This window comes from Emys orbicularis, chromosome 3 (genome assembly GCF_028017835.1).
Source record: "Emys orbicularis isolate rEmyOrb1 chromosome 3, rEmyOrb1.hap1, whole genome shotgun sequence".
NCBI lineage: Eukaryota > Metazoa > Chordata > Testudines > Emydidae > Emys > Emys orbicularis.
Genome location: NC_088685.1, coordinates 150,788,589 through 150,859,659, shown reverse-complemented (window position 1 = coordinate 150,859,659; position 71,071 = coordinate 150,788,589). Strand labels below are relative to the sequence as shown.

The 71,071-nt window shown below is 46.9% G+C and overlaps 2 protein-coding genes across 4 annotated transcripts; one reads left to right on the top strand and one right to left on the bottom strand.

The window, feature by feature from the left end:
• Nucleotides 1-17,957: 17,957 nt before the first annotated feature.
• MRPS18A (mitochondrial ribosomal protein S18A) lies at nucleotides 17,958-43,563 on the top strand. Its single transcript, XM_065401192.1, has 6 exons — nucleotides 17,958-18,063; nucleotides 19,251-19,282; nucleotides 22,419-22,523; nucleotides 29,086-29,209; nucleotides 31,823-31,889; nucleotides 42,823-43,563. The coding sequence occupies exons 1-6, from the start codon at nucleotides 17,958-17,960 to the stop codon at nucleotides 42,965-42,967; spliced, it is 579 nt and encodes a 192-aa protein (XP_065257264.1). The 3' UTR covers nucleotides 42,968-43,563.
• A 1,264-nt stretch (nucleotides 43,564-44,827) lies between these two features.
• Nucleotides 44,828-65,624, bottom strand: RSPH9 (radial spoke head component 9). 3 transcript variants are annotated; one of them, XM_065402110.1, is made up of 5 exons: nucleotides 65,398-65,624; nucleotides 63,991-64,153; nucleotides 62,935-63,064; nucleotides 61,809-61,955; nucleotides 44,828-44,988 (listed from the first exon to the last, which is right to left on the bottom strand). In XM_065402110.1, exons 1-5 carry the CDS (start codon nucleotides 65,622-65,624, stop codon nucleotides 44,828-44,830), a joined length of 828 nt encoding a protein of 275 aa, XP_065258182.1. The 3 variants fall into 3 exon arrangements, with proteins under 3 accessions (XP_065258182.1, XP_065258183.1, XP_065258184.1); XM_065402111.1 differs by having other exon boundaries at nucleotides 62,935-63,024; nucleotides 63,996-64,153; XM_065402112.1 differs by lacking the exon at nucleotides 44,828-44,988 and adding an exon at nucleotides 47,330-47,415.
• Nucleotides 65,625-71,071: the final 5,447 nt, after the last annotated feature.

Here is a 71,071-nt window from a genome sequence, read left to right as displayed (position 1 = left end):
GCAGGCCATCAGGCAAATGGTGTCTCTCCCATAGCAAACCATACGTAGCTGGGGGGGAGGGGGGAGCACAGAGAGAGAGAGAGAGAGTGTGTGTGTGTGTGTGTGTGTGTGTGCGCACGCTACTTTAAACCAGCCCCAAACAGGCTGAATTTTCATTCTCCCAGCCACAGGGAAGGAGAGAGAGGGAGGCACTTATATATATATAGAGAGAGATATATAGCCACCAAGACTGATGGGGCAGATCCCCTAGTTGCAGGTCTCAGACAGGTGGCCAGAAACTCAGTCAGGAAGTGACTCTCCAATCTGTGGGAGGGGAAATTAAGGAATCCAGAAGGGGGCTGGTCAAATTCCACCTGACCTGATCCCACAGCATCTTCCTTCTGATGGGGATGAGGTCCCTTTACATTATATCCAAGAGAATTGCACTGTTTGAAGCTCAAAAATACAGATATTTTTACAGAGTCTCTCATGTATATAAGCTCTGCTTGGCACAGAGGAAGGCTGAGGGCATCTGGGAGCCAGTTTCAACTCCCTGATCCTATGGGCTGGTTTATGCCAGTCCGGGCTCATGCCACTGATGTATGATCTTTATAGAATCTTGCACCAGTGGAGAATCAGTGTAACAAAGCAGAACTCTGCCATGTTCTCACCTTGCCTCTGAGATGTCCCTAACCAGGGTGATGGGGGCAGCCGGTGCAGGAGACATCTCTGCCAGCTTTATGCCAGCAGATCCCTTCCACCAGGGGAAATCCCTAGTGGCCACTTGCAGTCAGATTCCAGATAGTTTGCACTGACTGAGTGATACAAATTGGTCAGAGTGGAAACAGGACTCTGAACAACTGTCTTCTCTGAACAGGCCATGTCTTCTATTCCCCCAATCCCAGATATTTTTCCATCCATTCCCATGTATGGCCTAGGTTCTACCATATTTACAGAATAGACTGGATTGTGTGACATGCAGTCCATGCTGGTATATAGCATGCAATTTCCACTGGATTGGGACATGCAATCAGTGCTGGTTTATAGCACCGCAGTTTGCGCTATGAATGGGATTTCAGTATAAGGGGAACATGAGTGCGTCACATAGAGAGACCAGCTGAAGGGTTCTAACAGAGTCCACTGGAATTTCCGCTAGGACCAGGAACAGGGTCTGCTTCTTCTGGAGCCCTAGTTTGATGGCATCAAAGTGCCAGAGAACCAAGAACGGGAACAACTGGTCAAGACGGTTTCCCTGTCCGAGCTGGATGAGGAGCAAAGAGTAAACAAACAGACTCAATACTCTACAGTTGTTGAGATTTTAAACTTTCTTTCCATGTGCATGATCTCACGTGTCATTAGTAACATAGGGAAGGATATTTAAAACAACACAAATGTTATGGTGAGTGGCTAATTTAATTACTCGCTTCAGCTATCCCTCCACCCACCTCCATTCCCCCCTTCTAAAGTACTAGTACCAAATCTACTCAGAAGAATAGTACAATGGATTGAAGGCCGGGAATGTTGAAGAAAGTTGGGTTGCACTATATTGGATCTACCTATCATCTAGATTCTTCTATGCCCCCCATCACTGTGGTATCTGAGCACCTCCCAATTTTAAATGTATTTATCCTCACAACATCCCCTGTGAAGTGGAGCCATGGTGTTATCCCCATTTTACAGATCAGCACTGAATCCCAGACCCTCAAAGGTATTCAGGCGCCTAACTTTCATGGAAATCAGTAGACATCAGATGCCTCAATATCTTTGATGGCCAGAAAGACTAATTGTCTTGCTCAAGGTCACTCAGGAAGCCTGTGGCAGAGTAGAGAACTGAACCGGGGTTTCCTGAGTCCCAAGCTAGTGTCCTAACCCCTGGGAGCACGATGCTGTATCAGATAAACAGCCTGGAAGTGTCCTGAGAAACTTTACACAATCATCAGGAGGTTACAAGCCTAACAGAGAAGGAGCAAAGTAGCCAGGGAGAATGTGTGAGCTGTATTCACAGACTTGCACACAACTATACACAACATGACATGCTCACACACATTATTGCATGGCTGCATATATGATATACTCTCAAACCCCACATTATGTTTGTGGGTGCTATGACACACAGGCACATGCAAACATTATTAATTTATTATTTATTATTATATCTATTAGTGTTATCAAAGGATCCCAAATATCAGCTAATGCCATCATCTCCTCGCCAAACAGCCCTTCTCTAATCAATCCCATGCTAGCAATTAAATCTACCTGCCTCCTTCACATCCCCCACTGGCTGTTTTCAGGACACAAACTCTTCCTGTTACGAGATGTAATTCCGTCTCCCCTGAAGTCTGGGGTTTCCAGTGTCTGTAATCAGGGAACCCATGTGCAATCCATTTAACGTCCAGGTGATGGCTGGCAGGCTGAGCCCTATTGGATTCTGTGGTTTGGCTGCAGCCTCTAGATTCCTGTCCTTCCTGTGCTCCAATTGTGAGCAACTTTATGGCCAGACCCATCCCTCTACAAACCTTCCTGGAAAGGGCCAGAAGGTGGAGAGGAGAATGACTGTCTCCGAGCATTAGGACCAGGAAGCAGAGTTTCCTGGAGCAACTCTGGTGATCACGTGAACCCACCATCCAAGCTGTGGAGCTGAACGCACAAAGGCTTCAGACAGAGCCTATGAGCAGAGAAAGTCCCAGCCTGGCCTTAGGTTCAGCGGCATGAACTCTGCCACTTATTATGGAAAAGCTATAGGCTCCAGTGTTGGCCCTTTAGAAAAGGTCTTGCTAGGATGGTGTAATTTGTGAACAACTCTCAGAGGATATCAGCCCAGCATGGTTTGTCCAGGGCAAAGCAAATTCTCCTGCATGGCTCCTAACAGTTCAGTGAGGAAGTAACTTTCCTCCAAGACCAGCTCAGCATGGATTATACCAGCTTAGTGTAGTTCCGACCGTCTTGGCCAGGGGCAGGTGACTTCAAATTAAGTCCAGCTCAGTAAAGCTCCTACCAGATTAGATCTGATTTGCAGTGGCTCCTGTTAGTCCTAAGAGGCTCCCACTGGTTTGGCTGATGGGCTGAGCTCTGGGAAAGGAACATACGTCTCCTCTCCCCTGCAAACTAAAGCAAACCATGAGTGGGAGGTCCAAGGGACATCACCAGTAGGAAAGTTCTCCCAGGTGGCATTCCTCAGGATGACATAGAGTGGGGCAAAAGGGAGAGGATGTTACAGTGTTAAAGCTCTGAAGAAGTTCCCTCTGCCCACAGAGGTATCCATCAAGCCATGAGCTGGTCAAGAATGGTGCTTCGACACCCACAACTGTTTGCTTGTGCCAGAACGTCATGGCATCCACAGATGTGTTGGGAGTGGGGGTGAGTGGGATTGCAGTGGTACATACACCTTGTGTTGGGCAGGACTGGATTTCCCCCAAAGGGAACACAAAAGGGGCACCAACAAAGCCAGTGTAAATATGTGTAAAATATTTGCAGTAATGCCCCTCCCCCCGCCCCCAACACAAACATCAGCCACCTGGCTTGGGCTACCAGGTGACTGACCTTCCAGGCCCCCTGGACACAGGCTTCCACAGCTTCTCAGCCACTCCCCTCCCCCCCGCCCCCTGAAAATTTGCTGCCCCTTTACTGCACTGAGCCCATCTATCAGTGCCCCTTGGTGCTGGAGACGCTTGCAGAGAGAGAGAGAGCACCTTCCTCACCAAGAGTTTTTCATCGCTTAACGGCTCAATAACACGCTTCCAGAGAGGGACACTCAAGAGTGCCCTGTATCCTGGAGACGAGCCCAGTCCTGCAGCACCTCTTTCAAACTTAGCAGGCACTTTCCCTACCCCCTTTATTCCCTTGACAGAACTGGGAACCAAAAGGATTGCTTTGATTAGATCGTCTGACTTGCATCCAGGGCCCGCACCTCACAAACCCTGCCACACTGCCTCCAAGCACAGACCAGGCTCCTAACATTAACTGACTGTGTGGGCTGCTTTGCCTCAGGACCAAGGAGCCTGCTGCATTCTCTTCCAGCTGTGTCGTCGTCAGCGTCATGCTGACTGATTCAAGCAGTGAAGAGAGGGATTGTTTTTCTAACCTGTCCTCCTTTAAGTAAACTTTCCCAAGTATTCCTCTCCACTGTCGTCAGGATCATCTGCTGCTCACAGATTTCAGATCCTGAAAGGAAAACTTCAGACTACAGAAAAGATTTTCAAATCCCTGCATCTAAAAAAGAAAGAGAAAAAAATCAACTCAACACTAGCCTTCAGCATCCCCTGCTATTTCAAGTCCTGGGCTCCACACTCCCTACACAACTCTACAGACATCCCTCACTTGGACTTACAGCCCCCCTGTTATCCCCCCCCCCACAACTCTGCCCATGCCTCTCACCCCTGACCTGCAGCCCCCCTGCTATCCCAGCCCTGGGCTCCCCACACACAGCTCTGCCAGTGCCCCGACCACTGATCTGCAGCCCCCCTGCTATTCCAGCCCTGGGCTCCCTACACGCAGCTCTGCCAGGGCCCCTCACCCCTGACCTGCAGCCCCTCCATGCTGTTCTAATCATAAGCCCAAATTCAGCTCTGCTAATGCACCTCAGTCCTGATTTATGACATCCCCTGCTATTGCAGTCCTGGGTCCCTCAACACAAGCGTTCCAATGCACCTTAGTCCTGACTTGCATCACCTCCTATTCCATGTTAGGTCTTCCCTAGACATAACTATCAGTTTTGGAACATAGGAATTGCACACTGGTTCAGACCTGAGGTCCCTCTAGCCCAGTGTCCTATCTCTGACACTAGCCAGCACCAGGAGGAAGATGTAAGAACCCTGCAATTAGGCAGATATGGGATAATCTACCCAACACACTACATCTCATGCTAATCTCTAATAGAGATAGGATTTAAACCCTAACGCATGAAGTTTAACATCCCTTCCAACATTTTTATTAGCAGTAACTATTATAACTCTAAATATTGGTCACCCATATAAATGTCCAATCCCTTTTTGAATCTTGCTAAATTCTCGATCTCAACAAATTCCTGTGCCAATGAGTTCCACAAACTAATCACACATTGTGTGAAAAAGGATTTCCTTTTATCAGCTCTGAATTTGTCACTTTTTAACATCATTGAATGTCCCCTTGTTCTTGTGTTATGAAGCAAGGAGAACAGACGCTTCCAATTTCCCTTCTCTAGACCATTCTTCGTCTCCTCGTCACTTTTCAAAGATAAACAATCCCAGTCTTTTCAATCTCTCGTCATATGAGAGTTTTTCCATGATCATTTCATGGCCCTTCTCTAATTGTGCAGTATCTTTTTTGAGAGAGATGACCAGAACTTCACACACTATTCCAGAAGAGACTGCACCATTGATTTATATGATGGCATTATATTACTTTCTGTTTTATTCTCCATCCCATTCCTCATGCCTTCAAACATCTTGTTTGCATTTTTGACCATGGCCGCGTCATACTGAGCAAAGGTTTTTCTTGAGATGTCTGCAGTAATGCTCTGGTCCCTTTCATGCATTTAAACAGTTAATTTAGGACTTTGTAAGATGTATAAGTAGTTTAAGTTTATCCCTCCAGTGGACACCGCTTTACATTCACCAACATTGAACATTATTTGCCCATTCACCTAGCTTGGTTAGATCCCTCTGAGCTTCCTCAAAAGACCTTCCTGGTCCTGACTAACCTAAATTTGATTAGTTTCAGCATGCTGGTATTAAAAGCTCCTGCACTGCAAGTGAAAAAAAGTGCCATTACATAATGCCAAACACCACCATTTGTTTTGTGTTTGTAAATCATTTTTTGCTGAACTGCATGCTGTTGAATTCACAGTCCTAGAAAATGAAGGCCTTTCTGGACACAAAAGGAACAGCACCGGCTTCCCCAGGGTGTGTCAGAGGCCCCGTCTCTAGGTACTCTAGGGAGTTGAAGCTCTGTGACGAGTTCAATCCATGCCTTCTCTGATGAAACTGTCAAGGAGAATGATGACAGCCAATTGCTAGGTTGTTTGGGTGATGCTAGGAATTCAACTAACCCCCCCAAATCATTTCACATATGAGCTGCCAAACAGCCATAGATGGGAACGCTTTATTGTGCAATGGGTTTGTCATGAGGCTGAATATCCACTTAAGAATAAACCACAACCATCAACCTCCTCTCCTCAGTAAAACACCTTCCAGCTGAGACTTTCCACGACATTCCCTCCCCACAGCGTGGTTTCCAATTCCAGAACAGGGTTGTGGGTCTGCTGAGCTCAGGAGCTACTGTGCAGTGGTGCAGGGGCTGAGGTCCCAGCCAGGTGTGGACCAAGTGTGAAGAGCAGAAGGTTAACATGCCCCATTCATCACTGGACAGCACATCTGTAAAAAAGGAAATAAATATGAACTCAAGTAAAAATCTTGTCTGGAGATGAGTTGAGTTCTCCCCAATGGCAACCAAAGAATATGATGGGGGTGGGGGTGCAGCTGAGCTGATTTAGTGCTGACTTGTGCTTGTGATTCTTCAAAAGAGTCTTATTCCCTCTCCACTGCATCTCCTCTTCTCTGTCCCAGAGAAACAGAGTTCGAGTACTGCTCGGAATATCATTCTGCTTTTTCTTCCAGTCACAAAGAGATTTAAAGTTTTGTTGTGTTGCCAGACTCATAAAAAGAGGCCGTCACAGTCTGGCCAAATTTAAAAGAACTGTGTGTTTTAGGAAAACCCAATTAAATTCTCTGGTCCTAAGTATCTCGCTTTCATCTCTGCCGAGTATCAGCTTTCTCCTTTCTTACCAGCCTCATCCTCCTTTCTGATTCACTCAGTAAGATTATAGCCCAGAGCTCCCTAGGGTAGAGTACCTGACTTACCGTGTATACCTGCAGAGCACTATGTACAACAGTGTCTCTATATAAATAATAATGATAGGACTACACTATCTTGATGGCTCACGCACAAGGCAGTATCCTGAAACTCTTGTAAACTGCCCCCCCCCACACACACATGCACATACACACTTCATCCTACTGTCACCAACGGGGCTTTGGCAGTCATGCCTAGTGGTCATAACAGGGGTGGTCAGAGGCCAGGAACAACGTCAAAGGTCAGAGCTGGAGTCAGGAACCAGGAGTCAGAGCTGGGGTCAGGAGTCCGAGAGCAAGCCAAGAGGCAGGTCTATCACTATGACTGGCAGCAGAGTCCACTTCATTGCACTGACACTTCTTGGAACTGTTTGTGGACTTACATAGGGCACCTGAACCAATCAGAGGCCACAAGGGAAGCTGTCAGTCCAGCCTTCCAAGATCGTACTTCTTGTGGTGTTTATTTGCACTGGGTGTATGTGATAACGCATATGCCCTATTGTGGCTGCTGGATAGTGGCATGGAGACCATGGCCAGCAACATAGGTTATAGAACCTCACAGCTATTCCCAGGGAGAGGTGAGAGACAGGACAGTGGGAGAGAGGGCTAAGCTGAAATGCAATGCACTCTAATGATCCTGGCCAGTGGAGTGGCCCCTCAAAGGCCATGAGACTGCTCTAAATTGTGTCAGAGGCCAGTGTAGTCCCCAGTATCAGTAGAGAAGTGTCATAAAGCCACCCATGATCCCGCCTCCCCAGGTGTGCCAAATGCAGCCCAATCCTTTTCTTGTGACTCCCCCACAGAGAATGAATCCACCTGCCTGGGATACACACCTAAAAGCCTTAAGAAATAAAATGGCATGTAGTGTTTTCACCTGACTGGCAAGGAGGCTCAGAGGTGCCACATTTCACCACAGCTTCCACACCTACCACAGGTCCTTAGGTAATGAAAGGATAAGTCCCCTTCTGGGTATTCTCTCAGGGAATGTTCAATGGAAAATTGGAATGCAAGAGACTGAGAAGCAGAAAGCACATACGATAATCAGGGATGGCATAAACTGATCTGAGTAGCCTAACAACCTGAATTCCAATCCAACTAACCTGAATCTTTGCCCCAAATGCCAGTCCAACCACCCAAACTTTCCAAGATTAAAAAAAAAATGGTTATTTTTTTTCCAACTTTCACAGTTGTTTGAGATTCCATCTATTCCCAGAAATTTACCAAAACACAGAAGAGCCTTTCTCACAGATCATTCTGAATTGAACAGTACAGGGAATTACCAAAAAGCTGGAAAGAAATCCTGTTCTCTCAGGATCTGCAAATTGATTTCTAGGTACAGATAAACATACTCTGTCCATTCCTGACTTATCTCGGGACCCAGCTTGGTGCGTGACGGCATCAAGCCCAGGTGGCACTGATAGTGTCACGGTCTTACACTTCTAACCATCAGGAAAACACAGGAGCAAAAAGGAGCTTCCTCCTGGTAGTTACAACGTCCATGAGGTGATTGATCCTGAAGTGTGCACTGCTCTGAGACACAGCGTCGGGGCTTTGATGGCTGAGCTCTCCAGAAGTGAAGGGCTTTGGGACACCGTTGGTATATTTGTTCTATGGTACCAGCATAATGTTTCAATGTGCCTAAAAAGGAGTGAAGAGCATGCAAAGGGTCAGTGTGTTTGGTGGGAGAGGGCGCAGGGAAGCCAATTGGGGGCCCAAGGGAGTGGCTGCCCCCTCCCCAAACTCCAGCGCCCTTTAGGTATATGTATGGTGTCTTTTCAAGCATATTTTTCAATTGAAAAATGGCCAATGACTCACTGCTCCTCCTGTTTCCCCTTAGTTACAAAACCTGGCTCTGGTACTGGGGCAAGACCTAGGGAAAAGGCAAGACTAGCTGAGAACAGACTCCATTTAAGTTGCATACAGACCTCACACAAAGTACAGAGAATTGGTCAGTAGATTGAAGCCATCTGGCTGGAACAGCCATGGGAGGAAAACCTTGCAGGAGGTTTCTCCACCACACCTCATGATGCTCCAGTATCAGAGCATATGGGTTTCCTCCATTCCAAAGAAGTGCAACTAAATGGAGGGAGAATAGGACACTCTCTGTAGTTTGTCTTTCAGATGTCCTCACAATGTATGAGTCCAGCTGGCACTCACTCTTGCAAAGGATTTCAGTCCTGACTCTATGCCTAGTTATGCAGATCCTGCTGCACTTAGAGTCTGGGAGTCTGAGTCCTGGCACTGGGCTGCAGATCCTGTGCTGTGCTCAGAGAATGGGCACTAGTGCAATGTGTGGTGTGTTGCTGCTCAGAGGCAGATGGAACTTTTTGCACTCACAGCCTGGGGCTGTGGATCCTCTCACGCTCAGAGGATGGGAATATAAAGCCTAGAGATCTCCAAATTAAATACTCAATGAAGCAGTTTCTGCAGTGGTAAAGGAGTCCACCAAAAGGAAGGTTAGGGGACCATTGGTAGGGCCCTACCAAATTCACGGTCCATTTTGGTCATAGGATTTAAAAAATCATAAATTTCATGATTTCAGATATTTAAATCTGAAATTTCACAGTGTTTTAACTGTAGAGGTCCTGACCCAAAAGGGTGTTGTGGGGGGGTTACAAGGTTATTGTAAGGGCGTCGTGATATTGCCACCCTTACTTCTGCGCTGATGCTGGCAGCAGTGCTGCCTTCAGAGCTGGGCGGACGAAAAGCAGCGACTGCTGGCTGGGAGCCCAGCTCTGAAGGCAGCGCCGCCGCCAGCAGCAGCGCAGAAGTAAGGGTGGCAATACCGCGACGTCCCTACAATAACCTTGTAATTCCTCCACAACAGCCTTTTGGGTCAGGACCTCTACAGTTACAACACCGTGAAATTTCAGATTTAAATCCTATTAAAATCCTATAACCAAAACACCAGCAGAGGCACAGAAGTAAGGATGGCATGGTAAGGTATTGCCACCCTTACTTCTGCACTACTGCTGGCAGGGCACTGCCGTCAGAGCTGGGTGCCTGGCCAGCAGCTGCCGCTCTCCAACCACCCAACTCTGAAGGCAACAGCACAGAAGTAAGGATGGCACGGTATGGTATTGCCACCCTTACTTCTGCACTACTGCTGGCAGGGCACTGCCGTCAGAGCTGGGTGCCTGGCCAGCAGCTGCCGCTCTCCGACCACTCAACTCTGAAGGCAGTGCAAAAGTAAGGTTTGCAATACCATGACCCCCCTACAACAACCTTGCGACTCCCCCACAACCCCCTTTTGGGTCAGAACACCCAGTTTGAGAAACGCTGGTCTCCCCCATTAAATCTGTATAGTATAGGGTAAAAGTACACAAAAGACCAGATTTAATGGTCTGTGATGAGTTTTTCATGGCCATGAATTTGGTTGGGCCCTAACCATTGGCTTTGCTCACATTACCCTGAGATATTTTAGTCATAACAGGAGAGAAGAAGAAGACGCATCTACAGTCTATCCACTCCAGCCAATAGCATAAGAGCATTAAGGGAGACTACTGGTGTTAGACCTCCCAGACTCTCCACAGTAAAAGACACCCATTGGACTCTATCCATCCCAAAAAAGGAATTCATTGATGTATGAGTACAGGTGGAGGACTGAGGGATTCCTGCTTATTTCCCGAGCTCATCCCGACTATTCACCTCCATTGCTGAGGTACAGCTGGACATTCGTCACATCCCAGCCTCACTTTTGTTCAGAACTTCCCTGAAATAGTCATCAGCAAGTGCGCTTTATCATAGCATTTTTAGGGAGTCACAGACAGGTCATGGTGAAAAAGGCAAGGGACACAGAAATGTCTTAAATCACAAGGTCACATACCACAGACATCGTTTTATATCCCAAGTAATCTTTATGTTTGTATTTCATTGCACATGAATGATGCTTATGCTTTGATAACAGTGACCAAAGCTGAACATACTACAGTACAGCAACTGCTGTTCTAGAGCTGGCCTTTATTAACAACTTTCTTCATTGTGTTTGTTAAAATTCCTTCTTCACCTAGGTTGGAGAAGGGAGAAAATTCATCAACTCTGGTGATATTAAAGATCCTGCTGGGAGTTCCTTAGTTGGTTGCCATAGTGTTGTTGCTGAGTTTCTGTTCTCTATGATCCTCCCATGCAGCCAGGGGCTTGTCTACAAAGGGACATCCAGGAAAATTAATATGAATTAACTAAAGATATGAATTTGAAGATTAGCTAAAATGCATTAAACCTGTGTGTGAAAACCATCATTCAGAAATAAAGTGCCCTTAATTCTATTTATCTTCATTCACCTCCAAAGTGAATTAAACTAAACCAAAGTAAAGCCACTTTAATTCTGAATAATAGTGACCACACATTGATTTAATATGGTTTAACTAATCTACTTTAAAAGTTAATTTGGATTAATTTTCCTGAGTGTCCCTTTGTAGACAAGCCATAGATTTTACCTTGGCAGAACAAGATTCTCAGTGTAAGTGGTTCAACTGTAACTGTCACATCCACTTGCCCATATGCAAAAGTCCCAAAATGTCAAAAGCCATGATGTATACAGAGCAATTTAAAAAAAATCCACCTGAGAAATATTTATCTGAGGCATTTCAGCTGGTGACAGCAGTGCCACAGATAGCAAGGTTATGGACAGTAGCAACTGGAATATATAATAGGAAAAAAACCTATGAGGCTCAAGTCCTATTGCAAAAAGAAGTTGGATTGATTTCCCCTCTGGATTTTACTTGTTTACACTTTGCCTGAAATCTTGGAAGGAAATGTAATTAAATTATTACTTTGTTGTTTTAGTTTGAAAAATAACCATATCCCCTGGGAAAAACAGGAAACTTTGGAAGTATAAACAAGTTGTTTTCAAGTGAGTGGTTCAGTTTCCTATCACGGTGCCGCCTTCTACTCCCTTTCCCCTACTCTCTCCCTCCTTGTCTTTCTCCCTTCCTTCACCTTTTCTTTCCCCCACAACGTCCTTATTTCGGTCTCAGAAACCTTCTCCTCAGCTCCATTTCATGAAAGGCAAGTTACTTGCCAGTTGTGCACAAATCTGGACATTTAGGGAGGTTGCCAGCTTATGGAGTAGACCAGCCTCACCTACTAAGACGCATCCTGCTAACTGTACCTGAGGTGAGATGAGGTATGAGTGATGAGGTATAGGTGAGATGAGCTTCTCAGTAACCCATGGGCCCTAACAGATCAGGGTTACTGTACAATGCTCAGAAGGGCTTCTGAACTCCGGCTCTGGATGGTTGGGCTATTTGGTGAGCTGCACTTCTGATGACCAGTAAATAACTGATAGTTACTAAGGGCCAGAGCCACAAAGGTATTTGGGTTTCTAACTTGCATTGATTTCAATGGAAGTTAGGACCCTAAATTCCTTTGTGGATCTGGGTCTGAGTGACATTAGCTGATCCCTTTCTATGGATGTCCTAGAGACAGGAAATAAAACAGTGCATAATGTCCATTGCTATTTTTTTACTCTTTCCCAGGACTCCTTGCAGTGGTTGGATTGACACTGATCTGAAGCATGTAAGTGCCTTAAAAATAACTTTAAAAGATAAACACAATGCACTTTCTGTAAATGTAGATACTGATTTCTAATCATGGATAGTAGCTGGTTTGATATTTTCTGTGGCCGCTATTACTTCCTCGGAAACCTATTCACCCTGACCACACTCTCTGCGACGGCTGAACGCCATGAGATACGAACCTCCGAATAATTTAGTGGTACCTATCCCTCCAGCCATACTCATTCAAAGTACAATATAGAACAGGGAAGACACACCAGAAAAGCTACTTTTTGTCCCTGGGGAGCTGACATCTGCTAATACTGTCTTGAGGTGGAAAATGTAAGATAAGGTATACAAACCCCATGATGAGGTATTCTAACCCCACACTGGCCAGGAAAGGGTTAACAAGCTGCTATGGGTCAATTAGTCCCACACTGCTATATCTGCAACAGGTCTCAGGCTTGGAGGGAGAGGTTAAAAGGGGAGAGCCCGGCTCAGTTGGGTGGGAGAGCAGACTTCACTCTGAGAGAATAAAGTCTAGCTGAGGCCAGAAAATGACTAGAGATTGCTGTCTGCCACAGCCTCCCCGAGGGAAGGTAGGCCTGACATGGGACTAGTTTTTTGATTTCCTTTAGTGACTTGCTTGTTTTTCTCAGTGAAACCATTTCATGTAGTGTCCTGCCTGAAGGGGGTGACAACCAAATAAAAACCTGTTGTCTTGTGTACCTAGCTGTGGACTAACAGTGGTTTGTTGTGAGCCCAGAAGCAATCCTATCACAGTCACTCTTTAGGGACCATGGTATTAGTAGTCATAAGAAACTTGTATTTTGTTAACATATCACTTCAATGGAAACTGAATTTCCTACTTTTAAAACCCGGAAAATCAGCTGTCAAACTTAATCACATTTCTTCTGCCCTTCAGCATCCCACACGGCAGCATCAAATTATTAGTCATGATAAACATTCTTGACAGCAGCGACACAAGATGGGTGAGTTAATACTTTTTATTGGACCAACTTTTGTTTGTCCGAGAGACAGAGCTCTTCTTCGGGTTCTGACCTCTCTAATAGCATGGGACCAACACAGCTACAATACTTGTAATTCTTGACAGTAGTATTTTGCAATCAATTTGTTGCTGAGTTCTGAAGGTTTCCTGACTTTCGCAGGAGCTTTCTGGATACAAACTCTGAATACTGACCTGCAGTGACCTCTTATGGAAAATAACAGAAAATGTCCCATAGGGAACAAACCTGCGCTGACTAGGGTTGTGTGTGGGAACTAGATGGTCTTATAAGATTTTCTATCTTAACTTCTATGATTCTTTGATCAGGGTTAGTTGGAAGTGCTTCAACCTTCCTAGGAAGAGGTCCTGCCATTTACATGGAGGTATTGCTGCAGGGGAGACACATGCCATCCATTAGCACTGGCAGTCCAGGGGACCAGAACAGCTTCTCTATTACTGGAAGCACAAAGCAGTAATATAGTACAATCAACACAAAAAATACAATAAATTAAATACCTCAGATGAGAACAAAGAATGGAACAGAAGCCAATAAAAAAGGGAACACAAAGCCTCACATAATATTTTACTTCTGCAAAATATAATATTTTCACCACGAAGTACAATACGAAGAGGAACACCCTTTCCTTGAGAAAGTGTGATGAAATATTTAATGATTACAAACAGACAGGAACTTGGTTTTATGTCTCATACAAAAAATGCCACCTCTGCCTCTGCCCCTGCCTTACCCAATCAAACACACAATAGTATAATGGTTCCGTTTTAAGAAAGAAAGAGGGGCATCCCCTACTGAATTACCAGCATCACTTGCAACATCCTAGATTTTCCTTGGAGGTCTCTCATCCAAGTACTAATCAGACCTGACTCTACTTAGTGCTGACAAGGTCACAGCCCAAGACTATATGGCTGTTGGCTTTAAGAGAAGTCTGATGGGAGAACTTCTTTCATTTCTCCTTTTGTGACACACAGACAATATCCAACATTATTTCTCTTTTCCCCTGAGTACCAGGGCTTGATGAGAGAAACAAATATGGTAACTGCTCCAAATTCAAAATTAATTGTGAGAAATCAGAAATATGTCAAATTTCCAAACTCAGAGAGATAGGATGGGCTTCTACCCAAATTGGCAGGCACTTTGTTTGTATCCTTGGGACTGTATGATCTACACTGTTAACAGTTATTGTCAAAAATGCTCTCTGATGATATAAAGTAAGCAAAAGAAAACAGTCAGACTGCCCAAAGATTTCTCTTTGTTATGAAGACAGAAAATCTTCTTTCCTGCATTAAATTATGTGAGAGTTAAATTTCTCTAGAAAGCTGGAGTTGGGTGGAAGGTCAAGGAGAACAAATTATCTGCATCACCATATTAGCCTCATTCTGTAGGACTTCTCCATAGTGCTGCACTAACATCCTTACCCCAGGTCAAAAGATACTGTGAAGCTCTTGAAAAGCCTTATTTGCCTCCTTGTCTTCATTATTTGTGGACCAATGTTGTACCTCCAACTGTTGGTCTCCATCCCATTTGAAACACAGTCTGCCTTCTCTGCCACCTGTGGCAAGGCAGTTAGGAGAAGGAAAGTTGAATATATTGGATTTAATTGAGGAGAATTTATTCAATAACCAATCAGATTCCTGCAGCTAAGCTCCTTAATAAAGCTCACCTTATAAAGGAAAAAGTAAGAAAACCCCCATAAAAGTGTAACATCACTGTGTCCAATACTGCTGAAAATATCCCTGGACTGGAAATCAGTAAATGTCTCTTATAGCTGTTAGGTATAAGCTTAGAGAAGTTAAAGACCATCCTGCTTCTAGATATGGCCATATTACATAACAAAGCAAGAGGGAACAATTTAAAAGCCTTATGCTAATTAACAAGGGCTCTAAGAATCATATTAAAAAGGGAGGATGCACAAGGGGAATACTTGGAAGAGGCCTCCCAGGGTAGAGGTATATTGTTCTTCTCATGTCCTTCCAACACAATCATAGCTTTTTTTCCCCCAGTGCTGGGCACACATGCCCCATCTGTAGCACTGGCAAGATATTCCATGGTGCATAATTCCTCCAGGATCTGGCAGACCAACAGATGTTCCATGGTTTGTGTTTCACTGCAGCCACGTGTGTCTGAACTGTTGGAATAGCCTCACTTCCGCATATTGACTATTGACCCACCAGCTCTTGTTTGGAAGTAATTTAAACATCTCCAGGTTGACTAATCCTTCTCTGCACCCATGGGAAGGCATTCAGCAATGTCAATGTGCATTTTGACATCCTTGTGAAGTATTTCAAGCTGTCTGTGCCACATTTCCAGTCATGCAGCCATCATGGATTTTTTTTAAGCGGTTCCGTTAAGCTTTTCCATGGTTTCAGATGGTTAACTGCTGTGGTGTGGCCATGGAGCATATGTCTGGTATCCTGAGGTATACTGGGAAAGTTTATCAGAGGTAGGGGAAGTAGCGTGGAGGGAGTCTTCTGCGGCTAGTGTTCTCTCTGGTCCATTTTGTATATAACACAAGAGACCTGGATGCAATCACTACCTTAGTTTCTTATTCTCTGGGAAGATCCTTCAGGACTTGTACACAATACCACTTATGTCGGTATAACTTATGTCACTCAGGGGTGTGAATGAGTCACCTCCCTGAGCGATGTAAGTTACACCAGCCGAAGCGCCGGTGTCAGTGGGAGAGCTCTCTCCTGTTGGCATAGAGCACTTCTAGTGTAGACTAGCCCTTAGCTAGTGTTCTGCATCACCATGGGAGAGCCTTGCATTCAGTTCCTGGTCTGCTCTCCTGTTCCACAAGCCAACGGGATGATTATTAGTGTTCTGGTACCACCCAAACACCCTAATCAAGATTAGTGCCCTGTTGTGCTAGGCACTGTATAAAATAATATAAGATATGGTTCCCCTGCCCCAAAAAGTTTATAATCCAATTTAAGATAAGGTGCAACAAGTAAGTGTAACAAATAGGGGTGGGGAGGCAGTAATAAGAACACAGAGTTGCAGTTTAGCTAGAAACATCAACCAGGTATCCTGCATGTGCTTATGGACTCATGACCCTCAATTCAACCAAATGGCTGGATTTTTAAGTAGTGTTTGCTCATTCCTTCAGTTTTAAGAGGACATTGCTCCCAATGAATTTTCATGCTGCTAAAACAGCCATAAGAAAGCCAGTTAAGTCTGTGGGAAAGCCTATAAGTGAACTTATTGCTCCCCAAGAGAAGATGTAGTACCCCTTAGCCATCAATCCTTAAGAAAACTACTCCAGGAGAGGTATCACAAATACTGAAAATGAAAGGTGTTGATCAGCCTAGTATCTAACGTAGTAAGGGCCTCAGAATTGTTTATCATAAAGTCCCCATGATCCATATTATATCTCCTATATCATCAGTAAGAATATGATTTGGTCATGGAGGTCACGGAATCCGTGAGTTTAACAGATGGCTGCAACTTCTTCGGCTCCAGCTTCAGCCCTCCTGAAGCAGGGCTTGGACTTTGGCCCCCACATGACCACATCCTGATTTTGTACATTTTTACCATGACTGTTCCACGGATTTTTCCTAATAAAGCATGACAAAGTCCATAAGAAAGCAACAAAAATGACAAAGGTCTAGAAAACAAACTATAAGGAAAGATTGAAAAAATTGGGTCTGTTTAGTCTTGAGAGTAAGGGGGGGACATAACAGTTTTCAAGTACATAAAAAGTCATTACAAGGAGAAGGGTGACAAATTAAGTAATGAGCATAAATTGCAGCAAGGGAGGTTTAGGGTGGACATTAGGAAAAACTTCTTAATTGCCAGTGTAGCTAAGCATTGGAATAAATTGCCTAGGGAGGTTGTGGCATCTCCATCATTGCAGGTTTTTAAGAACAGTTAGACAAACACCTGTCAGGGATTGTCTAGGTTTACTTAGTCCTGCCCTGAGTATAGGAGACTGGACTAGATGACCTACTGAGGTCCCTGCCAGTCCTACATTTCTATGTCTCTATGCCTTGGGGCTGATGAAGAAATGCAGAGATAGGTATAAGGAAAGGCTCTATTTATTATTAGATTATCATGGTTACCTAGGGAGCCCCAATCAAGCATCAGGACTCAACTGGGCTAAGAGGGGGTCCAAGAGGGGCAGTCTAAAGAGGAGGTCCAAGCCCCAGAGAACTTTACCATTGATCTAACTGCAGCCTGGCCCCCCTCTGGCAGCCGAGGGCTCCACCTCCGAGGTATAAAAACCAGGCCGGGCAGACTGATCCTGAGCCCCAGGCGGTCCCTGGGCACAAGCAGCCTGGGGCAGCCCTCGCGCAGAGCTGGGCGGGTGTAAGGCGTTGGAGACCCAGCTCCTCCCTCCAGCTGCCCCGCGGCGAGGGGGCGGGGCCTCTGCTGGCCCCGGCGAGGGCTGCCAGGGCTGATGGTGCTGCGGCCCCCACGGCCGGGATGCGTCCCTGGCAACAAGCTTCCCAAACGAGAGCAGTGGCTCTGAGCCCGTCCCTCCCGTGGAGCCTGGGGACAGTCCCCGCGCCTGGGCCTCGCTCCAAGATGGCGGCGTCGCAGGCTGCTGCCCGGCCTCTTCCCGCCTGCGGGCCCGAGCGCCCCGGAAGCGGAAGTAGCACGGGGTGGTGGGGGGGTCAGGGCCGATTCCCAAGATGGCGGCCCCCAGCTTGCTGCGCGGCGGCTGGAGCCGGCTGGTCTCTGGTCTCCTGGGGCTGGGGGGCGGCTGGGCCCGGCCTCCGGCCCGCGCGCTCCGACAGCGTGAGTCTTGGGGGCGGGCGCCGCGCCCCTGTCGGAAGACGCGAGCCGGGGGGAGCCAGCGCTCCGCTGCCGGCCCTGGTCAGAGCGAGGGGGGCGGGTCTCGCGGCGGGCGGGGAAGGGCCGCAGGCTCCTGGCTGTCAGGGTAAAATCTACCCCTGCTGCTGGCACCGCGGCTGGGCCCAGAACCAGGAGGCGCCCATCAGCCACATCGGCTGGCCGGCCCGGGGCTGTGATTGGCACTTGTGGGGTGCTGCTCCCCTCCGAGCTGCGTGGCAAAGGTCGGCTTGTGAGCGAGCAGCGAGGGGTGGGGCTAGCGATAGGGGTTCAAGAGACCTGATCTCAGGTGCTTGTTTAGACATACGCTTCCTATGTGGCTTTGGACAAGTCACATTATCTGCCTTGGTTCCCCAGATGTGTAATGGGGATAATGCTTCCCTTCCTCAAAAGGGTGGGGTGCAGATGCACTCCATTGATGATTGTCCACCACTGAGTTACTGCAATGATAAGGGACATATAAGTAATCTAAAACAAATAGAAATAATCGTGTTGTCATTAAAGTTGCAATAATTAAGGTTCAGGTTTAATTTCCCATCGCTATGAATGGGAGAATCTATGAAACTTCCAGAATCCCAGTTCTGCTCTTTTAGTTTCACAGATTCAAAGCAAGGTGTTTGTTCTCTGCCTGAAGATTGTCACAACCAGAAGGGCAAGGAAGTTTCTTTCCTCTCTACACAGGCTTTAACCATGGAGGAACTAAAAACACTGGAGGCAGCCTAAATGCTTGACATTTAAGATTGCTTTTACTTAAGAGGGTCTCTTGACTTCCTTGATCAGAATTAGCCAGAGATGATAGAGAAATCATAAAACTTTTGAACACACCACAGATATACTCAAAACAATAACAATTAAGCGATGAGAGGTCCCCAGTTTGAAAGGCCTGCCCTTTGCTCTGCCTCTTGGTCTCCTATGGTTACTCTGCCTGCAACTGCCCACCAGTAAAGCATTACCTTTGGCAGTCTTCGTACCTCGTGTTTGCTTTGTTGGGGAGTCACACTCTTCTCTTGCATCCCTGACTTCTGTCCACCACATGTTTTGTTTGTACATAATTTCAGTTTATTGATTAAAAGAAAGTCACTAGTTCCAGTTTGAATATGTCTGACCTTGTTTTCCATCTTTTATTTCTGCAGTTGTGGAAGTTACGGAAGGAAGTACAACTGTTGTAAGTTATTTCTTTTTTCCAAATCACAATACACACTACTTCTAAAGCCACGTTTTTGTTTGTTTGGGGTTTTTTTGTTTTTTGGTATGGGGAGAAATACATTTTCTTTAGAAACTTCAGGGATGAAGTTGTTGGGAGGTTTTTTTTGGTCACATTGGCTTATTTTGTCTGGAGGTGGGACATACAGTACATGTTTTCTTTCTGCTTACTGCAGTTCACTCTTAGTAAATGTTCTGTGGCTTGAATGCAATGCAAATGTAACTGTGTGTTATGAATTCAGGCAACCCAGGTGCATAGTTGGGTTGTTAAACTTCTGGGTCTGACTCTCTCACATGGATGAAAGCAGCATGAGATCCTAAGTTCTGATGGTCAGAATTAAATGTAGCTGCAAAAGTTCCCATGTTATGATCCAGCAATGCGACTGCTAACATTGAAAGTCCTGGCTGTGGCGGGGGGGGGGGCGTGGTTGGTAGATGGAAGGGGGTTGGAATCCTTCATATTCAATGCTTTTGAAAATGAGGGACAGATGGTATGGACTAAAGCCTACATCACAACTCAGCACCTGTAGTCCCCTCAGCAAGGGGAGCACTCTTGGCTTCTGGTTCCCCAGCCTCTTCTCTTGAGTGGAGGCATTCATCTCTCTCCCTTCTGACTGGGGTATTTCCAAGATGAGCAGTTTAAACTCTGATATCCCCAACAGAAGACAGACTCTTTTTTTTTTTTTTTTGCATTCTCTTCAAAGAAGGTTAACTGTGTAATTACCACCGTTTAATATACTACACAGCTCTTTCTAAGCAAGCACATTTTATTCTTAAGGTAAAAGCAATACAGCAAAAACATTAAAAACCATAGAAGAACCTACATGCATATTAATAAGCTTATCAGAAATCATCCTAACTCCAAAATGGACTCTGGCAGGTGAGCAGTTCTTCAGACCCCACACAGGGGTTTTCCTTTGCTTTCAAATTCATAACACCCTTTTCTCAGAATAAGAACACAGGCTTATGGGGTCTTAGCTGGCCAAAGTCCTTCCAGCACTTCCCTAAGCATTGGGACCCTCAGTGGACTTGAGATCCCGTCCATTTTCTAGATCAGGAAGAAGGCAAACACCAAAAAGGAGAGTGATTTGTTATATTACCAGCAGGTATAAATAGGAGTGACTGGATGAAATCAAAAGTGGCCTACAATCGTCCTTTCTTTGCTTGCTAGTGATGTGTAGACAAGATTTGGCAAGACAGCACTTACCAAAAAGTGTATTCCCTAAAAAGTTTGGGTTTTTTTTCTGGTTATTTTTACATTAGATATTTATTGACTGAAATCTGAGCACCTTACTGGGTCGGAGTATTTATATTTATTTTAGATTTGTTTCATTATATAACATAAAAGGTCTCTCAGTGTCCTTGATATGAAATTGATTGTATTTTTAACATATTTGGTTTTACTCTTGTTGGTACAATCAGCAGCCATGGGAATTGGGGGATGGATGACAGTCTCTCTCTTTCCTACCCTGAAGTCCATGTGCACCAGCATGCCTTTCTGCAAAAATCTGGAGAAAAAGATGAACTAGCACTATGCCCAGAAGGTCAAATGATTGATGCTATTTCAGCCCAAATGGAGAAATGAATTCTAACGTTGGAAGCCCCTCAGGGAGAATGCCCCTACTAAAAGCGTCTCCATTCAAAAACAAGGGACTTTCATGTAAGTGGATTACTGAAATTTGCAGTCTTCAGCTTCCAAGCTCCATCCAGAGCACTTCTCAATAAACTAGACTTGAGGTAACAAAAGCGTAAATCGCAGTAGCAAGATCCTTATTTGAAAGAAATGGTCACAAACTCCTGGCCAGATGTAGATGGTGGGGGAAAAGAGATGCTGATAATTTCTGCTGCATAATCTCTTAACAGCAACTGGAGATCCATCAATATCCACAGAGAGGAAACTCTCAACAAATGGTGGGTACACAGCATCAATTAAGGGGCAGACATAGTCCTCCTCGTATCTTCTGATTGCTCCACCCATCCTACCAACATCACTTCAGTCTCTTCTGGATTCCACCTCAGACAGCTAGCCTTTATTGTATTCTGATCTTTATCAAACATTGAGAAAGGTATTTACCGTGTATGGATGAGTGTGTGCTGGGTCTCATCAGCCCGCGAAAACATAAACTCATATGCCTCCTCATTAGCCCTTCTACAGGCCCAGTACGCACAGTGAACACATGGTGTGACAACACAGAAACCTACATCAGAGTAATCAGGTGAAGAGGAGCCAAAAAATACATTCTGAAATTTCTCCCAAGAGATGAGACTGAAGCCACTGAAGGGCATGTGGCTCTTTTTCTAGGGTTCACAGACAAGTCAACAACTCCCCGTGGTCAGCAATATCAAAGGCAGCTGATAGATGTAATAAATCGACATGGATGCTAGATCTTGATCTATTACCAGGATGGAATCATTTATCAAAGGAACCAGTGCAGTGTTTAATGTCACCAGGTCTACACCCAGACTGACAAAGAACAGAATACTAGATGCTGGCCTATGTTTGGCTAGATTGTTAATATCAAGCTGTACAACAGCTTCCTTAATAAAAGTTGTATGTTCTGAGAGATTCTGCCCACAGTGGTTTAACAGTACTTCACCGGGCAAGAAGGGCATGGGTCCAAAACACAGGCTGTGGCATGAAATATTCCCAACAGCTAGTACCTCACTGGGTGACATCGGCCCAAACTCAAACAGAGAACACTAAGGATTTGTCCGCATCACTACTACCTTGCACTCACAGAAGCAGACAGCTCAATCTGAATTCTCTAGATTTTTACCTACAAAGTAATATGAAACGTCTGCAAAATAGGAGGGATTCGAATTAATTGAGCTCTCCACTACTCAACACAAATCCACTGATCAAGACTTACCAGGCCTTAATGACTCTTTGGACTTGTGCCAGCTCCTATGTACATCTGAAATGCTTGTTCTGTATGTACCTGACTATAAACAGCTTAGTACAGGGACTCTCTTATGTTTATACAGTGCTGAGTAAGCTGTTGGAACTTGAGCGATAAGCCTACATACCCCGAATGTATATGTAGGCCTGAACTATGGGCTCTTCATCTGATCAATGTATCCTCTGACTTGTTTCCCAGATTGAGGGCAAAATTATAGAAGATGTCAAAACCCCAACTCCTCCTAACCCTTCTGGTCAGTGTCCCATTTGTCGCTGGAACCTGAAGCACAAATACAATTATGAGGTAAGTGTGGTGACACTTAGCTAGTTGAATGTTATTCTCAAAGCTGTACTCATGCTGCTACTAAACTGCACAGCCTGCCATTCTTTTAGCTTCCTGGGCAGAATAAAGATTCACAGCTCCATCTCCCGCTCCTTAAGGTTTAGTGAAAACCCCCTTGTGCAAGAGCAGTTCCTACAAAGCCACAACTGGCCTACATGTACAGCATCTAAGCACAGCTGGCTAGTCTTGTGCCAACTACTGTCCTATTACCAATGTGTCCTCTAAATTTTCCTTGTACTGAGCAGTTTACAAACTCCCCAGAGCCTCACGTGATGGAGCCTGCATACATGGGGGAACAGAGTGGAGGCAGAGACTGGGAGCAGCTGGACCCTGTGCATTGGGTCGCAATGCCATTCGAATTTGGCAGGCTGCTCCTCCATCATGTCAGCAGGGAAGGGGCTCAACCATTACACCACCCAGCTCTGGTAACTGTTTCCCCATTGGCAGAGGTGTGACCTGACCTGTGGGCTGGGAGGGAGAGGCGGGCGCAAGGCTGGCCACCGTCAGAAAAGCTCCAAGTTCCCACAGCCAATGTGAAGCCAGTAAGCAGAGACAGGTGGCATGGGGCATTGCCCTCCGTGAGTGACAGAGCGGTGTTGTGCCAATTCTTGGTGTGTCCTGGCGCATGGGCTCCAGAGCCCAGTCACAGGCTGCATTCCATTCCCACTGACACAGGCTCTAGCTCCGTGGCACACCACTCAGCTCTGGTTACTTCTTCCCCATTGGTGGAGGTGTGCCCTGCCTGGGTGCCTTGCCCAGAACCTTATTGGCTCTCAGCTCTCAAACAGTCAGCCAATGGGAGGCAGTAACTGGAGCTGGATGGTGGGGAGGCAGAGTCAAAGTTGTAAGTAGCATGGTTTGTGATGTGTGATACTTGGAAGATTGCTGTGTGACCACGCATGTGCACAGTTTAGGGAACATTGCCTACCATACAGCCCTCCTTTGGATCCTTCATATCTGGTCTGGAGTAGTTTGCGTGCAGCGGGAAGGAAGAGATAGACATGTTAGAACTTTGGAAACATGTGCATCCCTCGCCACCCATCATATGATCTGGAATGGATTTATCTTTCTAATGAGCCCCAGTATCCAACATTGAATCAGCCCTCCAGCTGGACTCTAGGTAGCAAACCCGCTGCTAGTCGGCTTGTTCAAGCCTATTCTTGACTCCAGGTAGCTCAGAAAGCTTGAGTCATTGTTCCCAAAGAGGAATTAGATGTAATGTCTCCAAACACTGCAAGTTTCTCATTGCTATCAGTTATCTTTATAACTGGATGGTGGAGAATGGGAAGGGGGCAGGGGAAGGTGTTTAGAAACATGACAAATGCTCAATAACTGTTTTACACAAAGTTGTGCCTGGATATGGAAGTGTCCGCAAAAAGAGCCTTTCTGTGTTAGGAAAGGAGTTTCAATCAGTAAAAGGAAATGGATTTCCAGCAAGTATTTTGGGGGGAAATCTAGTGTGAGAGGGTTAGAGAGGAATTTTTAAAATACACTGGGGGAAGGCAGTAGAGAATCCTATAATAAAGGCCCAAAAGTGCCTTTGAAAACCCATAATATGGGAAATAAGACTAGGAGAACGTAGTATTACAAGGGGCTTTTCAAAAACTGCATTTAAAAAAAAAAGCCAACCCCCCCCCCACCCCCCCAACCAAACAAAACAATCTGTACTAGAAATAGAAAGGAAGGGAACCAGACAAGAATGCACAGTTACAAGATAAGGCAACCAAAAATGCAGAATAAGTTAATGCCAGTGGGATTAGGGGGATATAGATACAAATACATCTGGAGGAAAATAAATACTTGTGAGAAAGTAAGCCCACTAATGATGAGGGGGTTGAAAGCCAGAATGATTCTAAAATGGCTGAGCTACTCTCATGTATCCATAACAAGAAAAAGAAGGAAAAGAAGTTTGAATAATTGGATAGTGATGACAATCCTGTGAATAAGCTATTGCAAAAAAGCAGGTAAGGAAATTCTTAGAGACATTGACTTATACACACACCAGCAGGTCAGGATCACATGCAGCCCTCCAGGGTCTTGAGGGAATTAGCTAACAAACCAACTGCTCCATTAGCAGTTATTTTTGAGAAGGCATAAAAAACTGGGGAGGTACCAAAAGGATTTGAAAATAGTGAATGAGAGCAACATGTGAGAAAGGGAAGTATGGTCTTGGCAGTTGCCCTTTGGGAAATCTAACCTCTATTCCTAGTTATATAACAAACAAAAGGGGAGAACCATACTGAGCACTCACCGGATAATGGAACTTAGGAACAACAAGTAGTGTTGAGGAGTTATGAAGAATCATGCTGAACAAAAACTTATTCCACACAGGTGACACAGTAAGTGGGAGATTTAAACTTCAATAAAATATTCGATAGTGTCTAGTGAAATATTGTAGAAATTAAATTGGCTAGGATGGGAGAATTATCAATGGATTTAACACACTATGAGCAGAGTGCAATAAGAAATGATTGCGGGAAGTGTTCAATGGTTGGTCTGGTCTTTGTAATTATCTAGAAGAATCAGGAAATAGAATGATAAATTTGCAGATGATACTAAATTGGGAGGAGTTGCAAACACTGAGGATAGAAAAATACTATCCATCCTGGGGGATCAGATTTTTTCATAAGAACATAAGAGCGGCCATACTGGGTCAGACCAAAGGTCCATTTAGCCCAGTGTCCTGTCTTCCGACAGTGGCCAATGCCAGGTGCCCCAGAGGGAATGAACAGAACAGGTAATCATCAAGTCATCCATCCCCTGTCATCCATTCCCAGCTTCTGGTAAATAGAGGCTAGGGACACCATCCCTGCCCATCCTGGCTAATAGCCATTGATAGACCTATCCTCCATGAACTTGTCTAGTTCATAGTGCTGCCCACACTTTAATGCGAAGATTGTCTTGAAGGAACACTTCTCCAGTTCATTATTGCAGACTATATAACTACAGCAATTGCTTACACAGAAAAGTAAGGTTAGGAAAGAATGTAATGTGGTTTTAATTTTTTTATGTGACGCTGAGCAACTGGAAACAAGGAGCCAGCACCAACTAGCTTTCATCAGATCACCAGCAAGTGTTTCATGGATCAAAGTTTAAGAGCCTAGAGAAATTAATAATCAATAGACTTCTAATTACTCCCAGGAGTAATGAAAGAAAGAAAACTGATTCTTATGTATCTCAAAGTAACAACTGACAGATATGTCTGGTACAAACCCATTCTTGTTTTGTTGTACAAACAGAACTGTTCTCAGAGTGAATGGAGATTTTGATGAAATGTGCATAACTAGCAATCAGTCTTAGTTCTCAAGGGGGTTGCAGATATTGGGTCTGTGCTGCATTTCAGCAGGCCACCCATTCAAGGGAATGCACTATTCAGACTTGGTTTTATATATTTTATCCAGTTTATCCACCCTTTGTAGGGAAGGGTAAACTTGTTTTTCCTTTTTCCCCTTCTCCACTTTGAACACCATTAGTCTGAGCAGGCAGTAAATATGTCGTACTTTGGCAGCACACAGGGGAGACAGAACTGCAGCCTTTGCCTATTAGCCCCAGATTAATTCAGTCCAAATTGTTTTCATCAGATGCTACAGATTACAGGGGTGGGAATCTGGGTCCAACCTCTCCCGGGAGCTGTCCAGTGATTAAAGCAAATCTGTGGTTACAGTCTTGGCTGCCCACTAGCACAGAAAGTTAATTTCATGGAATATGACGGCAACATGTAACCTTGCCAGACTTCTTTTCTTCTTTAACCCCTTTACGTTTTTGTTCACCTTTCCTCCCCATCCTCCCAAAGTTGGCTGTCTCTATCTGCCCTCTCCTAGGGGTGGGATGCATCTTGGTAAGGATTCTGGGAGAGGCACCTAGCATGTTACCCTTAGGACCCTTCCGAAGTCATCGTAAGATTCTCGCCAATGTGCAGCACTTCAAGCCAAATGACCTTGAGCATAATTTGTAAGGCAGAAATGGGTGGGACATAGATGATTTCAATAAAGAAATAACCGTCACGGGAGAGAAGCTGATTGGTGCTGACAGCATTGGGCCGGGTTAACATTGGGGCATGGGCTCTCCTGATTGGCAGGACAATAGATAAAGAGCATCCATCTCCCCCTCCCCTTTTTTCTTTCTTTGCATGGAAACATTTGATAACCCTGTGACACCACAGGGTGTGGTGGTAATGTGAGAAAGCCCTTGGACCAAACACACCCTAGGTGCAGGGGTGTCCCACGCTTAGAACATGCCACGTAAAGGGCTGTGGCCTACTTACTGTTTTCATTGCTGCAAATACTGGAACAGCCTAAAAATTACCATTAACTCCCTCCTCTCTCCTGCCCCCCCCTCCCCCCCCCAAAGGAACAATAAAACAGGCTACTTAAAGTGGTTAGGAAAGTTTTCACACCCTGGGCATTTGGAGCTGAACCCTTCTTCTCCCTTAGAGAAGCGAGCTCTTTTAGTATTGGGTGGTGGAGCCAAGTCATTGGCAACATGGAGAACTGGATGGCTGAAAGAGCTGCGGAAAGGAATGTGGCGTCTCATCCTGGGTCAGTCGATCAAATCCAGCTCCCATCAGCAGTGGCCAAAAGTCATTGCCTTTGACAGATCTCAGTCCAATTTCCACCAATCCAGCTGACAGTAATTAGCCCTCTTGTTGTGGCCTCAGTGCCAAGGCCAGAGATTGGCTGGGGCATGGACACTGAGCTTTCCTTTTGTCCTTAGATGGTCTCTCTGGGTTAGCACCAAGGCTCACTGATAGGGATGTTGTCCCTGTTGTCTGGATAAATCATCACTCCACAGAGTTATTGGTCAGGTCCCTTATATCAGCATTAAGTTGCCTAAATATTTAATTTTAAAAGGGGCTGAAAAAGAGGGTTAGAATGGAGCCAGAGAACAGGAACTGTAGATGAGGAGGAGTCAGTGGCAGGCACCTTGGATACTCTGGCACAAGTGCCCTTATGTAGTAGAGAAAGTGTGACTGAATAAAGCTCTAGACTCAGTTTCTGTTGATGTCAACAGGGCTTGTGAGAGGGTCTAGCATGAGCAATAGCTCCCAGAACCAGTGCTACAGTCCGTTTAGTTCAGAATCAAGTCTATCCAATACCGTAATGATGGGGGCGGGATATAAACCTTGATAGCTAGATATCCTGGCTTTTGCATTGGCTCAGCCCATAGCAGAGGTCTAGTTTGCCTGCACCGACAGGTATGGGGGTGTGTATTGTGCTCTTCCATCTGGCCCTGCTTTCTCTCATGCTGGGCATGGGGAATGCCTGCTGACAGGTCTCTCCCAGGCTGCAAGCCGCATGCGCATGCTCCTTCCACCCAAAATATGGAAATGTTTACAGCGGCAACAGAGCAATAAACTCCCAACTAACTTGGTGAGTCTGGCAGTGGGAAACTTCCAGCAGATTGGGAAAAACAAGCCCAGCATTTCCAGTGGACCCATGGGATAACATATGATATCAGCATGTGAAAGGGGTGTGTCTGCATTGGTCTGAGCGGTGTGCTGGCATTTGTTGTGCTGCGTGTGGAAATGGAAAACATATCTCTGAATGCTGGGCTGTGCCCTTTGCACAGCTAATGGACCCCAGTGCAGCAGCTGCCGCTGCTGTGTCTAAAGCTCCGTCATCCCTGTTTTCTGGTGTTACCAGATCCTGGAGATAGACCACTTAAATTGTGTTTTATAAATAATGCCTTGCACTTCTGAAGCTTTTAATCTGAAAGGTCAACAGCAGTGAAGTCTGCAAAGATCTCTGAACCCTGGCTGAACACACAACCTGCTCTCAGTGCTCTCTGGTAACAAGGCTTCCCTTCCTTGTCACTGCTCTAACAGTCCCTCCTAATCTGCAGGCAGCCAAAGGGTTGAAAGTTTGTTCTATTAGGGCTTCCCCAGTTACAGTACAAATGTATGAAGCACTTACTCCTGACAAGATGTACTAGATTTTGAACTAATCCCCCTTTGCTCCCCCCGAAAGGGACATGACCGAAGCTCCACCTTGGGAAATTGGATAAAGAATTGAGGAATAGACAGTAGAGGAAAATCCTGCGCTCAGTTTACAGGGGAAAACCCAGATGTGGCCTAACGTGTGAGCGCTGACATCTATGTACACGGCCCCTGATGAGCTAAAAATCAGCTCTCCACTCAATCAAAAACATTGTGTAAAATGATATCTTCCTGCATGTTTTGTAAAACTGTATCTTTGTGTATCTGGATGTTCGACAGATTATATTCGGTACATAGTCTGAAAATGGCAGCAAATGGTAAGATGGCAAAAATGGTTGATGACACAATGATTTACATGAATTAATCTATAAAAGGCTCTGAACTTCAGAGGACCTAACAAAGCTAAGCCAATAGGCTACACAATGGCAGGTGAAATTCCTTGCTGACAAAATCCCAGGTAATATACACTGGAAGGAATAATTTTGAACTACTCATACATAGCACTGGGGCAGTGTCAGCACCTAAGAATTGTAGCCATTGGTGCAGCTCTGGCACTGATCATTCTACCTTCTTTCCTTGCTTCCCTAGGATGTCTTATTGCTGAGTCAGTTCATCCGTTCTGATGGAGGGATGCTGCCCCGTAGGATCACAGGTCTTTGTCTGGAGGAGCATAAGAAGGTTGCAGTGTGTGTACAAATGGCTCACCGAGCAGGTAACGAGTCCTGTCTGGGAACAAGCCCCAGGCCCCTTTATTTAGTAATAGCCACTTTGGGGAGGGAACATACCTTCCTCTCTCCCCACCACCACAGCCACCAGAGATACTAAGCTGCCAGTGGGCTCGTATTGGTTTGGGACTCCTTACTACCAAGTGCCCAAAGCCCTTTGGTAAATCCTGGCCATCATTCAATCAACCTCCTTACTACCCAGTGGCCCTAAAGAATTTTGAGCCTTCTTCCTTCCACCTAAACTATGAGTCATTAGTAGTCACGGCAGTATAAGAAAAATCCAAGTCAGTGAAAGGAACTCCTGATGACAAAGAACCCAAAACATTGGATCTGGTCAGGCAAAAAGCCTGTTGGCTTCACTGCAACTACATATGGCAAATTACCAGGCATAATTTGCCAAATACAATTTCCTGACTTGGAAGAGGGTGATCCATTTTTGCCTAAATTGCTTCAAGACACTAAGAAGGAGCTGAAGGAAATTAATCAGGAAGGCCAGATGATTGCCAGGAGAGCTCTGCAGGTGGCAGCCACACAGGCCTTGGACATAGCCACAAGGTTGATGGCTACATTTGTGATCAGGAGACTAACCTCATGGCTATTATTCTGGAGGGTACCAAGAGAGGTGTAGGATACCATTCAAGATCTCCCATTCGAGGAAATGGAGCTCTTCAGTTCGAGGACTAGGCGCTACCTCCCTAAAGGAATCAGATCACCCTAAGATCCCAGAGGATTTACACACCATTCACTGGTAGGAATTCCTACAAATATCAGCCCAACAAAGGCAATGGGCTCACCTTTACTCCCAGAGCAGACAACTGGACTTCCAACAATAGAAATGTTCACAGTACCAGTGGAGGTGCCCTTCATCTGCCTCCTCCATCACCTACTCCTCCTCATCAGTCCGATAGCAAATTTGATGGGAATGTCATGGGCCACATCAGAATCGATCAGGTGCTGGCAACTACCTTCAGGACCCGGCTTCAGGACCCAGCTTGCCCCACTTGGTTGGTCTTGGTCTGATATCACCTTGGACAAATGGGTGTTGGGAACCATGTCCATGATTATTCCACTCACTTTCCCATCCCTCTTCAGGGACCCATCTCACGGGAGCCTATTACAGAAAGAAGTGGCCTTGTTGCTTTACCTAGGAGCCATAGAAGAAGTTCCACAGGAGTACAGGGGTAGAGGCTTCTACTTGCAGTACATCTTTATCCCAAAGAGGGAAGGGATGGCTGATCTTTGTCCTAGACCTGAAGAGACTGAACAAATACATATGCTGTCTCAGATTCAGGATGGTAACGCTTGCCTCCATCACTGGCTGCTGTACCTTTCCCACTGAATATCAAGGCTCACTCCACCAGAGCTTACATGACTTGTTTTGCCTGCTTCAGACATGTGCCAATGTCAGAGATCTCATGTAGAATAACCCACTGACCTTTGTCAAGCGCTGTGCCTTGGACTTAGCTGCTAGGTCAGATGCCAAGTTCAGGAGAGCAGCACTCCAATCGTTGCAAGTGGAATTCCATGGAGGCAGTGTTGCCTAGTGGATACAGTAACACAGTAGGATTCAGGAAGCCTGGGTTCTGTTCCCACTGGCATGCTGGGTGACCTTGGGCAAGTTGTGTCACCTTTCTGTGCTTCAGTTCCCCCTTCTGTAAACGGGAAAGCCCTTTTGTAAAGCACTGTGAAATCTACTGATGAAATGCTATACGTATATATATTTTATTCCGCCCATCCATAGGAGATACTTCTTGCCTGCAGTGGGCTCCACATAGACACGTTCTTGAAAAGAGAGTGGTTATTTGCCCTACAGTAATAATGGTGGTTCTCTGAGATGATGTAGCCAGCGTGGGTCCCACAACTGCCCCTCCAAGCCTGCTCTTAGGAGTCCTCAGCTACTGTGGGCTTTGAATGCCAAGGGAACTGAACAGTGGGATCCAGTAAGTAACTGTTCTTTCATGTCTCAGTGATCTCTGAGATGGAACAAAGCAACAATTTATGCATAGCAGCACGCCACAAGTGTTCAGGATAGGAAGTGAATGTAATGTTTGGCATATAGCCCCACTCATCTGAGGATTTCAAATTAATTTATAAGGATGGGGAAGTGACTTGCCCAAGGTCACACAGCAAGGTGTCAGTCAGGAATGGATCCCAGGTCCCCTGAGTGTTTCCTTGCTCTAGCCATTATGCCTGCTCTCCCATGCTATATCCAAATTAAAATGCAGAGAGAATTCAAAGAGGCAGATTGTAATCCTTGAGCTGGAATTTGGCTAGATGTCGGTGCCCTCACTCTGATAAACAGCACCATGGGATATTTAGTGACCACAAGTGGTCAACTCTTCAGTTTTATGTTTCATCTCAAATACAGCACCTCCAGCAGCACTGCGCCCCTGCCTGCATTAGGGTATTGGTTCAATACTGACTCAGCGGGAAGAATGCCCCTTCCATTATAGCCCCTTGGGCTCTCTCTAGCGATCTCCTATCCAAATACTGACCAGTCTGCTTAGCTTATGAGTTGTAATGGGATCTCAGAGTGGTATAACTGTAGCTATTAGCAAGGGAACAATGCAAAATCTCACATCTTTCCTTTCCCATTTCAGGTTTGCTGCCAAACCACAGGCCGCTGTTTCCTGAAGGGCATGTTTCCAAGAAACCCAAGCTCAACAGGTGAATAGTTTTCTCTTGCCTTTAAGGGGACTGGAGGTGGGAGGGCATTTCTGCCTCCAAACAAGCCTAAGGCAGTGAAGTCAGCCTGGATTCAGGACCTATAATGAGTGAGGCTCCCTCACTATGCTCTGGCCTGCCAATACTTCAAGGCGCTCCACAACTAACCATACCTGATCCAAACCATCCACACAGAGTTAAGAAACTGCTGTACACATTAGATACGTTCTCCTTCCCTCAAACCCACCGGCTTCCCCATAATTGGCAATAGTCCAGGGAGGATACTGCAGTGAGGACTGCTGGTACAAATCCCTCAGCTAGATAGGATGCAGAGAAGCCCATAGTGGGCAATAGCAGTGGGTGGCGGAGGGCAGGCAGAAGGAGCTTGTTACAGGCATGCTGCACTCTTTGCCCTTTCCCTGTTTTCCCCTTTTGCCTGTAGTTTGTCATTCACCCTCAGCTTGCCCTTCCTGTGTAACAAGCTCTCTCCCTCCTCCTCCCTCCCCCCCGCTGCCCAGCCCCCTGGCCTTTGATGAGAGAACTGAAAACCCACTGTGCCTCACTCACTGTTGGGAGGTGCTAATCCCCTGTTTATGACCTCACACTCTGTTTCCATGGAGATGTCAAAGCGGTTTATGAACTTTCATTAGAGAGTTGTGGGGTTACCAGAGGCCATGGGCCTGTTGTTGGGAGAGTTTAGACTCCAAATCTCAGAGTGGCTTGAGACTCCTGGGATTTGGACCTGGCTTTCTAGCTGAGACTTGGTGGGCAGCTCTTTGGGGTTTGCCAGGCCACTAGGGGTGTGTCTATACTGCAGTTAAAAAACCCCAGCTGGCTCATGACAGCTGACTTGGGTTAAGGGGCTGTTTCATTGCGGTGTAGACATTCAGGCTTGGGCTGGAGCCCGGGCGCTAAGACCCTGCAAGGTGGGAGGGTCCCAGAGCTCAGGCTGCAGCCCAAGCCCATATGTCTACACCGCAATTAAACAGCCTCGCAGCCCAAGCCCCACGAGCCTGAGTCAGCTGGCACGGTCCAGCTGCGGGTGTCTAATTGCAGTGTAGACATACCCACGTTGTGCTGTCAGCAGGGATCAGATTGTGTGCAGACAGTCAGGGTCTCCACAGTGGTAGACTGTATAGGATATGGCCCCAGGCTCCTCAGATATTGGGCTCTGAAATACCTCACATTTCCATATCTTAAACCCCTTTGGGATTATTTATTAATTGTGCATATCCAGCACATCTGGGGTGAAGTGCAGCGATTGTTTATCTCACACAGCAACTCTGCCCAGCTGGTTAGGACAGGAAATGGAGAATCCCAGATCCCACTGCAGGGACCAAGGCTCCAGGGCTAGCACCCTGACTTCTACTAATTATGCTGTGGGCTCTTCAGATGGGTCCCTCCATATACATCTGGCAGCACAGCACCCCTGAGAACCAAGCTTGGGACTTGGTATCTGAGTGCTCCCTACTGGATCACTGTCGCCTCGCTTTGCAGTGGGAGGAGAAAGGTATCAGAGCTGGGGCTGGGATTGAGTTAGGGAAGGGAAGGCAGGGAGAGCTGGGTCACAGCAGGCTGGGAGTTGAGAGGGAGCTGGCAGTTTGTGAAGGAGGCAGGATTGGGGTTGAGAGATCAGGCTGGGGATTGGGGAAGATGAGGATGAAGCTGAGGGAGGCAGGCTAGGAGCTGGGGGACTGCAATGAGGGCATTTCAGGAATGCTGCTTAGATATTGTCTCCTCTAACTGCTGGAGGTAAAAAGCTCTGCATTTTTGGAGCCTTGCCATGTCTCGGCTGCTGCAGCACTGTGAGAGCTTTGGCCACATGCCTACCCCCACCTGTGCCTCCCACATCACTCTCTGGAACAGCAGCCAGCGCTGCACAGGGCAAAAGACTTTAACCGCTTCCTTCCTCCTGCCCAAATGGCCACCTTCCTTTCCCTTCCCTTCATGGCGCACAGCAGTGTCAAAAGATGGGCTTGTGGTTAAGACACTGGCTTGGAACGTGGGAGACCTGGGTTCAGTTCCAGGCTCAACCATGGGCTCCCTGCCTGACTTTGGACAACTCATTTAATTTCTCTGCCTTGATTTCCCCCCGTCTGTGAAGTTCCTCAAATATCCACAAGTATGTGGGTGGTGCTCAGATCCTGTGGCAATGGGGGACCTAAGATCCTGTCCATAGAGAGTTAGGTGGCTGGGACCTTTGAGAAAACTCAGCCACCTCCATTCAGTGCAGTGAGAGTTGAGGAGCCTTTACCAGTTTCCCCACAAAGCCTTTGAGGTGTAACATTAGGACCCCTCAGGTCATCTGACTTGTCACTTTGCTGCCTTTGAGCCTATTGGATTTCAAAGTGCCAGCCTGGGGAGGGGTCAGTTGTGCTTTGAGAGGGGCCTGAGACTGGGTGGAGGGGGTCTCTGCAGTGAGAGGCAGAGCAGAAGGGTCTGGCCTCTCCCAGCAGACACTGTCTCACACAGCTCAATGGTGTATTTACCAGTTCCCCAAGAGTAGTAGCCCCCACTCCCATCTTCCCCTGAGGGGACTGCTGTGTTGAGTGCTCTGGTCCTTGCTAGCACAGCCTCCTGGCCTCTCCAGGTGCCTCCCTACTTTAATGAGATCCTGTAGTTCCCTTTGGCATTGCTGCTATAGCCTTGGAGACATCCGTGGGGATTCGCTGAGGGGTGTCCTTGCAAAAAGTTTCTACAGAGACCCCAACAGGAGCTGCAGTGACACCAAACAACTTTTCTGTCCATTTATTAAAGCCCTGCAGTAGTTCTTCCAAGGTGAGGGAAACAAGTGAATGAGTTCCAGGGATCTTAAAACCAGCCTAGGTAGCCACTAAACTCAACCAGCTCTTCCTGTAGTGCTGGCTGTGCCTCTCTCCCTCCCCTCTCACCCCCCCACTACTGTGTGAACGGTGTTAAAAACAACGTTCTCCCTGCCTGTCGCTGCTGCAGCATATTGACTCTGCTATTGAAATGCTATCAGCTGGGCCTGGCTGGCCTCTTAGCACTACATGGGACAGCCAGGAAGGCAGAGCGCCTTGCATTACTCTGCAGTGACCTGTCTCTGGCTAAAGGGGCATCACTTGATGGGCTCTGTAGAGTGTCTTTCTGGTCTTTAGCTGAAGGAAGATGACAGGTGGGTGAGACCTGGAAGACATGAGGAAGTAAAGCCAAGAGGAAGGGAGGTGAGGAGTGATGCGGTGCCTAACTTCTGGGGGGTACCAGGGCTGCAGACTTTGGGAGAAGAGCAGCTTGCTCAGATGCCTAGCAATATCAAGCTCTCCCTGATTCTCATCCCCTTCCCACCACATGGTTGCCCTGTTGCAGGTCGTTTCCCCTCATCCCCCTGCCCCTGAACCACACATCTCTGTCTCAGGAACTTGCATTGGCCTCTTCTTTTCACATGGTAGTTCCTTCTCTGGATCTCCTGAACAGGAGGCAGGACGATAGGGATGCAGAGCTTTGTGGTTCTGTGAGGAGTAAAGTCTCCTCTCCATGTGGTGGTTAGAGCAGGGATCGGCAACCTTTGGCACACGGCCCGTCAGGGAAATCCGCTGGCGTGCCGGGACTGTTTATTTACCTGCAGCGTCCGCAGGTTCGGCCAATCGCAGCTCCCACTGGCCGCGGTTCGCCATTCCAGGCCAATGGGGGCTGCGGGAAACGGCGCAGGCCGAGGGATGTGCTAGCTGCTGCTTCCCGCAGCCCCCATTGGCCTGGAACGGTGAACCGCGGCCAGTGGGAGCTGCGATCGGCCGAACCTGCGGATGCTGCAGGTAAACAAACTGTCCCGGCCCGCCAGCGGATTTCCCTGACGGGCCACGTGCCAAAGGTTGCCGATCCCTGGGTTAGAGGTTTGCCCCAAGCTGAGGGACAGTGTGTCTCTGTTAGTATCTTATCTGCAGTTATATGTGCTCACCCCCCTCTGCTCCTGAAATTCCTTTCCTCGCTCCCCTGTGCAGAAAGATAAGCAGCCCATTCAGCCACCTCTTGTCCTGTCTGGCTCTTTGCCCTAGCTGTAGAAATGTCCCACTGCAGGGGTGGCCAACCTGTGGCTCTGGAAGTTAATATGCGGCTCCTTGTATAGGCACCGACTCCGGGGCTGGAGCTACAGGCGCCAACTTTCCAATGTGCTGGGGGGTTCTTAGTGCTCAACCCCTGGCTCTGCCACAGGCCCTGCTCCCACTCCAACCCTTCCTGCCCCCTCCCCTGAGCCTGCTGTGCCCTCGCTCCTCCCCTCTCTCCCCCAGAGCCTCCTGCATGCCACAAAACAGCTGATCGGGAGGGAGGGGGGAGCTGATGCGGGGCTGCTGACGTATTACTGTGGCTCTTTGGCAATGTACATTGGTCAATTCTGCCTCCTTCTCAGGCTGGCCACCCCTGTCCCACTGTCTCTTTTTGAGAGAGCTGGGAAGAGACTGTCTAGCTCTGGACATGGCCACCAGAGAGCTCCGTAAGAGGGTGTCAGGGAGGATGACCTGGGCTCATGTGTGAGGAGGGGAAATGTTACCTTGAGCTGGATTTGAAGGTGTTTGGTGCTTTGAACCGCTTCTCAAACAGCCAGTGTGGGTCATCTTGAGGCTTAGACTGAATAAGTGCTCTCATTGGCTACTGGAGTGACAGGCTCAGGACTGCTGCCTGAGATGAGAAGGTTGGTGTTAGATTCCCATCCACCCTCCCTAGGGTCAGAAGAGATTCGCTATTCATAGTAGACCTACCCCTGGCAGGTCATTAAGTCAAAAACCAGGCAACCTTGCTGATCAGCTTAACAGTAGTTTCATTCCATCCCCATGGACCTTTCTGCTCCCTAAGTAGGAGTCACAGCCCAGCATCTTTGCTAAAGGTTGGACTGAGGCTCTAAATCCTATTTCCAAGAGTTGAACTTGAGCTTCAGTGTGCGACTGGCAGGAATCAGGCAAATGGCTTCATTCGAGGGAAGCAGAGGAGGTTTAACGCATGGCTCCTTCCAGAGTTCCATCAGTGCTGCTCAGAGCAGCATCAGCGGGAGGGAGTCTCTGCAGACCAGACCAATGCAAGACCCCCTTGTTTCTCCCTCCCTCTCCTGAAGTGAGCTACTGCATTGAGGCCCTGGCCAAGTGGCTCCATAGAGCCTCTCAAAGGGCTGTTCATCAAAGGACTTTCCCATGAAAAGCCAGCTGCACAAATGGTCCCAACAGATAGTCTTTGTTCTCAAGGCATCTGCAGCTCCTTCCTTCCTTACCTGCTGAGATGGAGTGGAAGACCAGCTCTTGGGACGGGCTGAAGGGGTCCTGAGGCAACGAGCAAAGGACAGCTTATTGGGCAGTTGTCAGACTCTGGCTTCTCACAGACTAACTTTGGGGACTGCACAGCAGCAGCCCCTGAACTTTTCCTCTGCTACACTTAAGGTCATCTCAGAAAGGATGTTATGTCTCCCAACATGCTGTGCCCAAATTCCACTTGCCCTGTCAATTGAAGTGACCCTGTTTCATAGCACAGGGTCCGCCTTCTGATCTCATCTGGGTGATTGCTCTGATGGTGCTTGCCGAGTGCCACTGTAAGGAATTCAGTCAAGCAAGATGACCTCTGTTGTAGGGTAACGGGAGTTGCTGCCCAGCCGCTGGCCTCTTGGCCCAGTGAGTATAACTTGTGTGTTTAGCACCCAGCCACCCCAGCCTGCCCTGTCCCCTTTGTCCCTCCATAAAATGTTTCACAAGTATGCTCCCTGCACATACATGGTGCCATGTCTCACATATCTGTTGTTCTTCAGAGAAACAAAAACCCTGTTTCCTCTTGACTGTGAAGTGGTCCCATTATGTTACCTGATGTGTGAACCTCTCCTCACAGGTCCCTTCCCTGAAGTGTGATAAGAGTCCCTCCCTGATCTGAGCTCTTCTTTCCATCAGGTCACTTGCAGCATCCCCTTTGCCCACTCAAGGTGCTCCCAGTAATGTGGTGGTGATGGCACTAACTGTTCCCATTCTTGCTGCCCACATTTTGAGTGTGGCAGGGCAAGCACTGAGGATTGGATCATTGGGAAATGGTGACCCGCACACCCTAGTTTGTTTTCAGTTACACACGCTACCCTGCATAAGAAGGAGTCTGCATTCAGGATTGGGAGAGCCCTCTGTGCTTTAACACTAAGGAGGCTTTTGAGAAGTGACAGCAGTAGAAGCAGGTCTAGTGCAAGAGTGTGAGATACCTACTCAGGCTGTGATAGCTTGTGGTTAGCAACTGAGCCAGAGAGAGGAGATCCGGGTCTAAGCAGCACTCTGTGGCCGTGATCTCCTCCCTGTTGTCAGGATACTGCCCAGGTGAGAGACCTCTCGCTGTATTTCTCATATCCTCTTTGCTTCCTGTTTGGTAGCTTCTTGACAGTCGTAGCTTGTTAATGCCAGCCGTTAGCTGCTTTACCAGCTGAGGGCCCATTGTAGCAATACTGTTGTCAGGTATCCACGTTTTGGTGGCCAGAGTGTAACAGGGTGTGTTAGCTGTTGTGCCCTTTGCCCCGCCTCATCACACGTTGGAGTGATGCCTCTGCCCATAGTATCATGTTTGTAGAAACTGGAGGTAGAAAAGCCTTCGATTCCATCTCCTGGCAATGCAGAATTGTTCCCTACAGGGCACTTTCTAGTGCTTTGCCCAGTTTAGGGCTTCTGCCGCCGCCTTGAGATGATTCCACAGGCTAAGGAGATGATCCCTCACTGTCAGGGATTGTTCCCTGATCTTCAGCCTGCATTTTTCTTTTCTTAATTTCATCACATTATACCTAGTTATGCCTCTGTTATACTTTCACCTGGCATGTGCTGAGCAGTTACGTGCCGCCGCAACAACATTTTTCAATGGCCAGCTCGAGAGAGTGGGATTTTGTAAGGCTTTTCCAGTACCATGTGCAACTGCAGTCTGCATTCAGAAATTCCAGAGCCATATGTGTGCAGGCCACACACACCAGAACAGTCTGGGAAGCTGTCATGAGCAGCTGCAGATCAAACCTCCCTCCTTGCTTTCAAGATTAGAAATCTCACTAATTTGGCAGCTTCCTTTCCAGTATATAAATTGTTAGAGGCCAAGTGTGGGAGATCGCTGTTCTGAGCTCAATGGCCATCCCACAGGCAGAGTCTGGAGTCACTTTTATGTCGAAGCTGCACTGGCTGCTCATTTGGTCGGGGACCTAAATATTGGTTAAAGCAAAACTCCATGAAATCATCCCTTCCATAAACTAGTATGGGGTTACAGTTGTGACTGTAGGTCGTAGCTTCTCAGGGGCCTGCTCTCTGCCAGTGGGAGGTGCTGTGGATTATGGGGTAGAAGCGCTGGATTTGGAGAGCTCACAACTACTCCATTTCCACCTTCCTGCCAGAAGGAGGCATTATAAGGCTTGGAGTCAGAGTATTGGGTGCAGATAGCTCCCATCTTATTCTTCCCTAGTCTTAGTCCTTCTTTGTCTCTTGGAGAAAGGAGAAGTTGCCCTGTGTTAGGTAAGAAGGAGATTACTTAGTAGCAACTGGCTGCTAAGCTCCTAGAAGGAAGTGTTCGCTGGGATTAGTGTCTCTCTTGCAGACACCCCTTTCCACTCTCTGGGAGCTGACTCCAGCTTCTTATTGTTATCAGCACTTAACTTATGTGGCATGTGGCTTCTCACCTGCATTGAAAGCCTGTAGCCTTGTTCCCTATGTTCTGTGTAGACTCTGAGTTCAACAACAAAGAACCAGAGCAGCCTCAGGTGAGTGGAAGCTAAGAGGCATCCTGGGAAGGGGACGAGGCAAGGAGGAGGCAGCCCTGCCAGCACTTTGATAGAGTGTTTCCTGCACAGGCTCAAGCCCTCTGCTCTTAATCCAAACAAGAGCCAGATTGAAAAAGTTCAGTTAGGGTTCAGAAGTTCAGCCTTGAGCTGCACCGGGATGGCTCCTGCTTGAGCTGCATGCAGGGCCACAGCTGCCCCATGTGCAAGTCATTTCCTTCACCCTAGCCCACTCCTTAGTGTTAAGCAGCAGTGTCTGGATAACAGAACTTGTAGGCTCGTCCCTCTCACAGAGCGAACCCTGGAACCTGACTTCCATGCGCCATCGCAATTTGGGATGGCCCAAGGTGCTCCAAAGACCACAGGTTACCAACTGCAGCTGTTTTCGTACTTCTCATTCTTGCCAGACACCCAGCAGGGTTGAAAATAGCTTTGCATGCCGCCCGCTCCCACCACACCGTGTCACATAGTGGTGATTGTGACGTGGGGCTACCCGCACACACCTCTCCCAAACCTCTTTCCCCAGGACTGGTAGCCATGGCCCCCTTTGGCACCCGTGTGGCTAAAAGTTTGTGACTACTCTGAGAATGCAGAATGCTTTATCCATCCACACTCCAAGTCACGTCAGGCTCTAAGCTCTGCCCTGGCAGCACTGACGTGGTTAAGAAAATGCGACCGTGTGAAGTGTAGGAGAAAGCAAAGACCCCTCTACAATGGACCCTAGTGCTTGGATACAATGGTAATGGGAAATAAGGAAACTTGAGTGGAATGGGATGCACAAATTATCAAACCAAGCACTCTGCTCAGAATTAGCCTGAAAACTCCAGGTGCTGGACAGGTTCCCTGGCCTTTGACCCCTCGGTGTTCATTCCTGATAGAAAATAAGTGCATGATAGCATCAAAGAGTGGGAACAAGGGGTTAGGCAGAGAGTAGGAAAGGTGCTTTGCGGCGAAGTGGCTGCTCACGGGCCTCAGGGTGATGCTTGCTTTTTGCCATTGTGGGATCATGAAAGTAAAAGGCAGCAAGCAAAATAGGTCAAAATTGAGTTTTGGACAAAGCAAGCATTAGAAACAGTAAAAGCAAACTATGCTCCAGGAAGGGAGAGCGTCCAAATGTCTGTTTCAGCTAACAATGAAAAGCCCCAGCCTGCTGTCCCCAAAGGAAGCCAAAGGGCTGGAGCAGAGGGCTGGATTAGACCTGCTCAAAGGAGAAATAACAAAAGCTCTAAAATCAGGCCATTACTAAATCCTTTTTCCTATGCCGATTTGGGATGTGCGCTTCCAGCGCCCACATGGAAACAGAGGGATTTCTTAAAGCCACCGGCTGTCTAAACGTGCACACAGCATTGATGTATATCTCCAACATTAACTGTGCTTCCCTCTTCTAGTGAGATCATTTGTTATCACGGGAGCTCTTTCCCGTAAGTGGATGGTCACGTGATCAAAACTGCACTTGGCACATTGTGATGCATTGAAACAATTTTGGATTTTCCTCCTCTTTCCCTGTAACTTAAGTTCCACTCCATCAGAGCTCACTGTAGGTGGATGGCTGCAGTTCAGATGAAATGTAAAAATAAGGACCTGTCCCTTTGTGCTCATTAAAGATCCCGTAGAACTTCTCCCAAAAGAAATAGCATTAACCCCAGTTTCTGGCCAAATTCCAAATTGGTAATTGCTTTTGGTCGCTCTAAATCCTGCCTGCATTTTCAATTGAATATGGGAGTCTCCTTCACTTCCTGTCCTAAAGGCTCCACTAATGCACCAGTATAAGATTAACCATAGAAAGGGACTAATCCAGTATATGCAAATGAGAACAAGTGAGTTGATTCTATGATGTGCAATTCTCACCCCCTTCTTGTTGTCTCCTCTGTACATGCTCATGTCTGCTCTAGTTGTAAGCTCCTGGACGGAAAGCCTAAATCTCTTTATTTGCCTGTAAAGCAGCTGAGAGGCAACTTTGTTTCAGTAGCAGAGATCTTTAGACACAATTTGTTTGTAAAGTTCTTTGGGATCCTTGAGGAAGAAAAGTGCTGGCAAAATGTGTGCTGTTTTCATATAGTCCATGACCACCCAGCACTGTGAGATTTATTTTACAGTTCCCAAGCATGTAGTAAATGCCTTGCTATACATATAAATTGCACATGGCCTCTGCCCAAAGCACTTAACATATAAATTCACACATGATGCAAATAAGAGGCAACAAAACCTTTTTTGGGGGGGGGGGGGAAGAGAAACAGATTGGGGTCACACTAAGATCATATGATTACTCAGCAGAGAGGGGCAAACAACATTGTAGGGCAAAAAGCTTACCAGTCTGTTCCAAATTTTAATTTGTCCAAGAATGGTTTACATCAGAGTTTTGCTTCAAATCTTGCCTGACAAAACTTATTTCTTCAAGGACTTTTATTCCCTCCCTACCAGTAGCGAAAGATTTGAAAGGCAACAAAACTCCAGGCCTCCTAGACATGGAATTAGATCCCTGCTAGCTGACACTGGGCATGAAATTCCATCTTGCATACAAGATGTAAAGTTCAAATTGTAAAAATCCAGTTTAGTTCATTAAATCGCTAGGAGTTGCTCTTGTGATGTATTTGCAGTTGTAAGTCCACTCCCAGCACTTTTTGCATTGCAAGTTCTGGTTTCCTGCACCAGCAAGTTGGAACACAGTTATACAAGCACATCACAACAAACGTGTGTGTGTGTGTGTCTATATGTGTATAAATTAATTGGCCAGAATCCCAGGAGAAATAGCTGCCTACCTAATGAAAATAGACTGACACCTTTGGAGACTTTCAACTGAGTTGGGCCTGCCTTATTCAGGCTGGCTGTGGAGTTTGTGTCTTCCCAACGAGATGGAACAGGGGGGATGAATTTAGAGTTGGTTTTTGATACAGTAAAGGAACTGGATGCTCAAACTTAGCCAAACAGGATCAGATGGACAACTTGCCAGGAGCCTGCACCTAATTTACACAGAGTGGAGCTCATAGCAGTTGCCATTGTCTTCCATACAGAGGTACAGCCTACAAGTCCCAGGATGCAGTGCTCCCTTTCAGTGATCCTTCTTGATCCAATGGGGAGCTTTGCTTACTGGGCTCTCTGGTGTTCATAGTCGTTGCCTCTGTATTAAAAAGGAGGCAGTGGCCACCCCTGCTTTAGCCAAAGCCTTTTCTCAGTTATCAGTCTCAAATTTGAGGTGCTTTTCTGCTTCTGTTTTTACAGGTATCTTACCCGCTGGTCAGTCAGATCTGCTAAGCCCATCTGGAAGAGAGGCCCTAAGTGGTGCAGAGTCCCCTTTCGTGTTGGACACCCCTTGCTGATGAATAACATCAACTATAGGCAGAGGCCTGTTTATTTAAATCACTGAGGCACAGAGGAACTTGCATAGCCAGTGGATCACAGCTCTTCAGGCTACTCTGCCCTTGTTCTGAGTTTCTCCGCCCCAGCAACACTCTGATTCCAAGCATCTCTCCTTTTAGCATTCTGCATTGTCTCCAGTGAGCAAGCAACCATCTGCTCCTCTGGGGACATGCAGGATTCGTCATCATTGCCTTCCTGTGCAGGTAGAACAAGGGCTGACATTTGACTATCATTTAAAAGCAGGAAAGGATCGGATCATTGCTTCATGACGACCCAAGAGGGTTTTTGCAGCAGGAAGCTTTAGGAGGAGAATACCTCTCAGATCTGATCTGTCAATGGCCCAAGCCCTAGAACCTTTGACTCTGAAGAAAAGTTCTCTGCTCCCTACTACCTCATCAGGAGTGATGGAAATTGTGTTAATCAGTGCTGAAGTGGAATATTTTTGTAGTCTGTAATGACCTTAGTTTGAGGCAGAAAACACATGACAGTGGCAGGCAGGCATTTGGCATGATGATTGTGTCTCACTATGTGCCTGTTAGGATTACTTACTGGGTCCCTGTAACTCCTGTGTCTGACAAATACAAAATACATTGACACCCTTAATGACTTGGTCTGTTTTCTTCTCCTTCCATGTAAACTTGCTGAGAGTTTTCAAACTTGTCAAGGTTGCAGCTGCTGCATAGAACTGTATGTGGTTGGGGCTTGTACATCATTGTCTGTCCTGTAGCTCTGTTCCTGTACAGTTCATACAACACAGCTGGTTTTCACCTTAGTGAGCAGTCATACTTCCAAAATGCTAGGTATGGGCCTGATGCAAAAGAGAGATTAAATTTACTGGCGTTCATTGCTGCTATACCTCTGAGGCCACAGGCTGTGTAGCCCTTTTTTATTATCTTCTGTTGTGCTGGTGAGTCCTGTGTTAGCTTAGGCAGGACCGTCTGTTCCCATCTACCAGCATGGCCAAAGAAGTGGGGGAGATTCGATGACCTGTGTTGTGTAGCAGGTCAGACTAGATGACCATAATGATCCTTTTGGCCTTGAGTCTGTGAAAAGGAAGCTCTAGATTCAGGCAAGGCGGAGTGCAAGATGCCTGGATCCTTGACTTTAGGGAAAATGTAAATGTTGACTCGAAGTGTGTTGAATCCTTAGGTAAAATCTCTAGCTGAGCCTCTCAGAAAATGGAGGCCAGGAGCTCTATCGGCCTATTCTGTCCCTTTCCATTCTCTTTGAACGATCACTACTCACATTGCGTCTAGAACAAACACACTTCCATGGCATCTTTTCTATGGCAGGTAACCCAAATCAACTATCAATGTGATGGTGAGAGAACAGTGACTGGGTGAGACAAGAGCAGTGGTACGCCATGTGGCACCCTGAATGTTTGAACCTGAGAGCACAGTATTTTCCAGCACAGCAGACTGACTCTTGTAGAGTTGGGTCTTTCACTTCTGCCAGCAGTGAGCAGGCAGGACCTCTGCTTTTGGCAAAACAGACCCCCTTCTCTCCCCACCACCCACACCGAGCACAAGGTGGAGTGTGGAGCCCGGAGTGTAGGCAAGACCTAGAATGCAGCAGCTTTTCCTTCTGATATTAAGCAGAAGCCTTATTTTCTGTCAGCCTTCACTCACGCTGCCTAGGAATAAGATCTGGAACACGATGCCTGAGCACACAGATGGGGGCCTAGGTTTAAGAATACACACAGTGAGGCATTAGGGAAATCCTCAGGACTCTTTCTGGGGCACAGAAAACTGCTGACAGGTGCAGAGGTTTCACACGGGTTTATTAGAACAAACATAACTGCAAATCCCCAAGTATAAAATCTAAATGTGACACCTCTTCCCTTGAATCCTCAGCTTGGGTGGACAATTCACAGCATGAAGGGCAGGTCTATGTTCTTCTCACCTGTGCCAAGGTAGATATAGCCAAATTGTTTAGTCATGGGGATGTGGTAGAATGTCAGTCCTGGCCACAGCAAGCTCCTCAGAACCACCAAGCTGCCTCCCCTCTCCAGCTGGATGCTCCAGGATCCTACATAACAACAATGTGGCTGATGTGAGTCAGCACAAATGCGAGACACCCTTCCTGCAGTGACATGTGCTAAGATCAAGGTGCGATCCCAATGGGTTGCTGCCTGGCTAGAACAGGGAGGTGAATTAAATGGTACACAAGGCTGAGCTAGCACAGTGGGGACTCTGCTACCTTATGGGTGTTGGGGATATCAAAGGATCTGCCATACCAGAAGGACAAAGAACTCTGAACTCTTCCACACCACTCACCCTAGCACCCCAGGCTGCCTTTCTATTTCCAGGCACTCCCCTCTAGTTTCACTCAGCATTTTCCCACAGCTATGGTGTGATGAGAGGTACCGGTATGTGGTCTGAGCCTAGGAGTCAGCAGATTCTATTATTGGCTATATCTGCTAAGAGGCAGCAGCTATTCTAATGGGGGGCTCTGTAGCCTGCTTAGTCTGTACCCACTGACCAAAAAAAAATAATTATGAATGCAGAGTTAAGATTGCATGCTGGTATTTTGTGTCCTTCCAGAATGTAAAGTTCTGAAAACCAGGAAATACAGAGGTAAGGTACACAGCTATGCAGCTTTAAACCCATGTCACGCACCTCTATATCGGCCCTCCCAATACCTACCTCCGCCCCCTGACCTGAGCACCTCAACCCCTCTTCCCTCCCCTCCCACTCATTCCCATTTTCCCCTTCTGTTTCTGCAGCCTCCGCTCCCATCCGCCCACAAGCATTCGCCTGTGTCATTTATTTTCTTTTCAAAAATAATTTGAATGCCTTCTGAGTTTTCTGCTGTATGCAGATTACATTTCCCCAAACTAAAAAAAAAAACCTCTGACAGAGGCAGATCGTAGCAACGTCTATTTTTTTTTCTTTCTCAGATTTCTGGCAAGTGTCAGATTTGAATTTACAGTGCCTCAGTGTTGCTCAAGTTTGATGTCCCCTTGAGTCACACAGGTCTGATGAGCTATGGCGGGCTAGCAACTGTCTTGGGCTGTCTGTCTTCAAAGTGTAATCTGTTTGGCAAACTCTCTTTCAAATATTGTTTTCAGTTGTGTTCCTGCAAAGGGCTTAGCGGGCGCCTTGCACTCGTCAGGGTAAACGATGAGTGATTGACACCATTTTGGCCATGATGACAGGCATGGTTTGATCCTATGGCTGCACCAAAAAAAGCTGGTACAATCTGTCAACTTTAAAAACTTTTTTTTTTCCAGTGGGCTATTTTCTTGAGAACCTCTTACACAACTGACCCCAAATTTGGATAACTGACTCTACCCCTCGTCTCCATGAAGCACATCAGATTTCAAGGCAATCCAGTTAAGTCAACCTTTAAACAGAAAGCAGTTCTCAACCTTATCTAAAGCAGCACTGGCATTCTGCTATTATTATATGGTACCTGAGCTAGCTATATAGCTGATCTCAGGAGGCTAACTTGGAGTGGAGTACTAAGCCCTGGAGCAACTTGCTCTGCTCATCTCAATCCTTGGATCCAAGTCTCTAGCAGCCTTGGGATCAATAATCCCCAACTGGTCAAGAGCTAGAGTCTCTTCCCAGAATGTTGCATGAAGACAGAGAAAAGCTTTCCAGCTCCAAGATGGAAGATTTGCCCTGTTGTAGATCCTGAGAGAGAGGAAAGAAAAGAAAAGTGAAAGGCAGGGACACTTTTCAGAGCTGCCTCCAAGCTCTGAGTGATTTATGGAAAAGGTTAATTTTCCTGAGCCTTTCTTGGCTCCACCTTTAGAGTGGGGATTAGTTTCAGTATTAATTGTGCTTTGGCTTTGCTGAGAAGGTTAGGAGCCAATGTGAAAATGCAGTTTCTCCTGGAAGTGACAAGGTTAGGAGCCAGTGTGAAAATGCAGTTTCTCCTGGAAGTGAGAAGCTCTGAGCCACTATTTGTTTTATACTTGACAGGACATTCTGGGAACAAGCCACCAGAGAGGAGCTGGCAGGAGTGTTAACTAGGATTCAATGCTAGGGACTCCAGGAACTGCCTGGAGAAGAAAATACGGGTTGCAACACCAAATCTGCAATGGCTAGAGAGGTAAAATGCATGGGGAGAAAGGCTACTGGTAAATCTCTCCAATCCAAACATGAAACAGCTATAAGGCATCAGGCCCAAATCAGAAAGACAGCAGCTGGAACTGTCAGGCTCCCACTGGCCCATAGTTCAGCTAGACTGAGTCTATCAGTAATTGCTGCTTCCAGAACAAGCAAAAAGCCCCAGACTGTACCTCATGGGTGGCTCGGTTCACTTCTTTCTGCTAGATCCCTAAGGGCTGTGATGGGAAGCTGCTCCTCCTTCCTGAGATCCCCCACATCTGGAAAGTCTTACAGGACTCCATCTTGTCATTTCATGTGTGTGTGGCCACTGGAGGAATTGAGATGCTGTACTCTTCCATCTCACCATTGTGCAGCTGATCCCCAACTTTGCCTACATCTTGACAAATGCAGACAAGGCCGTGCCCTTAATGATTCAGTCCCTGTGAAATGAAGCTCAGGACAAAAAGTAGATGACTCGAGGTCAAGCCTAACGAGACAGATGTTGGCTGGTAGGAGGATGCATTTGGTGGAACTATGGCCTCACCATCTACTAAGATTATCTCTTCACCCATGCTCAAAGCGGTGAACAGGCTTACCATTGTTATGTATTTTAGATGCCAAAATAGACGTGGCCAGAAATGCTTTCTTTCATCTTCTGATGGCCAGACAGCTGTAGCCATTCCGCTCTTATACAGCCCAAGCTAGTGCATTATGCATCTATCTCCTCCCGACTGGATTTCTGCAATGCTCTCTATTTGGGACTGATGCTAAAGGCCACTCAGAAACTGAAACTGGTCAATTGTGTGGCTGTCTGCCTTTTAAGGAGAGGACATCAAAACAGAGCTCTGTGCTCTACACTACCTGCTAATCAAACTTCAGATCATATTGACGTCTTGGTCCTTAGCTTTAAGTGGATTTGGGGCTCAGCTATCTTAGAGCCTGACTTTCCATAGTCCACTGTGTGAGATGCACTCAGAAAAGGATGCTTCCGGTGAGAGAGAGCAGGTTTGAACTCATAAAGCACTGGGTTGGAGTGTTCTCTGTGGAGGATTTGTAACTATGGAGCTCTCATTCACCAGAGCGCAGGCTGAGCTCAGATCTCACCATCTTGATACAACAATGCAAAACCCACCTTTTCATGCAGGAGTTTTCCAAATAAGCGTGTCATAGATCACCCTAAGCCTGCTCTTTTGGAAGTCAATCACCAGCATCTGAGCATGATAAGAGAGCAGTCGAATAGGAAGAATATCCCTTTCTTTCCCCTTTGAGAGAAGGTATTACAACAGCTCCCGAGAATTAAGAAAATTAAATGCTTCATTCACAACATGCTGGGGTCTTTCCTAGCTGTGAACAGGCCCTCCACTGAGGTCACATCTGGGAGGAAGGCTGGTCTTGTGTTAAAGCATAAGATGAAGAAAGAGGTAGGCCTCATAGGTTCTATTCCTGCCACTGACACAGCACAAGCCTGTGTGAGTTATTCCACTCAGTACTTCATTCAGTTTCCTCTGTAAAATAGAGCTAATACCTACCTCATGGGAAGATCGTGAAGTTTAATTCAGTAGTCTGATAAGTGTTTTGAGGTTCTCAGATGGAAGGTACTAGGGAAATACAAAAATCATTTGCACTGCAGGGGAAATGTAAGTAGAATTCATAGCTGGTAGGTAAGAAGTGGCTTTTACTAGCATTAAGTACTACTGCTTGTAAGCCACAGTTCTGTGTCAGATGTGGTCTGTGCTGTAACTAAATCTCACACACACCTGGAGTTGACCCCACAGTTTGGCAGTAACTGGGCAGTGGTTCCACAAGAAGCAGGGGCCTGGAGAATCACTGAGCTTGTGGCAGAAGCTTCCCACAATAATGCTGCTCAGTTTAAGTTTCTGTTCTTTAACAGGGGGAAAAAAAAGACAATTTACATTTTAAGTTGCACCCGCCAAAGGTAAATAAGCCAAGCGCTGTCTGTGCTGAAACTATTGCCTGCCTGTCGCAGCTCCAGAAGGGAAGGGAGGGCACTGCTGTGTGGGAGGAAAGAGCATGGGAAAAATATCCTCTGGATGAAGATCTGGAGCTTCCTATTCCCTCTTTGGAGCAGGCTGCAGCCTCCACCCCTCCAAACACAGGCAGGAATGTTGAGGAGTTCCTTACATCTTTCCAAACAATAAAATGTTTTGAAGCTCAATCAACCAGTGTTAAACCACTGCCCCTTTTATGGCCCTTTAAGAGCTGCCAGGATACCTGGGCTGCATTTCAAAAGTCAGCCTCCCTCTCAGCTTCTTCCTTTCCAATCACAGATAGAAATCCCTGTCTCATCCTCCGTGTCTGTCTCAGCTCTGGGCTGAACCTTGTTCACAGAGCAACGGGGTGTGCGAGCGTAACTGTAGAGGGAGAGGCTTTTTAAACAATGCTGTTTGCAGAAGAGCTTCCCCCAGTGTATGGGCCACTTTCAAGCTAACCTCCAATAGCACTGCTTCTCATTTGGGGGTGATGCTGAGAAAAGGCAGCTTTATAAGAAACGCAATTCTGATACAGAGGCTTCATGTCCTAAAAGGTCCCCACAGGCTAATAGAAGTGACAGCACCAACTCCTCTTAAAAGGAGGAAAGGTCCCGTGGCTAGAGAGGCAACAGCATAGCTGCATTCACCACTAACATCACACATAAGAAGATCTTACACCACTGCAATTCTGCCATTACTGGGAGGAAAACAGCACAAATGTTAATATCCATACACATGACAGCATGGCCAGATTCCCTTTCTAAAGCAACAGCATATCCTTCATAGCCACAAGCATTTAGCTCTGATAGTGCTTCGCCCACACCTACATCACCCTTAGCTTCCACTTCTACCAGTGACAAAAAACCTACACTGGGGAGAGTTTCACACTCCTAATTCACTGTCGCTAACTGCAAAGGAGTGGGCCATAAGGAAAGGAAAGGGCTCCCCGCTCTAGCTCTTGGTGGAATTCTATGCCCACCAGCATTCTCACATGCTGTAGAGCAAATCTTTACTACTCCCTGTGGGGCTCAGCCTCATCATGCCACTCACCGGCTGCAAGCTGACTCTCTCCCACTTGCCCAACATGCCACCTGCATCCCACATGTTCAGCCACAGTCAAACATTTAAAACTCCCTGTTTAAATTTCTTAATAAAAACTAAACTAAAACACAGCCTGGCCAGAGGTTCAATGCTATTAAAAAACTCACCAGAGCCAGAAAAGTAGAGCCTACAAAGAGTAGAATGTTGCCAAAAACAGTTATTGCATGTTCCTAACGCCTGCAACATCATTGTTACCTAAATACAATTACACCCAAAAGTCCTAGGGGGAAAGTTTTCATTTCATGGCCTTCTCTCTACATTTTTCTCTCCTATCGTGAACTATTTTTCATTACAAAAGATAAAGCATTTCAGTTAAAAACAAGGTATCTCCTTTTTTATGGCAAGGAGGAGCCCCTGCTTCCCAGATTCACATTGCTCAGGTGCCTGTGAGATTCACACCCAGCCCAGCTAGGCCTACTGGTCTAACACCATCTGATCTTCAGGAAGGGGCTAAAATTCCCCCACTAGCTGCATTTCTGCCAAAGAGAAGGATGCAGACTTTGCTCAGGAACAGGGAACTGGAATGGAGCCTTGCACTGGGAAACAGCAACAAAGTACAGAATTAAAGCCGAGAAGGCGGGATGGTTACAATGCCAGTCTCTTCCTAGCTGCTGTGATTTTGATGACTACAACCCCAGTCACTTCATCGTGGGCCCTGTATGGTGGGTTTAGGAATCTCTTAGAGTTGCAAAGCACCCTCCTCCTCCTCCTCCTCAAGTGCAGGTTTCCGTTGGATTCCGTCACACTCCATATTTCTTGCTCAGCTGGTCGCTGTGGAAACGTTTTTGGAGCGTGCCAGAAGTCACGTAGCATCTACCTGGGGAGCCCCTGCATTAATCCGTCACCTTCGTGGATTCCTGCGATCCCATTGGTTACAGGCAAGAAAAAGAAGGAGTCTCTAGCCCCTCCTTGCTCTGAATGAAAGACGCTTCCTCTAAATCTTGCTGCTGGTTTTCAGGCTCAATTCAGCTTCTTTTAAGCTTTTGTTACCGAACAAATGTGACGTTTTTGAAAGAAAGATTAACAGTTCGATGAAAGGGCGCAATGGGCAGCTTTGTTCCAGCCTTAGGATCCTTCTTCCCCTCAGAGTTTTTGGTCACCGTCTCTTTCTTAACCAATGGAGAATATTTGTCTGACTCTCAGAGGAGATTATGGCTGCCTTGTAAGTCTCTACCTCACATGATCAAAAAGTGTTGGCCACTTTTAGGATGTAGTTATGACAAGTAGGGGCTGGATTAGGGGTAAATGTTGGAAATTATCCTACAGTAAAGGACTGTGCCTTGGCTTCTGTGCTAGCACACACCAGCACAAACTGTGATTCAGACTTAGTGCACTCACTGCATATCCCATTCACAGCTCAGTGGAATAACCTGTAGGATGGGAAGAGTTACACAGAGGCAGACACTCACATAGCTCCCAACTCATCCAGTGAGCAGGACTAGGAGAGGAGCTCAGGAGTTTATCGCCCCCCCCCTCCCAACTCATACACCCAGACTATTCCCTCCCCTTCCTAGTAGGAAGAGGTCATGGGTCAGAATCTGGGAGTTTTCATGCTAACATGCTCAGCATTAACTGTAGTGGGAATTTCCCTGTAGGTTTGCCAGTTTCCCAAGGAATTGTGTCACAAAGTGACTGTCCCTAAACTTCTCCACTCTCCATGCAGCCATATATCCCGTAAGCCCTCAAAGCCCCAACCCACATGATGGTTGTATAGAGGCGTTTCCAGGGTATGAAGGGACAGGTCAGTGTCATGTTGACTCCCCTTCTTCCACAAGTTCTACAGCCAAAGAAGCAGGATTTCTGTTCCTTCCATCCCTTGTGCATCATGCCACAGAGGGGGACGATATAGCCCATTGCTTTCAAATTATTTTTGCACAATAAATCTTCATCTATTCTTCCGTGGCATTAACAGTCACCTAGGATGGGGACTATGGGGAAGGGACAACAGTGGGTATCAAACTAATGAACAATAATTCTATAGGTGAGGGATGGGAAGAGAGAACTTAACTGTGCACGAGCAGTCTGCAGGGCATGCAGCACAGCTCTGCTACCCTGAGCAGCCATTAAAACAATAGCTAGGAGACAATATAAATGCAGCTGACGTCAATGCCAACCTGGGAGAAGGCACAGTTTGCCACATCTCACCTGAAGCCGCATCAGATGCGGATTGTTCCTAGCAAAAGCTGTCTTGGTTAAGCTTTCTCTAACTTCCAGTAACTCTGTTCCTGCCCTAGGGCTTCACCTTCATGTAATTCCCCAGAATAAGGTTTATTCCACTACTGATTTATGTGGCGATAAGCCAGAACACATGGTTCTATCTAAGAGGCTATTCCTGCATTTCCTGTCAGATCAACAAAAAAGGCATTAGCAAAAGTGGAATGAACAAGAGACCAGGAACCAAAATGGAGACTGAGTGGGATTTTTTTTTTTTTTTTTTTTTTTTTGGAGGAAGAAAGAACTTTAAATACAATCCCTGGAAAGCTGCTGCAAAGACTCTTTGTCTCTGGCTTCATCATCGCCTTGTAGCAATCAGGAGGGCGAGAGCCTCCACCACAGCCCAGAGGTTGATGGACAACCCTGCTCCAGTATAAACTCAGCCAAGGCCTTTGGCTAAACAAGCCCCCTGAAGTGATATAGAGTTGAGACCCAAAGATAGTAAATGCACTGCTTTATGCATAGAAACCAAGCCCAAGGAAAACAGACATCAATTCCAGAAATCAGAGCAGACTGTGGACAGCAAGTCCAAAACTGTAATACTAGCTGCCTCTGGAGTTCCCCTGCTGCGCTGCCACATGAGGGATTCCAGTCCAGTCCGGAACTCCTCAGCTGGCAGTGCCCAGCTCCAGGGGGAGGGAACATCTTGTGTCACTCTTGAGCAGCTCCCTTGGGAGTGGCACTGACAAGTTCTGAAGCGACTCCAGAGTTCTCTCCACTTGGCAAGAAGGATGGGTAGGGCTGATGTGGAGCCTTTGAAGAAGAAAATTATGGAGGAACTGAACATACACATGCTCTCACTCACATGTGCACAATTACACACTAGTGCAAAAGCCCAACAGCCCTTCTTGGAAGTTGTCTAATCTGTAGGGGGACAGATAAATCTCTTCTCTGATATGTCAATATATCACACGCAGTCTGGTCTCTCTGCCCTCACCTTCTACACAAATAGTCTGAAGTTCTCTTCAATACTAGACTTGCTCATTTTACTTTTCAATGGTTTCCTTTTATAACGTACTCAGCACTGATAGTGATGCCATACTGTCCCCTGCTGTAAGATGCTAGGTGTAGCAGTTTACCCCATGGATGGTTGATTTTTGTTAAACAGAGGAAACCAGGTACAGCCAAAACTAGTGCCTTGGTCAAGTCCTGTAACCCACTGCCCTGGCTGTTTGGGTCTGATTCCCAGCTCTGGGGGCTCCCAAAAGTTCTGGGCACACTCGTCAGCTGTACTGACCAGTGTTGGTGTGTTATTGCTTGTTTACCAAAATTAGGGTGACCAGATGTCCTGATTTTATAGGGACAGTCCCGATTTTGGGGGCTTTTTCTTATATAGGCACCTATTACCCCCCCACTCCTGTCCCGATTTTTTACACTTGCTATCTGGTCACCCTAACCAAAATAGCCTTCTAACTAGCAAGTAACTTCATGGGCTGCAGGTCCTCAGGCTGTCAGACACACAGTCTCCAAAGATCACCCTTCCATTCTGGGAATGAGGATGGCTATGGGCCACATTGGAGAACTTGGGCCATACTTTGGCCACTCCTGCTTTAAAGCATCCTTTTCTTTCTAGCACTGCCCCCTCATTCATTATGGGCCTTTTAGTTTGGATTTCAGTGAAACAGCTTGAAAAGCCTTGTCCCTGTGTGGCTCTTGGCAGGCTGAAAAGTAAAGTGCTCTCACTCAGCTTTCACAGGGCTAGGGTGGTGCTGCTTATTGTTAAGCAATGAAAGGGGTGGGCTCAGGTCACATCTGTGAAACGTTAGCAGAGAGGGGAGGCTGGGTGAAAGTAGGTGGCCAGCACAGCATAGCACTTTGCTGGATTTTGCAAGGCCACTGGGGAGATAGGCAGCCATTTGTCTTAGAGCCCCGATAACAGGCTGTCTTGCACTCTGCGGGCTAACTGGGGGCCGTAAATGCCTCAGCAGACACAGACTCTTTGAATGGTTGGAGATGGAGGCTGATAGGGGATTAATCACCCCAGGGGGGCCTTTGAAAGGGAGTTAATTAGCTGTGTTAATGCCTGGAGATAAAGCAGGTTCATGTCTCTTGGCTCTGTCACTCCCAGCACCTGGGGCTTTCCAGGCCGCCATGAAAGCACTACCCAAACGGTGTTGTGAGCCTGGCCGAAGCAAACGTACAGAGAGGCTCTATCTCCCGCTCAAGAATGCAGTTCCTCCGTGTGCAAAGGCCCATTAAGCACTGGCTTGCAATGTGCAGATAAAGTGTGTGCAAGCCAAGTTCAGAGGCAATTATGTCCCTGATTTCACCAGGCTATTGTCAGGAGAGCTTTAGGATAGGCTAACGCACAAGCGTGGGGCCAAGTGGTGGTCACAAATCACTTCATATGCAGTGCTGCATCAGGAATACTATGGGGCAGCAACACTTCCTTGTGAAGCGGTGGTGCCTGGGGACGAGGGGCTGCCAGCTCCCCCCACACTTACTTTGGAAAGGAGCTGGAACAATTTCTGTTTATCTGGATTCCGTTAAGTAATCTCCTTCTCCCCATCCCCCGGGGTGAATCTTGAAATCGAAAGAGGCCAAGGAGTCCCATCTTGGTCCATCCTGCCTATATAAAGCCAGCAGGGAGCCTCCCCAAAAACCTCTCTCTAATATATAGTCTGCAGTTAAACCATAGGGAGTCTTATCTCAGTTCATCCCCCCATGTGCTGAGACAGCAGTGGCTAGGCCCGATGGGTGCTTCCCACACCCCACATTCAATGCCCAGGATCCGTCTCTGGCTACCTCTTCCCCATGGGGTTGGCAGTGGCAACTTTGTGCCCTGCTCCTGCTGGCAGTTGCTGCCTTGCTGCGCTGTGTGTACTGCAGTGTGAGAGGTGCTGCAACTCATTGGCGCGCACACAAAGCACAGCAAAGAGCCAGCAGTTGGACAAAGCATGGCATACAGCCCCTGCCACGCTGATCGCTTGGGCAGGAGGAGGTGATCAAAGACAACCTGAGCCCAAGATGTTTGGGTTGTTTTCAGACAAGACCTGACCCAAACCCAACTTGTAGTTGGATCATGTTGGGTTTAGGTCAGGTTGCAAAGGAACTGCATCTCAACTGGGTCCCCTTTCACTCTCACCAAGAGACTAGTCAAGTGTCACTGCCTCTTTTCCCTACACTCCTCCATCTTTAGCAGACTGCATTTTGTGCAAGGAAAGCCAGACTACACCATCTCTACAAGTCTTTCACTTCCTGTTGCTGAACTCCCTCATTTGCCCCACTGGTTTTTGTCACAGCCTTTTTTGATGTCCATTATCTTCACATCTGTGCTCTAGTTGATCCAGTGATCTGTAGCAAATTCTTAGTGTCAACTTACTCCCTTGGGGTTGAGCCATAAAATAACTGTATTCCCCATCCCCAGGAGGAAGTGAAACAGGAGATCATAAGCCTTCTTTGCACATCAGATACTCATGCCCCTTCCTGTTCTCTCCAATCACTTGTGTGCACAGTCTCTGTCCATCAGTAGTTAGCCCCCATTAATTTTCATTTCCCACTCGTACCCATGAAGTTGAAATCTGCTCACACATTTCTCCTTTCCTCGTTGTGACTATTAGTTCATATCTGTACAGTATTAGGTCAACTGAAAGTTCAATAGACATGTTAAGAATTATTATCATTCTCTTTCCAAACTTCTTTCCTTTGCCTCCTGCTATGTGAAAAACTGTTTCAGCACTAGTTCCTGAAATGCTCTTACCAGGATACCCAAACTTTGCCCAACGTTGACATCTTGCCAGAATCTCAGAGGCTACACCTAACATGCATAAAATTGAGCAGATTGTCTGCTTAAACTGGACCAGACAACCTTATCCTTTAATACAGAGATATGGCAGCAAAAGTTACAGGTCCCAGCAGCCTAGCCATTTGGATCTAAATGGAGGATTGCATGATCAAATACTATGATGGCTGGAGCCGTCCCTTGGGTATGGCAAATCAGGGTGACCACCCCGGGCCCCGCGCTTTGGGGGGTCCTGAGGGTGGGGAGGTGAGGCAGGAGGTGGGTGGGCGAGCGGGGAGAGGAGACGAATGGTGAGGCGAGCAGCAGGCAGGCGAGGAGGAGCCCGCCTACCAGAACCTCCCCCTCTCCCCAGCACCTCCTGCCTGCAAGTGGGCCCTGCAGATCAGCGCCTCCCCGTCCCTCCCAGCGCCTACCGCGTCAGGAGGCACTGGGGGGAGGAGCGAGAGCACAGTGCGCTCGGGGGAGGGAGCAGAACTGGGTGGGGAAGAGGTGGGTAGGGGGCGGAGTGGGGGTGGGAAGAAGCGGGGTGAGGCCTTGGGGGAAGGGGTGGAATGGGGGCAGGGCCTGGGCCAGGCAAATTAGAAACTTGGCGCCTATGTCTCAGGCCCCGCACCCCCCTAGGGACGGCCATGATGGTGGCTATCAGTATCATCAAACATCACATGCTCAGAAATCATGAAAGAGGCCTCCAAAATTCAAGAGGTTTGTTTAAATATCGTGAGACTGTATTTTGGGGCTTTTTATTTGCCTTCTGTTTTTTGAGACTGTAGGGTTCACATTTTCATACTTTTCTCTATGATCATTAAGGCCAGAAACTTACTTTTTTAAAAAAGCAAGATGAGATTCTCACATAATCATTGGCCTCTAACAGGTGGGGCTTTGAGAAAAGCATCAAATATCATGAGACTCACAATACAATCATGAGAATTAGCATCACTGGCTGAGCTATAGAAATATACATATAACTAGATAGCTAGATACTACAGCATGCTGGGACCTGTAGTCTCCTTAGGTATCACCTTTATACTAAAGATAAGGGCAGCAAGGGACCCCTTTGTAGAACTCTGCTTGCTGCACCCCCCCCTCACCCCCCCGCAGTTGGTTCCCTGCTCTTATCACTGTGTGTTTCATTAATCTGGTGTTAACTGCTTTTCCTTCCACCTTCAAGACTTAATACAGAAACCTCACTCTGCCTCCAACTTTCCAGTCTCCTCTATCTGTCTAGCTTCTTTCCCACTACAGCGATTCTCAAACATTTTATGAATGGAATCCATTTGGAAGCCATCATAAATTCTCAGCATCCAATGAAAAATAAAACTGCTCCAATTACACTTGTTACTTGCCTGCTTTTAGACATGGAAACTCATACTTTAATCCCCTGGTCTAGATCCTTTGTCTTTAAGCAGCTCCTGCAGCTTTTAGGGTCAATGCAGGCTGGGGGTACTCCTCATACAGCTCCCACTCAGTTAATCCACTTTTCAACATACCTGACTGAGGCAGAGCAGGAAGCCAAGTACCACACTCTGATCAGATGGCTTCAGGTGGAATAAAGAAGGCCAAGCTGAAGCACCAGAAAATAGACTAGTGGTATAAGAGCTGCATGAGCATCTGCCAGAGAAACAAAGAGGAACCAAACATGGAAACCTGACTAATTAGCTAACACAGGTTTTGTTCCATCTTGGGAGGGGAAAGGCATGGTTTGCAATAAAGTGGAGGGTAGGCAGAGCAAGGATGAAGTTTGATTTAGTTTCAAATCAAGGGAAAGAAGGTAACCTTAGCCCCAATCACAATTTTTAATGGAACAAAAATACCTTTTGGGACTACCCACCTCTGACAATCTCTGCTCAAGAGAGGCCCTGTCCTGGAAAGGCAGGGATGCTTCAGGTTGAGAGGGTTGGCTGAGCAGTGTGGAAGGAGTCCAGGATAGGAATGGCCATAGTTGCTGTGGGTCAGGACTGAGATGCATTGGCAGAGCTGAGTGGGGAAGGAGAACCCAAGACTGGAACAGCAGGGGGGCTGCAGCCAAGATTAAAGGACATTGGTAGATTTGTGCAGAGGAAACTTGCACTGCATCTACCACACTATGCCTGGCTCTGCCCTGTGCTGTCTGTCCCCTCATTTTCATAATCACCCATTCCAAGTTTTGGATAGAGGGGAAAAACTCTGCAAACTGCATGCTCATCCAGGGCATGAGCTGGTCTTTTTAACTTTCAAAGCTCCTATTTGGGACTGGGCTGTATGCCTTGCGGACCCCGTGAGTAACGTTTGCCTTGTTCCCATATCCTGATGGACTCATCCGATCAGAATCATCTCTATAGTCCAAGCAGTGGCAGGGGGAATTTGGCTGGATTTATGCAGGCAACATATGATGGATTTGTGCAGGAATCACACAAAATCCTACAATGGCCAACTCTTCTGTTAGGAAGTGCACAGCTGCACCTGGGCTGGAGTTGCCTTTGAGAATCACCTCCACTAAAGGCATTTAAAATTTGCAGCAACAACCTTCCCAGAAGAGACAGCAACGACTTACATTTACAGTAATCTCAGGAAGCTACAGTTAATTAAATGTATTTGCCTCTCCCCTCTTTGACCCCCACATTCTAGCCCAGGGCTGGCTAAAATGCAGCCTGTGGTCAAATGTAGCTACCGGAGCTCTACAAAGCAGCCACCTTCATGTCTAACACAGAGGTGTGACCAACAAATGGCCTAGTCCTTTAGAACTAGAAGGGGAGTTGCATGGTGGGACCTGAAATTCTTCAGGCTGCCCTTGCATATTACAGATGAAGACAGCTGCAATCAGCTATATGTTATGCAAATTAGCCCTCAGGCTCTCAGCCAACTGCCAGTGCCCTTGCTGCCTCTGTTCTAGTGGAAGCATGGAAGGCTCCAAGGATGCACAGCCTCCTGCATTGGCAATATAGTTTCAGTTCTAACATGAGTAAAGAATTTTGTTCAGCTTTGCCTTGGGCCTGTTTGCAGTTATACTGTATTGGATTTCTTGGCCTTCACAGAACAACTACAGGCCTGACCCCTGGATACATTTTCAAGCAGTGCCCCTGATTTAAGCTCTCTCCTTCCGTCAGTTCCTGGTTCGATCTCTATCCTCACAAACTCTGCTGTTGAAAGAGATGAGCTGAATTGCATGTGAGCTTCTTTGTTCCCTCTGCAGAGGGTGTTCTCTCCTGGACTGGTGGCAACAACACAGATCAGTGAAGCAATAGGCAAGTCATGAAGATTGGGTTCTCACAACCTGGAATGACAGACTCCAGAGTGCTGGTGAAAGGTACCAGCTTCATTGACAGTATTGAGCTTTAAGGCCTGTGTTCACTGAACAGGGTCAGCAACAGCAGTGCAAGAGAGGTGTGATATAATGGTGTGAACACTGTACTGGCAATCTGAATTATAATCCCCACATTAACATTAAGGAACTCCAAATGGTGGACTAGGGAGGAAGTAGTATATTATGGTAGAAAGGGCTCTGTTCATATAAACCATTACTTTAAAATCTAACTGTTTCACCATCAGGTTACAAACTTGTACCCTGGGATTCAGAAAGAGCTGGAACATGAACCCCAGAAGAGAAGGGTCTATAAGAGAAACCCAGACAGAACCTGAACTACAGCACAGTATTGCTGCTACAACACTAGGATAAGATTAACACCTTTCTTCAGAGACATCTAGGAGCCAAGCTTTGGAAACATGAAGCCATACAGCTCAGTGAAGAATGGATGTAGGAGAGAACTAGGTAGGAGAAATAAATACGTAAGTAAAAACCTACGACAAATGGGCAAATATATCAGTGCAGCCAATGCCAGGCCATTTAAGATGTCTTGAATCTCAGCATTAGGATGTACACTCTCTAGAGCATCAGAAGAGGAGATTACTGTCTCTAGTGGGAAAGACACAGGGTGAGCAGGGATTGCAGCCCTCGAGCATTGTTCAGGATGGTGATCCACAGTATTCCTGATCTTTAATAAGAAGGTTCAACACATGGACACTACAGATCCCTACATGCACTGTTCCTTTTGATTTGAGAGGATAGGCTTGTCAACTCAATGGAGACCTGCATGCAGAGACATCGGGCTTGTCTACCTGGCACTGGTAAAGCGCACTAAAGGGGTCTGATTTGTAGGCTGCTCTAATGTGTTTCACTCTAACTGCCCCATGTAGACCCAGCTGGTGCACTCTGAAAGGTACCTAGTGTGCGTTGATGTAGTTCTGTTTCAAACAAGAGTACATTAATGGAAACTAGATACCTTTTAGAACCAGCAGGGTCAACACAAGGCAGTCAGAGTGCAGCACATTAGTGCACTTTACAGATCTCACCCCTCTGGTGTGCTTTGCCGGGCCATGTAGACAAGCCCTTGCAGTCTCTTCAGGCTACACCTCTGGACCATGGCACAAGTAGCAGCACTCCCAATAAAGTTGAATAACAGTTTACTCCTGTTTACACTCACTCAGAACTTCCTGAAACTTTCAGAATTTGAGCTGAAATGACCTCATTCTCTGCTCAAAGTTACTTTTTGACAGAGAAAGTTTGAGCAAAAGATATATGTATTTGGGCAAAGTCTGGGAAACTATTTACATCCTTGGCCAGCCATGGAGGAAGGCTTACACAGATAGCTACTCCAGAAGGGAGATAAAATAGCAAGCCAAAATCCAGACTTTTGGGGCAACAAGAGCTTTTGACATCAGGACAAAGGAATATCCCATACTGGAATCCTTGGCCCCAGCCAGAAGCATTTAGCAAGCCAGCAAAACACAGACAGAAATAAAGAGTGAGAAACTGGAAGCAGTTAATGTTTTATAAGGATTACAGTGCATGTTTGTAGATCTAGGTGAACTTCCAAACCTAATATAGCAACACGGAATGTATCTGCAGAGCATGTGGGACTTATAAAGACTTACTCTCCTTCTAAGCTACGAACTAGATCCTGGCCAGAGTTTCAGAGACAGAAGATTTTCACAAATCCAACCTGCTGGCATCTTTTTAGAGAGAGATTCTGCCAAAGGAGTCTTCTGGGGGACATTAAAGAAAAAAAAATAAAGATTGTCCACCAGACTGATGGGATCTGAACTACACCTACACTGTAATATACACATGCGTGTACTCCCTCTTTCTCCTTGCAGTTTGTTTTATCCTGCCAATGTAACAGATTATTACACACTGCAGCATTTCTATTGCAGTTTATCAAAGGAAAGTTTGAACCCAGCCTCTCAAAGATATGAGTTTAGAGTTAATGAGAGCCCATTTAGATAAGGAGAGCAATATAGGGTGGGATGGGAGGTGTGAAATACTTCAAACCCCATAAACTACCCTCTATCACTAGCACGGTTATCTGCCCCAGCAGGGCACCAGCTGCTACAGACCCCTTCCTAATCAGGAGAGAATGCAGAGCTCTAGCAGAGGAGAGTGCTGACATAGGGGTCAGGAGAAGTTACCTATTGTAAGGATGTGACAATCCTACTGCAGTTTATATTTATCAGGAGAACCTTGGCACTGTAAATGTTTAAGATTTCTTAAGCGAGGGTCCAAGCACAATATTCCTGTGTGCTGGACAGAGCTCCTTTGAAGCTCAGTGTGGCTCAACAGAGACCGTTATTACAGACAAAGGGCTCCTTCTGAGCATGTCAGCTCCACAGAACTCCTGGGCCTAGTCTACTTCGGATCTGGAAGGCCACCAGGAGGCTATCCCTTTCCTTCCATCCTTTGACTCTAATCTCTTAAGAAAGTCTGTTTACCTTTTGGGATATCATGCTCCAGAGAGTCCAGGAAGTCAATGGATGGGTCCAGGTCAGCCTTTTGCAGGAGTGTTCTGTTCTTCAGGTTAACAGGCTCAGTGAAGTGGAAATAGGAATTTAACTTTTTTGCCTCAGTCAGAGACAGACCTGTAGTATGAACAGTTGGAGACCATTAGCACCATGCCTGATCAAACACTCATTATATCAAGATCTCTCTGCTTATTCATAGTCCAGAGAGTACAGCAGAACCACAGCCTCTCTCCAGCTTTGTTCCATGGGCTCCACAGAAAGATCAGAGACCTGCTGGAAATGGATGATCTCACAGTGTTGGGGGAGATTTTGCAGGCAATGCAAATTGAAGTCCCAGATTAGCGATGGGTGCTGAACGAGACAAATCTCTCTGTGAGCCCTGCAATCAGAGGGAGAATTTCTCTAGCACTACAACTACCAAATGCTGCTAGAAACTCCATGGACCGTAGCATAAAGGCAGGGATTCCCAAACTTGGTTTGCGGCTTTTTCAGGGTAAGCCCCTGGCAGACCGTGAGACACTTTGTTTACCTGAGCATCCGCAGGTACGGCGGCTCACCGCTCCCAGTGGCCGCGGTACGCCGTTCCCGGCCAATGGGAGCTGCAAGAAGCAGTGGCCCGGCCTGTGCCGCTTCCCACAGCTCCCATTGGCCAGGAACAGCAAACCACAGCCACTGGGAGCTGCGAGCGGCCGTACCTACAGACACTCAGGTAAACAAAGCATCTCGCAGCCCACCAAGGGCTTACCCTGAACAAGCCGCGAACCAAGTTTGGGAACCCCTGCATAAAGGAAACTCTATGCTCAGTAACTTTAGAGACTCAGAGCCAAATCAAATCCATTGGTGATTTGGAGTCCTTCTCCTCCCATCTCTCAGAATTATGCACTCTGTATTAGTGATTCTGTTAGCAGTTCCATAAACTGAACCAAAATGGAAGCAGCAGCAGTGGATTCCCTAGTCTCTGTTCACCAAGCCAAGGGAGAGGAACAAGCCAGGAACCAGAATACCAGCTAGAAGGAGAAAGTAAACCTCTCTTACTGCTTTTGTATTCAAAGTACAGACATGCACCTGAATCCTGATATAAATTATGTAGATTTACCTTCAAAATTCCTGTTTTCATGGACAGGGCCGAGCGGGGTCTTCACAAATGCACCCCGTGGGATGATACCCACTGCCTTATCTATCTGATCTATTGTAGCTACAAGACGGATTTCCTCCTTGATCATGGGCTTTAAAGAAAAATAAGCAAATATTAAATCGCAGCTTTCACTGTTTCTTTTACTGGAAATAAACTCAGGGTGCCTGTAGGAACCACAATACAGTCATCATCTTGAGTTTGATGGGATTATGAGAATGATCACACTTCACATATTCTTAGTGAAACAATATAACAGAGAACATTGTTAAGAGTAGACATTTCAAACCCATTGGGGCAGTAGCTATTATTCCCTCCCTCTGGATTAACCCAGGCATAACTGAGATCCGAATTTGGCCATTTGATTATAAGCAATAGCAATTCCATGTTCAGTTTCTATATAAAGTGTCAGGCACAGCTATGAGACAAGATGCAAATGTTAAATAAAGCTATATAAAAATATCTGAAATGAATCCAACTAATTCATATAAATAGGGAGGAGAAGTGAGGATGTTTCCAAGACATTTATAACTCCAAGGTTAGCTGAAGTGGTCAATGAAAGTTGCTGCTGTTCCATAGCGACAGAAATCAGGGAAATGCATGTTCACCCCAGTATGAACAGGGATTTCCTTAAAGGAGATGTGAGCTATGTTGAACTCATGTTGAGACTGAAATACTACTATCCCTCTTCTTCTAAGGCAACAGTACCCAATATTTTGGGGCACCAGTCAGCGCCGCCTGCTTCTCTACAACTCCTCCCATTCAGTGGTGCCCACTCAAACATGCATTGGTTATGAATGATAGGATCCTCGCAAGTGTAATACTTTGTACTGGAGCAGCCTGAACTCCCTTGATGATTAAAGCATTCACAGCTGGTTGGAAAGGGCAGCAGACTGGGAACCAGTATAGATTTATTACCAGGAAGAAGTATCAATTCTAGTTTGTTCAGTTCAGGCTGGGAACAACTGTATTAGGGGACAGCTTAGAAGACAGGTCTAGAAAATGGCCTGTTGTACTTACCCCACCTTCCTCCTCATATATTCTCTCATTCTCTTCCCCCTTCTTCTCAGTGGGATCATACTCATAAGATGGATCCCCCTGGAAACGGCCCTTTAGCCCTGCAGTCTGTGTGATCATTTCCTCAGTAGCTGGTGGCAGAAGACTCCACTCCACGCAGTTCAAGCTGTCAGCCAGACAAACACAACAAAGGGCAAAGCTTATTGAAACACAGGGACCCTCCTTTTCAGATGTAATGCAGCCCATTGGGAGCCTTGCAAGAACCATTGGTGAAACAGGTGACATGCAGAGAGACAATGGTGTGCACTGATGGAAACTGATTGCCTTTTTAAAGCATCACCACCTGGTGCTCGAAAAGAGGAGCCACTTGGGGGGGGGGGGGCTCAGAAAGGGAGGATAGAAGCTGCTGTTCAATATTACATTGTACAGCCAGCATCACACAGACATTTTAAAGGAAGGACATTTTTAAAGGTCTTGTGGTTAAAGAACTAGGAGGTCTGGGTTCTATTCCGAGCTCTGCCACATACTTCCCTGTGTGAACTTAGGGTATGTCTACACTGCAATAAAAGACCCACAGCCCGAGTCCTGTGAGTCTAAGTCAACTGACCCAGGTCAGCTGCGGCTGTGCCATGGGTCTTTCATCACAGTGTAGACGTACTCTTTGGCAAGCTTCCACACTTTTCTGTGTCTCAGTTCCTTCTCTGTAAAATCCCCTTCCCATAGGGAAATTGTGCAGAGAAATCCATGAAGGGTTTGTAGGGTGCTCAGATGTTATAGTGATGAGCACCATAAAACACCATAATAAAGTCTTGTCACAGTAAGAGGCAAAGACAGGAACCAGTTCTTCCCCGCCCACAGCCCCTCTCAGCTGCAGGAGTAACTCTTAAGCCCACTCTGCCCCACAACCTGTTGCTGTGTCCTGTATGGACAAATCTTGGAATGAAGCTGCCCCATCCAGGGACTATATGGATAGTTCCTGGACAGTCTGACACCCCCCCCCCCACACACACACACACACCTGTATGGACAGATCCTGAGCCCAGTTTCCACCACCACCACCACCTGTACGGACACCTCTTAAGTCCAACCTCCCATGTCCCCATCACCTGTATGGACAGCTCCTGAGTCCAAACTCCCATGTCCCCATCACCTGTATGGACAGCTCCTGAGTCCAGCCTGCCCCCCCCCCCCATTACCTGTATGGACAGCTCCTGAGTCCAGCCTACCCCCCCACACACACACACACACCTGTATGGACAGCTCCTGAGCCCAGCGTCCCATGTCCCCATCACCTGTATGGATAGTTCCTGAGCCCAGCGTCCCTCCCCCCGTATGGACAGCTCCTGAGTCCAGCCTGCCCCCCGCACACACACACCTGTATGGACAGCTCCTGCCCCCGCACGCACACACCTGTAGAGGCGGCTCCTGGGCCCGGCGCGGTCTCCCCCCAGCCCCTCGGCGATGTAATAGGGCCCGCGGATGCCCTGGATGCGGCCCCAGAACCGGACCCGCTCGAAGCGATAGTCCCGTCGCAGCAGCAGCAGCGAGGCCCGCAGCGCCGCCCGCTTCTCCGAGCTCAGCCCCCCGCCGCCCCCGGCCACCAGGTCCAGCGCGTAGGGCAGCGACTCGGCGTCCATGGCAGGGCTCCCGGGCGGGGGGGGGGGGGGGGGGGCACCGGCTGCGGCTGTGCAGGAAGCCGCGTCCCGTTACCTGGCAACCGCCTCCACGGAGACGCGTCGCTCGGAGGGGGCGGGGTCGAGCCGTTGCTGCGGATTGGAGGTCAGAGGTCACGTGGTACTGGGGTCAGAGGTCACGGGCGGGGGGAAATCTGTACTGCCCTTGTTAACCCTTTACTTCGGGGGGGGGGGTCACAATTTTTCGTCAAAACTGAAAATTCATCAAATTCAGGCCCGTGGAAATAGTGCAGAGGCAGATGGTGGCACCCTGGCAACAGCAAGACCCATGATGCCATGGCAACCACAACACCTATGATGCCATGGCAACAGCAACACCCATGGGACTAAAGGACACCTGGGCAATGGCAACACCCCAAAGATCACAGCCCCAGTTTCTCCCCAGAATAGCTGACCTGAAGAAACACATACAGGACATAATGTGGCTTCCCTCCTTCACCTCGGCCGGGTGCAGCCCCCCCAGAGCCTGTCCCACCCAGTCCTGACACCCCATCGCCCCGGCCTTCCCACTTGGAGAGAGAGCGTGGCAGTGGGAACGGGCATTGCCACACAGTGAATTGCGCTGGGGACGGCCTCTGTCACACACACCAGGGTCGTCATCCTGGCACAAGGGACAAAATGGCCAATCTGCTTAATAGCACTGACAAGCATGACTGGCCTGGGGATTCGCAGGTCCCCAGGCAAGGGCAGGAGTCCAAGCCCCCAAAGGATGGCAGGGTGCTGGGGAGCACTCAGAGAGCCCAAGTGGCTCAATGTGTATTTGGGTAGCTATCTCAAGGACTCCCAAGCACTGGCTATACTAGCACCCTCTTGTCTTGTGTGGGGTGAATCCTTGATTCCACTGGCAGGACTGGAATTCCCTCTGCAGCCTCAACCCCCTCCCCCATTAGTAGGCAGGTAGTGAACACTATCAGGGGATCCAGTGAGAGGAGAAATCCAGACAGCACCTAATCACCTGTAATCATGGCAGGGAGTTGCACAGTGACCCGTTAAGAGGCACCCATGTGCTTCTCCTGTAGCTCCACCTTGTGATAGAGGAGAGAGCAAGGATTGTGAGAGAGTCTGCAGATGGCAGGCAGCCTGGCCAAACAAACCCCTGTATGCTGTTCCTGTGTAAAGTGAAGCACTCCCTGAGCCATCTGGGACAAGCAGTCTTTTAAGAAGGTGGTTGGAGCAGGTTGCCCTGCATGGCTGCACATGAGATCTCCTCCTCAGGAGGCTGTACACCCCCCCAGGTAAGTCTGTGAGCCTGCAAGACAGCTAACTGTTGTATGTATCTTGTTTGGGGTACCACTAAGGACTGCTTCCTCCCCATTTCAAAAAAACAAAAAAAACATGAATCCCACCACCTCTGGTGTAATTTTTACTGGTGTTATTGTTATTTATCTTGTATATTATGGCAACATTTGAGGACAGCAGTCAGGATTGGGTGCCCATTGTGTTGGGCACTCTACAGACAGAGGAAACAGTTCTTGCCCCATAGTGCTTACATTGTAGTTTTACGGCAAGATGCAGTGAGTGAAAGATGAGGGCAAAAGTAATCAGATCTGTGGTTCTGATTGATGAGTCCACGGCTGTAATGTCCATAGCTTGACAGCTCTAAATCACTTAAAGATTTGTTAATTATATATAAAAATTCCTTATCAAATATAACTTCCTGGGTTCCTTGCACATTTCCCCTCCCACTCACACCTGGGGGGAAAAGTGATCCAGGGATTGCTGCCTATAACTTTTATGTTTGGTTGGTCTCCCCCTTCTATATAAATAAACTATTCGCAGTTGTCCCTCTACCAAGCATTATTAAATTTAGTATTAGCTCTGGGATACACTTTCTGAGAGGCACAGCACAGAATCTGGTCTATTATTTTTAGTTAATTCTGGTGAAAGGGATCAGATTGCTAACCCTGGAGACAGCCTCTATTTAACCTCAGATCATCACAGACACTAGCAACTCAAGTTTTCCACATACATTGTCACCTACCATTGTACCTCATTCTGATCAGGAGAGATTACCTATAGGAGTAAGAGTTCAGTCTCCATAGTTTCTCTGCTGAGACTGCCAGCTACACCCATTCTTATGGTGATTTTTATGATATGGACACCTGTCCACTAGGAAGTGGACTGAGACCTCCAACTCAGTTCACCTGGGTCAGCCAGCCACCCTAACGTGGTAATGACTTTCTATCACGATCATCCACAGCTGGATTCAAACCAGATGCCAAGAACTGGAAGGCTCTTTATCCCATTACTGATCCCCTAAGCCACCCAGTCTCCAGTCTCTGCCTGTCTTGACTGAAGATTATCGAAAAGGAAATCTATAGCTTAAAGAAATTCTTCCAGGTTCAATAAAGCCTGGTGGGTAACTGTACTCTGCCTTGCTTTGTCCTGACCCCAATTACTAAACACTGATAAGGATCGGGAAGTAAGTGGCTGTATTATTTAACAAATGAAAGGTCAAAAGCGCTGCCATTCAGCAAGGTCAAAGGTTACCATCACTGTTATTAAACAATTTGAAAGCAACCTCTCCCATCAGTGGCTGTTCCAGGATAAAGCAGCAAGCAGCTGAGGAGCCAGGCAGGCTGGGGGAAACAAAGCACGGACACCAGATATAGTTCAGTCCAACACTTGGTTGTGGGCTTCATTTCTAATACCTTCTTCAAAGAGGAAAAGAGAAGACTAAAGGGGGGACATGATAGAGGTATATAAAATCATGAGTGATGTTGAGAAAGTGGATAAGGAAAAGTTATTTACTTATTCCCATAATACAAGAACTAGGGGTCACCAAATGAAATTAATAGGCAGCAGGTTTAAAACAAATAAAAGGAAGTTCTTCTTCACGCAGCGCACAGTCAACTTGTGGAACTCCTTACCTGAGGAGGTTGTGAAGGCTAGGACTATAACAATGTTTAAAAGGGGACTGGATAAATTCATGGTGGCTAAGTCCATAAATGGCTATTAGCCAGGATGGGTAAGAATGGTGTCCCTAGCCTCTGTTCGTCAGAGGATGGAGATGGATGGCAGGAGAGAGATCACTTGATCATTGCCTGTTAGGTTCACTCCCTCTGGGGCACCTGGCATTGGCCACTGTCGGTAGACAGATACTGGGCTAGATGGACCTTTGGTCTGACCCAGTACGGCCTTTCTTATGTTCTTATGAGGGGAAGTCAAGTGTTCCAGGAACACACACGGACCTGTTGTCAGTGCAGCTAGCTCTCTTGTCCCTACCCCAAAGAGATTTCAGATCCTACTACAGGTTAATAGGATAGCTGTCCTGTTAGAGTTACCATTCATTGGGTGAGATATTAAACTGAGGTCCCTTCCACCCATCTCTGGTGGGACATTAAATATCCTATGGCAGTTTTCAAAAAAGATTTCAAGGAAAACTTCAGTGTCAGGGTCAAACATTTCCTCTTTGATTAGACCAGTTCTAATGCTGGAGACTGTGTGCGGGCTATTGCTGGATGCAGAATAGCCACTGCAAGCTTTACACTACCAGAACCACTTGACTTCGTAAAGTGCCTTGAGATACCTTGAATGTTAAAGGTGTTGTAGAAAAACTGTTTCTCTTCCATGGTGTTTACTTAGGGCATCACAACTCAAGAGGAAAGAACAGATGTTGATCCATTAACTACCTTATGGGAACCAGTAGAAGATATCGTATTAATAGTGGTCTGGTCAATGTCTCCTCGCCTCCTGGAATAGATGTGACAGAGTCTCGGGCCTTCTCTGCCCTTTGCTAAGGGGACAGATACACACTCCCCAGCGAAGGAAAATCCACTCCGATCGGGTGACCAACAAGACAGTCCTCCAGAGATCTAGCAGGGCCAGGAGGAAATACTGGCAAATCAGGAAACAGCAGGCCAGTTAAGAAAGGCAGAGCTGGGTGAGACTGGAACAGACTAGATGTTCCTCAGGGAGAACACAAAACACAGGCCCTGGCCCTTGTCCTAAGCACTGCAACTAAGTGCTTATATTTTGAAAAGGTTTTTTTCCTCTTTGTTTAAAGGTACATACAGCCAAATCCTGAGTTGCTATTTTGTTACATGACTGATAAGGGACTGATGCCAAGTGTGACGGTGCACTCTATATAATTTTAGAAAAAATATGCTAATGAGAGTGAATATAATGTAACTGGAATATACTTCATGCAAAAGATCTCTTGTAAGGTATCGTTACAAAGCTGATAATCTACTGAATGTGTTCATCCTATTTGTATGAATGTATCATTCTTGTACCTGAAACTAGAAATATGAAATATAACTCTGAGGGCCTATTGTAATTATGCAAAGTGTGGGCCATTGATGGTGGTTTGGAATCTCAATGGCTCCCATTAACCAGGACAATTGACTGTAGAGGGCTCTGTTTTACTTGTAAGTATTCCTGTATACCTGTGTGCTGGCAAGTGGGTAATGAAGTCTTACAGTGACATGTGATCATGTCACCTGAACTGGAATCTATCTTTAACCTGGTGTTTTTCTATTTAGAAGGAGGGGTGGGAACCCAGAGAGGGACAAAGGATTCCCGCCTTATGCAAAAGATATATAAGTGGGTGGAACAGAACAAAGGTGGCTGCAATCATGAGAAATCCTCTAGCTACCACCTGAGCTGTACCAGGGGAAAGGATTGTGCCCAGACTAGGAAGGCATCCAGTCTGTGATAGAAGCTTATTGAAACATCTCTGAGGGTGAGATTTTATCTGTATTCAGTTTTCTTACTGTATTAGGCATAGGTTTGCGTGTTTTATTTTATTTTGTTTGGTAATTCACTTTGTTCTGTCTGTTACTACTTGGAACCACTTAAATCCTACTTTCTTTATTTAATAAAATCACTTTTTACTTATTAATTAACCCAGAGTATGTATTAATACCTGGGGAGGTAAACAGCTGTGCATCTCTCTCTATCAGTGTTATAGAGGGTGAACAATTTATGAGTTTACCCTGCATAAGCTTTATACAGGGTAAAATGGATTTATTTGGGGTTTGGACCCTATTGGGAGGTGGGCATCTGAGTGTTAGAGATAGGAACACTTCTTAAGCCGCTTTCAGTTAAGCCTGCAGCTTTTAGGGGATGTGGTTCAGACCTGGGTGTGGGTTTGCAGCAGGCTAGCATGTCTGGCTCAAATCAGGCAGGGCACTGAAGTCCCAAGCTGCCAGGGCAAGAAAGCAGGGGCAGAGGTAGTCTCAACACATCAGTTGGCAGTTCCCAAGGGTTTTCTGTGATCCAACCCATCACACCAAACTTTTGGCACAGACTTATGGCACACGCAGGGGGGCAAACTTTACAGACTCAGGCAGGTAGCAGTTGCAGTATCATGTATGGCCTGGAAGGGGACACTGCAGAGCAGCCGGGGCTACCACAATAGCCCATGAAAGCCTGCTCTCAAGTGGACG

Excerpts from the sequence above, each read along its gene's own strand:
- MRPS18A (XM_065401192.1), top strand. The coding sequence starts at position 17,958 with ATGGCGGCCCCCAGCTTGCTGCGCGGCGGCTGGAGCCGGCTGGTCTCT. Across the intron at positions 19,283-22,418 it reads CGGAAGGAAGTACAACTGTT|ATTGAGGGCAAAATTATAGA; the intron begins GTAAGTTATTTC and ends CTTGTTTCCCAG. Across the intron at positions 22,524-29,085 it reads AGCACAAATACAATTATGAG|GATGTCTTATTGCTGAGTCA; the intron begins GTAAGTGTGGTG and ends TTGCTTCCCTAG.
- RSPH9 (XM_065402110.1), bottom strand. The coding sequence starts at position 65,624 with ATGGACGCCGAGTCGCTGCCCTACGCGCTGGACCTGGTGGCCGGGGGC. Across the intron at positions 63,065-63,990 it reads TATATGAGGAGGAAGGTGGG|CCCATGATCAAGGAGGAAAT; the intron begins GTAAGTACAACA and ends TTTTCTTTAAAG. Across the intron at positions 44,989-61,808 it reads GGAGCATGATATCCCAAAAG|GATCCTGGAGCATCCAGCTG; the intron begins GTAAACAGACTT and ends GTTGTTATGTAG.